The sequence below is a fragment of the Cyclospora cayetanensis genome, unplaced genomic scaffold, assembly GCF_002999335.1.
Source record: "Cyclospora cayetanensis isolate NF1_C8 unplaced genomic scaffold, CcayRef3 CcayRef3_contig_34, whole genome shotgun sequence".
NCBI classification, from domain to species: domain Eukaryota; phylum Apicomplexa; class Conoidasida; order Eucoccidiorida; family Eimeriidae; genus Cyclospora; species Cyclospora cayetanensis.
In genome coordinates this window covers 7,087-75,978 of record NW_020312303.1, presented here as the reverse complement: position 1 = coordinate 75,978, position 68,892 = coordinate 7,087, and the positions used below count along the sequence as shown (strand labels likewise).

The 68,892-nt window shown below is 47.7% G+C and overlaps 6 protein-coding genes across 6 annotated transcripts in view; 3 read left to right on the top strand and 3 right to left on the bottom strand.

The window, feature by feature from the left end:
* The window catches only part of LOC34621460, a 6,811-nt gene extending 846 nt beyond the window's left edge, over window positions 1-5,965 (bottom strand). Inside the window, exons 1-9 of the mRNA XM_026333988.1 lie at window positions 5,956-5,965; window positions 5,571-5,717; window positions 5,015-5,377; window positions 4,210-4,912; window positions 3,581-4,053; window positions 1,734-3,440; window positions 1,021-1,646; window positions 438-707; window positions 246-296 (exon numbers count right to left, since the gene is read on the bottom strand). Coding sequence (XP_026189773.1) covers window positions 246-296; window positions 438-707; window positions 1,021-1,646; window positions 1,734-3,440; window positions 3,581-4,053; window positions 4,210-4,912; window positions 5,015-5,377; window positions 5,571-5,717; window positions 5,956-5,965 — 4,350 coding nt within the window. The remainder of the gene's footprint in view (window positions 1-245; window positions 297-437; window positions 708-1,020; window positions 1,647-1,733; window positions 3,441-3,580; window positions 4,054-4,209; window positions 4,913-5,014; window positions 5,378-5,570; window positions 5,718-5,955) is intronic.
* Window positions 5,966-15,372: 9,407 nt separating this feature from the next.
* Window positions 15,373-37,745, bottom strand: LOC34621461 (dynein heavy chain 3, axonemal). Its single transcript, XM_026333987.1, has 33 exons — window positions 34,701-37,745; window positions 34,422-34,559; window positions 33,585-34,111; window positions 33,444-33,511; window positions 32,409-33,106; window positions 31,854-32,141; window positions 30,533-31,699; window positions 30,139-30,360; window positions 29,267-30,034; window positions 28,882-28,986; window positions 28,300-28,707; window positions 27,599-28,078; window positions 26,995-27,341; window positions 26,759-26,822; window positions 24,497-26,443; window positions 23,511-24,278; window positions 22,589-23,356; window positions 22,022-22,354; window positions 21,399-21,902; window positions 20,866-21,117; window positions 20,253-20,701; window positions 19,945-20,048; window positions 19,541-19,722; window positions 19,243-19,329; window positions 18,741-18,853; window positions 18,383-18,545; window positions 17,834-18,202; window positions 17,228-17,680; window positions 17,077-17,146; window positions 16,795-16,930; window positions 16,158-16,288; window positions 15,956-16,027; window positions 15,373-15,848 (listed from the first exon to the last, which is right to left on the bottom strand). The coding sequence occupies exons 1-33, from the start codon at window positions 37,743-37,745 to the stop codon at window positions 15,373-15,375; spliced, it is 15,702 nt and encodes a 5,233-aa protein (XP_026189772.1).
* Window positions 37,746-39,244: 1,499 nt separating this feature from the next.
* On the top strand, window positions 39,245-40,475 carry LOC34621462 (cilia- and flagella-associated protein 53). The gene is made up of 4 exons (XM_026333986.1): window positions 39,245-39,719; window positions 39,826-39,875; window positions 39,954-40,139; window positions 40,251-40,475. The coding sequence occupies exons 1-4, from the start codon at window positions 39,245-39,247 to the stop codon at window positions 40,473-40,475; spliced, it is 936 nt and encodes a 311-aa protein (XP_026189771.1).
* A 7,641-nt stretch (window positions 40,476-48,116) lies between these two features.
* On the top strand, window positions 48,117-51,293 carry LOC34621464 (tubulin epsilon chain). The gene is made up of 7 exons (XM_026333985.1): window positions 48,117-48,322; window positions 48,444-48,480; window positions 48,654-48,769; window positions 49,466-49,580; window positions 49,790-49,875; window positions 50,032-50,137; window positions 51,120-51,293. Exons 1-7 carry the CDS (start codon window positions 48,117-48,119, stop codon window positions 51,291-51,293), a joined length of 840 nt encoding a protein of 279 aa, XP_026189770.1.
* A 5,944-nt stretch (window positions 51,294-57,237) lies between these two features.
* LOC34621465 lies at window positions 57,238-58,639 on the top strand. Its single transcript, XM_026333984.1, has 3 exons — window positions 57,238-57,242; window positions 57,565-57,870; window positions 57,964-58,639. Exons 1-3 carry the CDS (start codon window positions 57,238-57,240, stop codon window positions 58,637-58,639), a joined length of 987 nt encoding a protein of 328 aa, XP_026189769.1.
* A 526-nt stretch (window positions 58,640-59,165) lies between these two features.
* On the bottom strand, window positions 59,166-63,279 carry LOC34621466 (DNA/RNA-binding protein KIN17). Its single transcript, XM_026334017.1, has 11 exons — window positions 63,154-63,279; window positions 62,876-62,997; window positions 62,456-62,567; window positions 62,123-62,212; window positions 61,755-61,865; window positions 61,172-61,333; window positions 60,611-60,813; window positions 60,293-60,391; window positions 59,818-59,896; window positions 59,357-59,504; window positions 59,166-59,224 (listed from the first exon to the last, which is right to left on the bottom strand). Exons 1-11 carry the CDS (start codon window positions 63,277-63,279, stop codon window positions 59,166-59,168), a joined length of 1,311 nt encoding a protein of 436 aa, XP_026189802.1.
* Window positions 63,280-68,892: the final 5,613 nt, after the last annotated feature.

The window sequence follows — 68,892 nt, the reverse complement described above, 5'->3', positions numbered from 1 at the left end:
TATTGCCTGGTACTGTGAGTTCATCGGCGCACCTCCTGCTGGGACCAAAGCTATTTTGGGTTCTTTCAGATACGTGTCTGTCCTACGTAATCATCAATCGGGCGGCTGCCTGACACATTACATAGCTTGCCTTCGTATTACACTTCAAACTTCCAGCATCTAAAGTTTAGAAAACGCCATTTCAATATGGCTACGCATCGTCTGCCGAAGGCAGTCAGGTGTCTGTAGACGTAAAGAATGATTACGCTGTCTATTGCGAAGGAATTTTGTAGCCCCACGTGACTCTGAAGACTAAACTTGACCAAGAGTTAGTATAGAGCACTTTTTATCAATGCTCTGGGCTTTGTGCTGTACTGGCATGCCCTACCGCATATTATCATCTTTTAGCGTTAGTATCCATTAGCCTCATCTCCATTCTCCACATCATGTTGTTCCACAGCATTATCGGCCAGAAGTATGTTCAGTAGTCTTCTTCCTTGCAACATATGAAGCAACGGTCTTTCGTCAATAAATGTCTCCACTCGCACCTTCCTTCCTTCAGTGAGAAGCCATCTGTTTTTTGCTATGGACCCGAAAAGGAGCACGTGGCGTGTCCATATCTTTGCCTGCACTTCACTGAGATCTGCTGTACAGGTTCTGCTATTGCTGTTGGTTACGCTACTGCTGAGGAAGGATGCTGCCGGGGATCTATCTTGTTTAAAGGGCACCTATATCAACACATGCGATAAGCATCGGTATGATAAATACGTAGAAAGAAACGATTGTACTTGTATTATGATCCTTTGCTGCAGGAAAAACGCACCAGGTCTGAGCTCGAGCTTTGATACTCGAAGGTTCCCATTGAAAGTGGGCTACCAACTTCTAGCGGCCTGCAGCAAAGTGGGGAAAGGTCTGCGAACTACGTCTTCTCTGATATATGATATTATTAATTCCAAGCATGACGTGGGGCCACAAAGGTCACTAAAGTCTGAAGCCCCGCAGGCGTATGTATGTACTCTGTATTATCTATTTGTGAAGCACTGTTCCCCGGATGTACTCGTCAGAGGCTCTAAGACTTTGCATCATGAGTAGTGTAGCGTCAGGCATCCGTGCAGCATCCAATAGGCTTTCCAACCCATCCGTCTGCCTGCTTAGGCCAGCACCCAGCCATAAAAAAAAGCTTGGTCTTCTAAATAATGTAGCTGCTGCTGTGATTGCGTTCGGTGTCAGTGTCACGTATGTCCCAATGGATTCGGCGTCTGCGGGCTGCTCCGCAAGTTGATGCCCCACTGCTGTTCCTTGGCAGCTCACGTCATCACACGATTCACCTAAATTAGTGCATCTGCTGCGGAGAACGTCCCAGAGGAGTTGTGACGGGGGTAGGTGGCACACCACAAACATAGGGGCTTCCTTGATGTCTTCAACTGCAGATGCTTCTACTCCTTCTTTTGTTTCTTCCACAGAACAAGCCTCAGATGCTGTTGGTTTAGACGCACTTCGAGCCCTCTTCATAATATTGCGGTGTGCTCCTGTTCCGACATCACTGCTTCTGCGCCCTCGTGTTGGCATCTCAGTGGAAAGAGGTGCTACACCAGCACTGGAGCGTGGTGAATGGAGATGAAATAACACCTCACTCGGCAAGTGAATTGAGACTTTTCTTTCCTCCGCTGTAGCATAGATCACAAGTAAAAATATGCTTTGAATAGGGAATGATCAGCTTCCACACTGCAGCTAGTCATCATTACCGTACCCACCAATTTCCAAGAGGGCTACTAGTTGCTTCCTCAAGAAATCGTGGAGTGGCCAGAGTCCGCGCACAGAGGGATGGATCATAAAAATGTTGCTGGTGCCTCTGCTAATGTTACATTCAGGAGCGTGTGCTACTGCTGTCTGGCATAGCCTCAGCCATCCCCTAGGCAGGCCTTGCTCAGCATCTGCAGCAGCTGCTTTTGCTGCAGCTGCAGCTGCTGCATCAGCTTTCTCATCTAGACCAAGCGGCTCGTCTCCTTTCTGGTGTAATAAATCTAGGTGACTCTGGCGTAATTCAATGTCGCCGTTCAGTGCAAGTCCGCAAATAAGGCTCACTAGGTCGCCTGCTAGCAGGACGGTGGACACGATTGTCCCTGACACAAGCGTCCTCAGTTGCTGTAGCTGCAATGATGCCCAGTTGAGTAAAGAGCTCTGACAAGCAGGAGTGCCCGTAGCTTCCGCAAGTCCTGGCGATGTTGGGAACGCAGTATCCCAGTAACTACAAAATAAGGCGCTGGCTACATGGAGCGTTTCCTGTGGCAATGCAGCTGGAATGGCATTATTCGCTAGTCCATCTGGCCTAGGGGTAAATATCGTGCTACCGCTAGAACTATCTGCTGTGCGTCGCGGGAATTCGTTGGATGCAGGCTCATAAGAGCAGCAGCTACCTCTAGCAGTGGCTAGGGGCTTCAGATGCCGCTGCATTCGGCGCTTTGCTGCAATAATCGCTGCATCGAGAGAAATTCTCTTCTGCGACTCGTCTTTCCAGTCCATAATAGCTTCTGATGTTCTCTGCTGGAGGGTAAGAGGATCAACGCCTAACAGCAGGCAAGCAGCCTGAATGTACGACACTACATAAAAGCCAAGCGCCTTTGTAACTGGAACATGTAGAACCCATGGACTGTTGGCTTGTGCTGCGGCAGCGTAGGCCAGAGCCCCAGCTGGATCTTTTTCCATATCCTGTTCTGTTGTCTCAGCTGTCAGCTGTTCCACTGTCATAGCATGTGAGGGGGAATCGAGGACGACGCAGCTAATGCCAAGCACTTTCACCAGTTCCGACAACTCCCGCTGCACCGCTAAGTAGTTGCTTTTGCCTGCTGGTGCAGTTGTTGATATAACTGCAGCATTCTCATTTGCCGCCCTTTCTTCAGGCGCCGAAAGTAACAAGCTTATTTGGACTTTGTTCTGCAAATTCGATAGCCTTTCCATGGCTGCAGCAGAAAATCGGTACCAAGAGGGGACGACGAAAAGACACCTTGACTCTTCAACTTCTTCATCGTACTGAACAGCTGTTGATCCTTGTTGACTCGATTCAGCTGGAGAGCTGGTTGCGCACTGCTCTCTTCTAGAAAATGCTTCATCTACCAAGCAGCCCAGCTCTTCTGTGGTGTTGAGACAGACAATAGACAACAGATGCTGCTGTTGATTCCCAGCCAGAATTATTGGGAGAACATATCCTGTAACCAGCTCTTCTGTTAGCTTTTGCAATAGGAGAGGCTGTTGAAGTTCAAAGTGTTCCTGGAACTGTGGAGATATCTCCAGACACAACAAGGCGCCCCTCTTTGTATCCAGTAGCAATCGTCCAAGGAAGCGTAGGCGCTCCTGCAGCAACTCTTGCATCCAGAGTCTTTGTCCAGCTGTTGGCCTCTGTTGCAGCAAAAGAATCAACTCTTCCATAGTTTTTCCGTCAAACAAGACAACGACCATCTGACCTGTACCAGGGCAGTCAGCCTCCATCCATGCAGCACCGTAGCACATTCGCTTTAAAGTAGTAGTGCCGTTGCAGTTTGTTTTTACTTGCACTGAAGGTATTAATACAGAGCTCTAATCTGCTTGTGCTGAGGGCCCATACAGTTTCTGACGGTAATTGCCTGCTTCTTATAGAGGTATTCGGCCATGTGGGTAACGCGTGGGTCTAATAAAACCGTAAGTGGAATTCGCTGAAGGAGCTGATGAAGTGCTTTCCAGTGGGGATGTCGCCTATGCTGAAGCCTTGCTGTCTCAGCAACGACACCTCCGATTGCAGTAGTCTTTGCTGCTGCGTGCAGAGCCAGCTGGGGTTCAACCGTGGCAAAAATATCGCTTAGGAGCCACTGTAACAATCGCTCTGCAATCTGTTGAGCTGTATGAAGGTCGTTTTGTGTTCGAACGCTTCTTCCAGAAACAGGAGTGACTGCGGTGACAGCTGCTGCTGCTAGTGCTGTTGCTGAATTTGTGTTCCCGTCGTCTGATGTTCTACTGTCGTGCCTTCCTCGATTTATTGAACGCTTTAAAACCCGCCCACTCTGCGGTCTCTTTTCATCTGCAGCCGCAAGTACGATATTACTAGCAAACAGCGACAGGTGAATGACGCCAGCACCGGCTATAACTGACCAGTGAGGCCGTTGCCGTGCAGTAAGCAGCCGACGGGGTGTAAAAGTTGGGAGATAGGGGCAATAACCAGTGTCATAAGGGAGTTGAACGGGAAACAGTCCATGTAACACACCTTCGGTTCCTACGATACCAGCAAGATCTAGCGCCTGCGACAATGCAATCGGGAATGCATCAAGGGCGGTGCTCAGTGCTTTGTATAGGGGCGTTTGTGAAAACAGCGCTGCTAGCTCCTGCACTTTCTCTTCCTCTTCGCAATAAAGGGAGGCGTTATTGCATTGGTAAAAGGACTGCTGAAGAATCCACGAGTACTCCTGCCGCTGCAGAGGCTGTTGTGAAGAATGCACCAAGGGCTCCTGCTGCCGGAGCTGCACTGCGAAAGCGCTGATGCCTGCCTTTGATGCAGCAACATCCCAATTTTGTGTGTCCGCTTTTGAGTTAGCTTTACTCTCTGTAGGTATGTGCGCTTCGGTCTCTTTTCCTTCTGGAAGCAGTTCCTTCGAGAACCCATCCGACGCTGTATTAAAATGAAAGTGCAACAGTTCGAGCTGCTGAGCTTTTGTCAGCTGAAGTGCGTTCAGCCCATTGTGCAGCGATGCAGATGAATGCACGAATGGCGGAGATGGCACGAGGCTGAGTTGCTGATCTCGCAGACCGAAAAAGCCTTTCCCGGAAAAAGGGAAGCGCAAACCTGCAGCAAAGGCAAGTACAGCAAGCACATGTAGCGAGAAGTAGGCATCAGATCCATGCGCAGTGCTGGAACACTTGTGATGATTAACAAACTTTAACACCATAAATTTGGAGAAAGCAGTAACTGCCTTTAGGAAATGAGAAACAGAAGTGTTGTAGCGATAATAACGGTACGTGCTGTAGGACTGTCGCCTTAGGGTGTCAAGCGTAGTGCTTCAGTGCGTACGTGGAAGGCGTTCTTCCTGCTTGAGAGCACACCTAACTACCTCCTTCACGAGTAGGTGCAATATGTATTCTGCTGCTCGAATTGATTGACATTTGAGGGCTAAATGATTCTGGTTCCATAGTCGTTCTATCGGGCGGACACAAGGTGCAACAGCGGCAACCGTGGAGATGATTGTCGTAAATTTCTCATCTGGCGTACCTACTGAAGTGAACTGAGCTGGATCGGGGCCTTCGTCACTCGAATATATGTCTAATTGCCAGTCACAGTATTGGAGCCCCCTTTCGTTGCTAGCGTGGAACCCAAAATGCAATATTTTAATATCCCCAGGTAGAACCACGCCGTGAACAGGCCATGCGTAGAAGCCTGCATAACAAAAATGCTGGACTCAAATACTCTCTTGCCTATAGACTTAAGCATGCTCCGTTGTCTTCAAGATCAAGCCAAACTTGTGCAGATATCAGCGAGTTTCCATGTTATGTGCGTGGAACAGAAGAGAAACCATTACACTGTTAGTAGTCCCTGAGCCCGTCGTGCAATTCCACAATCAGATTTTTACCCTTGTTCTGTCGTTCTTCGTAGTGTAAATTAAGCGAAAAGAAAAATATTGCTTTCCCCTCATTTTTCAGTGATGCTTGACCCCAAGCTTTCCCCTTCCACGGCACCTCTAATACCACCTCCCGGTCAGACAAAGAGAATTCGATACCTGAGGACCGAATTGAAGATCATCGCAATAAAAATTAAAAGTAAGCTACAGAATCCCTGTAAGAAAACTTTAGTTGGTAGTAGAGTGCAGCCATGCTTATTTACCCGCTAATGCACTTGCTGGGTTATTTGAAGGTGTCCGGTAACCCTTTTTGCTGGAGCCACAGAAGCTGCTTCTCGAGTTTGTCACGCCCTGATGCTGGTGCAGATGTGTATCCTTGATGCTACTGGAGCCCCACTTATCCTCATGAGTGTGAACACACAGCTTCTGCTTCTGGGCCTCGATCCGCCGTGGAGACAGATTTTTGGGGGACATCGATGAAGATTTCTACCGTGCACGATGATGCATTCACATCAAGGCCTCAGGCCTGTGCGATAAACTATACATGGAAATCGTCAGAACGTAGGAGCGTTGAAGGATTCGCTAAGCCAGCGAGTTCTTCACCTAGTGTATGCTTTCCTTACAATGTCACGACGTGTATGGTGGAAGTTTTCCATCTGAATGTGGGTAACTCGTTGGCTTCATACAACACACAGAAAGGCTCGAATAGCCCCTTCTAAACGTAAAATGAGTGCATACAAAGTAAAACTAGATTGCTAGTGTAATTAGCGAGCCTATTTTGCGTTTGGTTGTGGGCTTCAAATGCCGAAAAATTATCACTACGGCACCTAGTGCACGTTCCCTGCTTACTACCGTTGCTGCCTCTCCGCAATGCGTCCTATATTAGTCATACATGCGCATGTAGTTCCCAGTATTAGCACGACGGTATGCGACTAGGGGCAGCAGCCACATGAAGGACTGTAGTGACTAGCTCAGGTGCGATCCAATGAACAGCATGCTGGCTGCGCGCTTACGTGTAGGCAGAAGTTGTAAGTGGATGAGGCAGAAAAATTATCAAAACTGAGGAAAATATAGTTTCATACTTTAGCTCTCAGGATAACCCACAAAATCCGCTTAGATTTGCATGGACACTGCATGGGTGCTGCCAGGTACGCGCATGCAAAAGTCATTGACTACGGCAATGGACGGTACACGCATGCAACGATAAAGACAATAACTTTACCAAGGCATGGCACCTTGACAAGAACCCCTTCAAAGGCTTTGGGTGTATGTCCTGATGGGTATTATAGCTGTGAAAGAACGTGAAAGTCCATCATGGAGCAAGGCTCTAGCAGAGGCCTTGGGGCTGAAGTGTAACTGGGCAAACCCCACCTAGTTGAATGCATTTGATGTGATAGAACATGCCTAAGGGTTAAAAAGTAGTTCTGTGTTTGATTTGGCCTGCTGTACTTCCTTCTTTCAAAAGGATAAGGGCTAATGCTACATGAGTCAACGCTATGTGCCTGTGTGTAAACCAAATCCATGGGCGCCGTGGGGTGAAACTCACTCCCTAAGCTTAATATATGCTCAATAGAAAATAACTGAACATCCTTGACAAATTTTTTCATCTTTCCCTTTTACCACCTGTCAGATTTCTAGCTTGAGAGCAAACGGATAGCGTGGGGGTTATGCGCTATATAAGATCTTCGTAGGAACACCCCTGACTCCAGACTCCATGGAAAATAGCGATTATTTCAAGGTTTTTCAAAGGATTCATTCCTTTATTTGCGCTTGCCCCTTAGCTTTTCCGAAATCAGGAGAGGGGGAGAGCTAGAGTGCACGCAGCTGCACCCTCAAGGCACTGACCGTTGGCAGCTGGTTGCACATAGGATCTAATGCATATGCACACAACATTGCGTCTTCTTGTATCAAGCTACCATTGCTTAGTCGGAAATGGGATATTCCTACAGAAAACCACATTGTCGATTCTTTACAATTTATACTGGAATATAAGAAGTGCAGCAGGAAGTACGCTAGTGAACCTTGGCCCCGGGCCTCTTCCTCCTTTACCCCTATTTCAAGCACTCGCCCGAGACTTTCGTATCTATGATTCAAGACCAACAACCCACATGCGAGAGGAATGGCACCCGCTCTATCGCTGTTCCCCAAGCACGCAGAACCGCCTAAACAAAGTGCAGTTGGGATTTTCAGAGTGTGCACTAAGCGCCAAAGATTGGACGGAAACGGCAGCTCACACCAAGCACTATGCAGCAACAAACAAATCACCTGAAGAAGTAACCGCGGTGGCGCCATGGCTCGGTGTCGTCGGATCGGCGAAGATGTGTGTGCTTCTTTCTACAAAAACAATACTGAATGAAATTTCTCAAGGAACTCAAAATGCACAGAAATCGAACAGTGCCTTCACGTCTCGTAGAGCAATCTTTGCATGCAAATACAGACAACCCACAAAGCACAAGATGCATAGGGCTGAACATAGAGGCAACATATCTGAAAGCACCTGCACATAAATCTGAGGAGTGTAGAGAATGCCCTACCAATAAAACCAGAGAGCAGTAAATGTTGTAGCCATAGACGAGAATAGCTAATGCAGGCAGGGCCTGAGCTTGGGAAGGCAAGTCATAAGGAAAGATGACGAAGGCTATTCATAGTGACTAGCGTGTCCAGCAAGGGGGGCCACAAAATTTCGCGCAGGCAACTAAGCGAGCAACTGCTTCTCCTTCAGCCATTGAGGCTGATGTTTTTAAACCCATTTTGCTAGAAGCTTCTGTCTATTTGAATGTGTCTATGGTGCTCGATAGTCCTGGAATTCAGTACTTCCTGTCTGCCTCCACACAAGCAAGTTGCCTCGGCAACAGCGCCCAGGAATAGCTCAGGGAGTCTTGATGGATCTCTAGGTAAACTAGGATTGATAATGCTGTGACTTCACCAGCTGCTGGAGGGATTGGTGGGATAGGAAAGCGCATTGATTCTTGAGAGACTTCCAAACAGTCTTAGCCACCGGACCGCAAATATCTTCTGGTCATATCCGGTCTCCCTCATCGAGCCTATCGATCCACCGGGACCAAAACCCCACGAACGCAAAGCACAACCGGTGCCGCTTGTAAAAGTTTGGGCCACTCTTTTCTGAACTTTGCTTGAGCGCATTAGCAAGCTGTTATCCGAATCACTTCGTCGCCGCGGGTGGCTTCTGACTCCAGATTACCAAGCTAACGCCCGGATCTGGGAGGGACTTCTTGATTTGCTTGAATATCTTCTTCGTGCTGAGTGAATTTAGAATGAAGCAGGGTACGTGCGTGCCTGTTGCTCTCCCGCATCCCTGATATATACTGACTAGACGCATGTGAACAAAGAGTCGAAAATACTGTAGAAGAGTATAGTTGGCACGCCCTATATGTCCCCTCGCCCCAGGGTGACTCGCAGCGGTCATATTCTGGTCAATATGCAGAGAATTCATAAAGACACGCCAGAATATGCTAGCAAACTTTGAATTCCTATCCGTCAAATGATTTGGGGAACTCCGTGAAGCGCCCAAGCATGAGTTAAGGATAGGTGACCGACTTCCTGGACCACGAAAGAGCTAAAGCACAGAATAAAGTGGGGATACCGTTTCTGTCAACAGCAACGTAGATGTTGTCCTGACCCTTGGGGTCCGGATGTCCAATAATGAGGTCCATAGGCAAGAAGTGCAAAAGCCCTAAGTAGACGTAAGGCCTTGTAACAGTTGAGCTTGGAAGGGCTGTGCCGCCTAAGCTACAGACAATCTGGGAACGAAATGCAGCACTTTTCTGTGAGCACCTTTTGCCATTGGGGGTATTTGACAATGCTAACAGATGCACGAAGGTCAAGGGTATATCATTACGCACTGCAAACTGTCATCATACACCAGAGCGGCTGTGCTGCACAATAGTGTTGGGCTGGTGCGTCTTGGTATACTACACTACATAGCCGCACATGCAGGGGGCACCTAAACCAGCGAGAAAAGCTAGAATTATCTACGCCATTAAACTCATTGTAAGATACACTACAGACTGATGGTCGCTTTGGATCGTTTAATGAAGTCTATTTTAATAGTGCCAACAGCTTTCTAGGCCCCCAACACATTGCATACACTTCCCTCGCTATCAGTGGACTGCTCGACTTCGAGCAACAATTTGAGGTTATAGGAAACAAGTAGCCGGTTGGTAGGAAGCAAAAGCAGCCACAGCGTCACTAGAATATGCTATTATAAAAGGTCATGCTCATTAGCGGGCATTGTCAATGATGGAAGCCTTGTAATACTGCCGAAAACCGTCCGTGTGGCTGCATTAGCCTCCTCTGTCCAGGACAAAGACTGCGTTTTTTGAGTGAGCTGATAGAGCACCGATTCGAGCGAATAAAAAAAAATGATAGTGTGCAGGGCAGCAAAAATTGAAACGTTCTTGCACATGGTTTAAATGTGAAGTCCACTTCTTGATCACTTCAACTTTTGCCGGAAATGACGCAATTTTCGCAGTCAAAACACGAAAGGCCAAAAACACAAGCATTCTTGTTCAATGGCATGTACAGCAGCTATGTTGTGCATTTTGCTTGATGAGGGACAAGCAGTAGTATGCGAAGACACAGAAGTGTTTTTTTCCATTTTGGCTGAGTAGTAGGAGATGTCCATCAAGACAACCATGCACTCTCATAAGTGGGCACAATTACCCCAATTAACTTGCCGTCTAGCTTAGCTGGGGCATTGAGGACCTCAAAAAACATGGAGATGTACTGGGGTTTGCGAGTGCGAGCGTGGAACGCCGTTTTGCGCCGTATTCCGGGTAGATTAGGACTTTTAGAAGGCCGTTTGTGAAGTCATACATTGAGCGATCATTGGTCCGTCTAGCTCGTCAGATAACTCGCCAAAAAAGCATCGGAGACTTTCCTTCACAGTAATGTGGTGCAGGATCGTAATTTTAAAGCATGTGCACCACCTTGCCTCGTTTTCTGGCACCGACGCCGGTCTATGTCCAAAGGCACTGCTAGAATCCTGTACCTTGCTTTTCCAACAAATCACCCGTCTGTCATCTATTTTATTCTTAATGCTGGCGTGGCTTCTGATACCGCCACATACCTGGGGCTTGACCCAGGAATGAGCTCAATGCAATGCGTTGGACGACCAGCAGGTGGCCTGCCTGCTGGCAGATAGTCCGTATCTAGCCCAGTGGCGGGCACCTCCTTGATGCTTGTTTAATGCTGATACTTTTCGGCTAAAAATTCAACTGAATACCCTAATAAAAGGCTAATAACATACCATCGAAACAAGATGAATGCATAGAACCGTCTTTTACTACTACTCTGCTGAGCCGTATCCGTGAAGACCGCCACACCTCAATGAGGCACCTTAGACTACTCAGCTCACCGTAACTGAAACAAGCCTCGCTAAGGAAATCACTAGCCGCTTCTTCCTAGGGCTTCCTGGCACAGTGACACCTGCAGCGTGCAGCTGCGGCCCCCTACGCACCTTCTGTTGGGTCACCCATGGCATACCTAGGAGTAGCTCATGATGCACGGGTTCAACATAAAATCCAGACTCATGCTGATAGGACTTGGTTCCGACAAAGTTGTACTTACCTGCAAAATCCCTGCTACTCCTTGCAAGATCTAGCCCATCAACAAATACGAGTCAACGGGGACTAGTAACGAAAGAGGAGGCAAATTGCATTCGTGCCACATCTTCGGAAAACAGCAATATTACGCATCCAGGGTCGAAAGTGGCACGAGCAATTCTTGATTGTTAAAGTGAGCTTGTATCAGCGCAATACCGACTCGCGACGGTCTCTTGCTGCGGCTCCACCTTCTGGCCTTCGTCACGACCGCGTTGCTGGAGTTGCATTTTCTCCCGGTGCAGATAGGCTCCCAGAAAAGCCCGAGCCTCCTCCGCCTCACATCGTCGTTAAGTAACAGCTTTGACCATGGCTACTGGAGGCTTCTAGCGTATGGCACCCTTCCAATCCTTCGGTATTCATCGTAAGACACCTTACCATCTCTTGAAAGTGACTTGCAGAAAACTCCTTTTGGTTGGAAGATGACGCATTCAGCCGGCTTTACAAAATTCAGATCAAAAAATTCCCTTTATATCTGTGAAATGCATAGTAAGACACATGCCTTTGCAGCATTCCTGCCCGCTGTTGCACACAGACGCAGCCTCCCTGTTTCCAGCTGCAGGCGCGCCTGCCTTTGGTAGGGCTACGGCTGCGGCTGCCGCTGTCTCGGGAAAAGCTTCCACAGAGCTGCTGCTAAAAACCAATGGCCAATACAATAGTACATCGAGAAATGTGAAACTTTGGTTTGCAGGAGCCACAGGCTCGACGAACACCTGCTTTGTGAGTAATCTCTTGTGTGATGAGTCGGTACTTGTAAAGGCCAGAACCGTAGTAGTCCATGCAGATGGTTGGGACTGTCGGCACGAGTACAGTCACCAACGAAGAGCTTTTCACCTCAGTAAAGACGCCGCACGGAACGCTTGTTTCACTTTATCTGTGGAGTACAAAGGAAGGCGAATAAATCTTCTGGTACTTACTCAGCCTTACGGTCATCATACAATTTTGGTCGGCACTACTCATCGACACGCCCATAGGCATTTAATACGCTAGCAAACAACGACTTTATGTCAGCTGTGGGGCTACCGCGACCTCTGCCGTCCGAACAGGCGCTGCGCCAGGGGCAGCTTGCAATGCCAGAGTGTAATTTCCCCCCAACTGCTGACAAAAAACTCAGATTTTTGGGTTAACAAACGGTACGGTCCAACCAGACGACTGCTACAGGGAAACATGTCACCCCACGGCATCCACATCCAGTGTACGTGCGGCTGCATTGAAGCAATGGATGCAATACAGTATAGCGCTTCATATAGGCTCTCCGTCGACAGACTAAGAACAAACTCAATACAACTTCGATATAAAGCTACTGAATGTAATACCGAGAACGCATTCGCCTTCCCCTTTTGCCTCCCTCTCAGACTTTCAAAATTACATGCGTCGCGTCCTGTGGACACACACAAAGCATCCTTATGAGATCAAGCAAGACATTGTTGCGACAACTGAGATATACAAACAAACATGCTGATTATCCAAACGTAATTACTGCGACGGGAAAACCCCTGCCTTTACGTTTTATTGGCTAAAAAGGCCACTCTGCTCAATCTTCCTAAAGCTCCTAGCAAACTCTATCTCAAGAAAAACTTAACTCTGCCTTTTGAAAACACTAAGAATGCTTCAAAAAGAGTGCCTTGGGACCAATATCTGTTGCTGCGCTTGAGTGCTCTCTGGGTCGGCCACTGCAAGCCTGCATGTCAGAGCCCACCGCCAAAAACAAGAATCCTCGTCAGCGCTTTCTGATCATCAAACAATTCCCGTGCGATTTGGCGTGCAACCGAAGTTATGGCCTCGGGTTAGTAGCTTCCTCATTAGGCCAGTAAGCGTCAATATCGCTTCAGTCAAATAACCTATATGAAAACAAGATTTTGTCACTAGTACAGTATTCAACGCTGCCCATGGTTGAGTTTAGTCTTCTAGCCAAGTTCAAGTACATGTGTGAATACCACGCAATCACAACAGAGTCAAGAATAATGCCAGTCTCCACAAGTGTCTCCGGCACTCGATTTGTGTAATGGGTTTTGGTATTGATGATCGTGCAACTACATCAACACTATTAGAGGCTCAAGGTTTCGGCGGACTGCGGACATGCAGGGGCTCTAGCTGTGTAGGTGTTAGTGCTTTGAGAAAGGGCCTTCAACTGCGACAAAGGCAGCTAGAAGTGCGATTGTAGTGCCAATTCACTGCATGCACTGTGCTGGTGCGTGAACTAAGCCTATGTCGTTGGCTCCAATACCACAAAGGCGTACGCTTCGCTAAAATCCGAGCATAATGTAGAAGTTCATTTGCATGCGCTTCTTCCTAAGCGAATTGCGGCTTCTCAGTGACGTTTGCTGGGGCATTTTCGTAGGGTACCATCATAAAGCTGTCCATTTAGTCTACTGACCCATTCCCCTGTTCAGTCAGCATGTGCTGTAGGTCTATGCGCCATGGCCGTAGCATTAGGCTACCGCGGGACCACAAGGCAGCCAAATTCCGGAGCAGTGCTTGCGATCTTGCATACAGGGCACTCGTAGGTAAAAGGGGTTCAAAATTAAGGATGAAGGCTAAATGCAGTATCATCAAAGAGGGACGTGGTACTATATCACGTGTATGAGATAGTGTCCAAAAAAGGGAGCGAGGGGCTCATATAAAGGCTGCAGCGAGTTTATAAAAATGGTCAACAGCATGAAATTGTCGTGCGCGCAGTGACGAACAGATAGTTTCAAAGAGTACGGGCTGGCACAGACACTACATGTAATTGTTTGCCCCTTGCGCTAAAACAAGGCACTGCCATTGGGTGATGCAGCTTGGAGTGACTGTGGATAGTGCAAACAAAACCACAAAGATGCTTCTTTCTGAGCAACCATTCAGTTATCGACTTCCATTCAGCTTGCCCTACGCAGCCTCACGCATGCAGGTACGTCTGACTTCCTCGCTACGGGCAGACTATTCCCCGGTAACTGTGCAGCTCAGCTTACCAAGGGTAGATCTATCGAACTACATACCGGAAATTAGCATATGCATCTCTGATGGGCATCCTGAATCCACCGGGGTAGTTATGCTTGTGTGGACCGACACTAAAGGCGCCGTTTCAATATATGAACGCTGTAGTTATGCTAGGAACAAGGACTTGGCATAGAATCAGATTTTTGCAGTGTACATTGAAATCCAAGCTTTGGTGATAGCATTATATTCTGGATGCTGCGCTACCGCTAGTGCCTTGCTCAAGGTACAGCCCTAGACGATATTAGGAACTTGGGGGAGCACATTTAGACACTACGAGGCTGCTTTTCAACCGAACCAGGAACCAAAGCCGGAAACCATGGCAAGGACACAACTACACTGCGAAACCATGGCTTGATAAAGCACTGCCTTAAGCCAGCTAGAATTTTGAATGCCTCTTACTGGTGAGCTGCGGTATGGAGCCGAACGTCCTTAGCAGGATGTGGCTGCAAGGGTCTCCAAGTCCGGCGCCTGGCCTGGGGGACTTCAACCGCAGACCCACGAGCATTTGAGCATAGGATTGCTGGAAATCTTAAATTTCAAGGACCCCAATTTCACTTTTGTTAAGCGTCTCTTGTGCGGTGACTGTATTTCCTAAACATGAGCTAAGATATTGCCCTGAGCCCCGAAATGCGCTCAAGCTCGTTGGGCCGAATGCAGCAGTTTGGCAGTCCGGATTGCATATTTGAACAATTTACTTCTGGGCTTGAGTAATCAGTTCTTTGCCAGGCTTTAAACCCAAAGATGGCCTGTACATTGAAGATGCTTTATACGTATATAGGCTGCTTAACACCAGCTGGAAAGTTGTCAGCTACTGCCTGTTCTCCCATCGGTAACTGTGGCTAAAAGGGAAAGGCTTTGCCTTCCAGCAAGCTCAGGCTATTTTTCACGCACTATAGCCTCTTCGTTCATGTCTTCATAGTAAATATCAAGTTTACTTGACGAAGAAATTGATAGGGTGATAGCACTGCAATTAGTGCAGCCGAACTGTCCTTGAATTCAACCTTCGTTGCCGCTAATTTGTCGTGTGCACTTTTTAACGGAGCTAGGAGGTGTGCGGTAAACCCCGATGTCTCAATTTTCAGATAACCTCCTGCATTTTCGATGCTTAGAGAGCGCAAGAAACTGCAGGCCAAGTAGGCTACGGTGCATCTGTTCTGTTCGTTTGCTCCTTGGAGTTTAAAATCTACCATATCATCGTTGACATCTGTATGGTCTTAAATCTGATCCCGAAGCTCAGCAGACGGTCTACAGTCTATTTTGGCTGACGCTTGCATCCTTCCCACCGCCTGGTCATGGATTTCAGCTCCTGCTAGGTTGGCTAGCCCATCGTACCTCTGTGCAGTACATAGCAAGCTAGATCTCTTCCATAACACAAAAATATAGCTACCGACTGCTTTTGCATTGAATCGCGTCAACAGTAAAAGCTTGTTTTTACAGGTGCAAGCATCCACATGTGCGGGCCACATTGACAAAGCAGAAGCCTTTTGGATACACGGGAAGAATCGCGCGTACAACGCTGCATTGGGTGATATAAAGGCCAAGCGATCAAGTGACAGCCTCAAGGCAGTAACCGCATAATTACGCCAAGATGTTGCAGTGTAGGCACCCAGGAGAGATAAACGATGACCACAGCATGGATGGCAATGCTTTTCGCATGAAGGGGGAAAAGGACACTCTTCAAGTGCCTCCACTGTCTCCCTGGCTTCACATGAATGCACCAGTCACTGACAGAGCTCTACACTGAAGTCTCCACCCAGGTTATCCTCGAATGCGATATTGAAGGGCGTTGATTTGTACTAATCACGACGGGAATAGTCGCCTTGCTAGGTAAAGTGGTAAATCTCGAGGTCTCAGTGATAGCAGACGACCCTGTGAGGTTCTTTAAATTAAAACTGTAAAACAAAAAAATTGAAATTTGGTTCTGGTTGTTATCTACTAACGTCACTCTCCAGCGACCCTCGGATTCTAAGACCCACGCACTACCGGTTGCGCTTAACGCCCTCGGCAGCGAAGCCCAAACAGAATCCCAAATAAACACAGGCTGGCGGCGAGCCAGCCAGGTCTATTTCGCCAAAGCATGTAGCTTTTGATATCGTGACTGCTCTTAGAATATCCTTGGATTGTACACAACTTTATTGGCACATGGCATTCTGTGTGTACACAACGTGGAAAGCAGACACGTGAATGCGTAGCCGACTTCATGTGAGGAAAAGGTTGATGAACTGCATTCAAATCAGTAGGCTTGACGCTTGCTGCTAATATGAGATAGCATGCCAAAATGTAGCCCTTTTTATAGTTAGAGCTCAAAGCCCTAAGGATTGCCATTAACGGAAGCTTCAATGTGTAACCACATGACATGCCAACAAACAGCTTCGAAACGACAACAAAATAATATCCCACTTCCTTTAAATCTTCAGAGAATTTGAATCCTGGTAACAGATTACGCGGCTACGCATTTCATTCGTCCAATTGACCCACAAGTGCTGCACCACGCTTTGCCCAAGTTGCTTGTGAGTCCTTCTCCAGAATGGGAAGCGGAATATAGAGAATAAAGCTGGAAAATGAGCCTGACAGAATCCATAAAAATTCCACCACGTCAAAGCAAAGCCTAGTTGCAACATGCTGTGCGAACAGACCGCTGTCCAGGAGTTGAAAAAGCTGACCTTTCAAGGAAACACTTACCAGCTGCAGTCTGTATTCCGCTTCGTCTTGAACTACTGTACAGTGGGCAACTGTAGAATTTGGGGGGGCGAATGACACGGTCGAGAGACACTGGTTGAAATCGTAATAGCGGCAATGGTGAAAAAAGTTCGCAGTAGTCTTGGTTTACTAGTGCCTAAGTTTATGAACACATGTAATGATAACCACAGGCTGCTAATACTCCGATTTCACTGCAATTAGAAGCAGCCCAAACGTACAGGTAAGGACAAGTACAGTAGTGTCAGCATCAGTGTTATTTTCTACTTTTTGACCAAGCTTGGTTTTCACCTAGCGCGCTTCATTCTGTGGAAATGTTTACTCAGTAGCACTAGGCGTCAGAGCGAATTGGTCCTCGTGATTTCTCTACACTAGCTTTACCTTGTCCTCGGATGACCAGCTTGCGCCGTGTAGAAAAAGCCCCGAAACATCATGTGAAAAATGCGATGCGGAAACCTCGGCAGCCTGCATCGCTTTATCGGTGGTACTTGAACTAGATTCGCGTGCGCTATCGGGTAGTACAGAGAAGTTGAAGCCTACAGCATCTAGTTTAAGACCCTCATGTCTAGAAAACTGTTGCAGGATTGCCGTACACACGCTTCTGGCGTTAAAACAGCCAGGGAGCCAAAATGGTTTAGGAGGTGGGCCGCGCAGCCACAGCTTTATGAAAGCCACACGCTTTTTGAGATTGGCCATCCATGCAGCCAGACCAAATGCCATCGGGTAGCTCGCTGCTGCAACGATTTGTGGCACGCGATTCTGTCTAATACAATGGTGTACGTTCTGGACTTCGTCTGTATATTCTACCACTCCATCAGCTGCGTCCTGTAAAGCCAAAAGATCACTGCAGGAAGTTGTAGCATGACAATGCTGTTCTACCCGGGAGTGCTCTAGTGCATATTACACAGCGAACTATGCACGAAATAGGAAGCAGAGTCTGTGTCTAACAGTTATCTACTTTTACGATATCGGTGTCACCTGGGGGATTTGAAGAGTTTTTTTTGTAATGGCAATTAGAGCATTATAACGCGTTAATTCCTGGAGCAACGCTGTATCCATAGCGTTTTCGTATGAATGGCTCCTTAAAGCTGCAGCGTCCTCCAGGTTAAAGATCGGAGGCAGCTGAGCAAGTAGGACACTAGCACGCTCCCTAACCTCGCTGCTGCTCTCTATTCCTGAAGGCGTTGTGTCAAACGGGGTGCTCGCATGCTGCTTGTGGTGTATAGCCATTAGACGCTGTTGAATCTCTAAAGACTCGGCACTAGCGACGGCGATTTCAGCACTCGCTTGCAATCCAAAAATCTGCATAAAATTGCAACAACACTGTGAAAGTATGGCAATCTCTACCTGTGCTGCTGTATTTCACCGTCAAGCCTACATGCAAGCTTCTTGGATTGTTCAATGTCAAAGCGATGGAGCTTAGCACTTTAGCCTATAAAAGACTCTTTGTATCACACTGCTTATAATATAGCAGTGCTCTGATTAACTGTGCATTAGCAATAATTTTGGCCTCTTAAGTATGTTGACCTGCGGTTCCTCTTCGACGGGAAGCATTTTGATTTGCGCGAGAATTTCAGCACAGGTAAGATTGGCTGCAGGTGCTTTAAAGGCGTCTAAGCATGAGGGCCCGGTTTGCCGCCACAACCCGTCTTCAGAAAGAGCTTCATGACACAAATAACGAAGCAGCTGCCTAAAGCAAAGCAAATAGACCAATGTCATGATTCACGCTCCTGAGGAGATCGCTCCTCAATGCGCCTCCGTTCTTCCTAAAAGACACTGACATCCATGCACGGTAGGGGAACAGCGATCACGCATGACAAAACGTAAATGCATAGGATTTGGTCGGGGTGCGGGTCAGGGTTCAGTAAACGTTGCTATAGCTTACCGGTCTCGCTCATCGGTGACCCTGCCTCCGTAGTTGATTTCTGAGGCCATATGCTGCAAGAAACTCCACGGTGCGAGCTGCAATTCACCTTTCGGCAATGCAGTCTCAAGCTGCTGCAGCGAAATCGCCAAGTCATTCGCACAAATATCCAGGGGGGACGCCCAGCCCAGTGCGCCAAAACGCCGACGGCCGAGCAGCAACGCGTGAAGCAGGCAAAGCCGATAGACCACTGGCCTCAGCATATCGGCATGAATGTGCGTATCCTAAAACACCAAGCGCATCATTATACAACGCTTTTTTGAGCCGAAGCGACGAACGCTTTGCTTGTATGCAGGGTATGCAGGTGTCAGGCTATAGGTCACATTTCTTTGTCTTTATTCAATACCACAAGCAGTTCCACAGAAAGCAACATAACTTTCGAAAGAGTCCTCCTGCAAAGGGCAGTTTCCCTAAAATGGAACAGATATCTGCGGCAAGTAGGTTACAGAGCAAGAATGCATACTATCCATGCTGGAACTGCTTCGGTGTAAATGCTTTGCAAACTCTGTCTCAGTCCTCGAGGTGGCTCGTATGCCAGCTTTTGGCTCCTCTGAATTTACGTAAAACAATTCGCAGCCGTAAGAAGAAACAAGTGAGCAGTGAGATTGGCTGGAGCTATGAGGACCTCAGGTTCTACATGATGAATGCCTTCAAGCTAAAAACTGTTCTGGACAGATAACTAGTGTGGAATGAAAAGATAATCACAGCACACATGTACTTGCTTTGCATGTACATCTGGGAGGCCGCTGGAGAGAACGTACGAGGAGGATTGAAGTGGGGAAGCCATCGCATGGAAAAGCACTCAAGATCAACCGAAAATCTTTGTGTGGATTTTGCGTCGCCAAATCTGAGACTATGACACTCAGCTCCTTCAGGAAACCCAGATGAAGGTGACAATTTTGCAAGTGCACCCAGTGGCCATTTTCGACTCCGCTGCGAATCGCTGCGAACATAGGGGTTGAACTTCCACCAGTTGGGGTATAATAGCCATATACATATGCGGTTGCCTTGCGAGCAAAAGCAAATATACTGTGCAAAACGGTTTTGATCAGACGTGAGCAAAAGTAAGGTGCAGCACCTTTGGTTTGAATACATATGCAAGGCGTTTGCGCATGTTAGGGTAGGTATTATACTACTTAAGCCAGTGCAGGAGCTCTGTTCTGACCGAATACTGCCTTTGGTGCTTGATCCCTGCCCAGAGCCACTGTAACGAACTTTGTACGCATGTGTGTGACTTCCGCTTGCTGTAGAAGGGCGGTTTGGGGATTCATCCCAGCGGCGGAAAAGATTAGGAGCGGTGTCCTCGATCCGACTGACTCCAGGGCTTCTCCCAGTCCCAACGGCTCAGGATTGTGTACAAATGTGCCCAATTCAGCTTCTGCCAGCTGCATAAGGCAGCTACACAGGTATTCTGGCCTTACGCACTGCACCAAGAGCGTCCGTTGCAGCAGTGACAACCGCCCATTCCATTGTTCTGGCCATTCAGTAGCTAACGGGTTTGCACAGCATAGAGCGCTTTTCCAATCCTTATTGCGTTGTGACATAGACGATACAACGGATAGAAATGGCTCGCCAAGAAGCTGCAAATCTTTTAGTTTTTCGCGAGAGCTGGCTGTGGGCCACGCTATGTCTGGGACTTCTGGGAACGCTATTGAGTCTTCACGTGACTCTTCAGGGCTCACTCCAGCCAATTGCTGCCCAACTACAGGTGCAAATAGCTGCTGAATTTCTTCAGGTGTTGCTGAGCCTTTCATTTGAATGGACTGCAATGCCAGGAGGACTGGGAGAAGGGGCTTGTGTTTCTCAAAGAGGCAAGGATAGATACTTCGATATATTCTTCGTATCGCTGCTTCCACTAAGTCAGCTGTATGCGTAAAAGCATTGAGCTGCCGTGCAGTGGCATTTGACTGGCCTAAGCTTTCCTGAAAGACACAACAAGCCGAGGTGCCCTTTGCTACATTCTAACGTTTTGCCACACATTAAGCAGGTGATCTGTAGTGCGCATGGATCAACATATACTATAGGAGAAAACGTGCTAGGATTCAGCAGTGTTAGTTTTGCCTATCATTTTATCTTTATGCTATACCATGACTGCTTCGACGAAACATTTTTGAAACATATGGACGCTGAAGAGGTACATTGGATGTGCACTTTCGAGCCGCTGCAGTACTTGAAAGAGGCCGGCTGCACGACGAGCTACTGGGTAATAAAGCGACAGCGTGTTTTCGGCAGCTGCCTGGGCAGTCTTCTGTTCGTGGAGCCTTTCATTACAGTTTTCAATTACAACTTTTGCATGTCGAAGTGTGCAGAGCAACTCTGCGTCCTCCAATATGTCCCCCTGTGAGTATGCAGTCATATTCAAATGGGTGTTCGAGAGTATATGCATTGAAAACGGAAGCGAATACAAAGAAGCGAGTGTGAGGCGATTCTGTGACCAGCTACTTCAAAAAGGCACTCATATAATCTAATAAAATATACGCTGTCTAGTGGGCTCGAGTTTTGTGGCCTGCCGAGATAAAGGCTTTGCTGCCTCTCGTCCAAGGCATGAGGATGTGTTACAGATGCTGGATTGGGGGAAGGGGGGGCGCTCCGGGTGTTGCAGTGTGAAGGTATGCCTACTTTTGCGTTTCTCAGGGCTTCAAGCATGCTATAGTCCGCGGCACTAAGCTGGTCACGCATTTCCGCCTCCTGGTGAAGCAGTCTCAGACATGTCGTGTGGGTATCTGGGGCAGCAACTTGAAGTGCCAGCTGAAGTAGGCGCTGCTCTAGCCCTTTGAGTCCAACAGAAAAATCGATCAGGGTCAGTCTAGAGCATAACTCTGGGGAGAAGCGTGGTGCGTTCAGAGGGGTCTTGAGCAATAAGCGAAAGCTTGGGTGCACATCGACTGTCATACTCCCGAGATCCACAGTGGAGGGGGGCCCCCCTCCCAACAAAGAGAAGGTTGTACAATGGTACAGGACATCGCCGCATGGTAAGTGTATCTGCCTTTGTTTTTGCCACTTCAGAATGTGGCTCAGTGCTGGCTCCAGTCTCTCAGAAAAGCATTCAAGGACTACCACAGCACCGTGTTGCAGCAGAAGCTGCAGGGATCTCGTGAACTGTGGCTCTTGCGCTCGTAGTACCTGATCCAGTCACAACGGATTCGGTTACGTACCTTGCATAAATATCGCCACCCAAAGAGTGCTATGAGAGCAGTGTACTGGCTGTTTGAACTGCGCAAGGAGGGATGTTTTTGACGGACTGTCATGTCTGAAAACGTATGGGCGAGCCATTCGGCTGCCTGCTGATGGGGATCTATCAGCATAGGGCAAAACTGCGCGTTGAGAGCGATAACGGCATTTTCTATAGAGAATTGGTCGCTGGGCAGGCCCTGCAAAATCCAGTGTTGCGCTTCTTGTGGGCTAGCGAAAGCTTGCTCAAGGGAATAACCGCGTGTGTTTTTCAGGCCACACTTTTCCAACTCCTTTTTCCAGATGTCAAGGCACTTAGCTCTATAGGTTGGGTGGAAAGCACCGCCAAATTCTATCAGCGCTGCGCCCAGTGCAGCGTCCCCAGCTATGCACAGCATTTGATTCTGAACATCGAGGCACAATGCAAGGTGGTAAGCAAAGCCCTCAGTCTAACCTGTAATTGATCGAAAGCGGATTACTGTTTACATGATCGACGAAAAGATTTGTTCACTGGCTAAATGTTATGCCTCTGTATACACTGCTATGTTGAGTAGATTTTAGGGCTCTAGGATTCCGGCTTGGGGTGATCAGGCAGGTGGCAGAATGATCTCGAGTTAATGGGATAGAACATGTGCTACCTTAATAATGCCAAGCTTTTCAGTCCACCGAGCTTGTTCACCACCCACGGCAGAAATTATCTTTTCTGCAACAGTAAGGCGCTTTCTAAACGTGTATTCTTTGTTCTGAATCGTCTCTAAGTGCTGAAGGGCCTGCTGGTACTGATTGTAGAGCTCTTCGGCATGTTGTTGAGTACGCAACAATTCCTTCTCTTTATCAGTTAGCAAGGCTTCTGCAAGCTGGAGCTCGGACTGGGCCTTTTGCAGCGCTACTCGACGTGGCTTTACAGAGCGGTTAGCCCTATCGTACGCAATCAGGGCTTTTACCCAGAGGCACAGACTTTTGGCTGCCAAAGATGCTTTCTTGATGGCTTCTGGATCAAAGTCTGCATCATCTTCATACTGCGCTACCGCTGCAATAACATTTCTAGCAACGGATTCTCTGTCGAAGTTCAAAAGAAGCTGTAGGAAGTGGCTATTCTCGAGCAGGTACTTTTTCCCCGTTTGCCAGTAGTCGGCCTGCCGGGACTGCCTAGGCACACTCTGGACGAATACTGGCCGTACTCCTAACAGCTTGCTTGTAGCCTCCATCACTTTTACCACACCCGCAGGAGGAGTTTTTATGTTCTTCAATTCGGTAATATCTGCCTTACTAAGCATCTTAAGTTCTTCCTCTGCTGCCAACAATAGAGACGTGGCTTCAGCTAGTTGGTCTGTACACTCACGTTCAATTAGTGCAACTGCGTCAGCCTGGCTTTTGCACTCCTTTTCTTGGGTCTCTACAAGCCCCTAAAGTATACGCCAGCATATGACAGGATGAGCAGGTCGGCATCGTAGAAGTACCTTTTCAATTCTCAACGCCGTAAGCCGCTGCATAATGGCTTAACCAATTGCGACCAGAGCGTTTTACATCTGGGCGATCCCGCGATCCCTGTAAGCTTACCAAAGCCACAGCGACATGATCCTGCTTGATGGCTAGCACCCTCCTAAGCTCCTCAGCTTCCTTTGTTGCCGTCTCAAGTTCTGGCTGAAGCTTTTGCAGCTGGTGCTGCATTTCGATTACTAAGGCGCTCACTTCTCGCAGCTTTTGTAGGCCAAGGTTGTAACGGTGCTGCTGATTCTGCTGACAATCGGATTGTTTAATAGATGAGTAACAAAAAGTATTTAGGAGGCGAAGAAAAGAGGCAGGTGTCACATAGAAGAAGCGCCGTTGCTCGTTCCGGTAAAGCTCGGCAACAGTCTCTGTTGACTCGAAAATACTAGTACAAGCTACACAAAGCTTTTCTAGCCTCGTTTCCAGATCAGTGCATGAAGAAGACTCTGTCGAGTCTCCTTGCTGGGTTGCGTCTTTGTTGGGAGTCGTACAACTGGATATTGTAACTGCTTCCTGCTGCTGAAGTGCAGTACACGCCACCTGAAGCTTTTGTCTAGCAACAGAGTGAAGAGCCTCAGCGGACCACCTCCGGAAGTAGTTTACCGTGCAGCAGCCAGTTAGAGCAGGAAACCTCCTCAGTAGCATCTGGGTCTGGGGGTCACTAGGGCTGAGGTACGTACAGACACGGAGGCGCTGCCTGCACTCTGTAGCCAATAGCTCCATGTTCGGGTTTGAAGTGGAAGTCATGCTTTCGCCCTTCTCATCAGCGTCTAGTTCTCCGCTACCCGCTGCTGACCCGATGGAGATCTTGCTGCGTAAGGCAGTAAGGGCTTCTGCCTGAAAAAGGGTGAAGTGCAGAAAAAATTGACGTACTGCTTGAGAAAATAGTGATTAGCGTCACAGTGCCCGCCTTCAGCCAATCGGAAGGCTCGCTAGAGCACAGGCGTAGCTAGAAGGGTTCAAAGGATTCAGTCGAGGTAGTATTTGTCTTGTCATTACGGTAAATCTTAGGATAGGCGCCATTAGTTATTAGAGCTGGATAAGAGATGGACAACCTTTTCATCAGCCGCCAAAACATCCGGCACTTCTCGGAGCTGGAGAAGGGTGCAAAGGTCTAGGGCAATTTCCTTATCTTCCAGATATTCGGGCGAAACTAGCAATAACAGATGCTTTTTAAGAACTCCAGTTGCCCATATGATGCGCTTCAAGTCTTGTTGCCAGTCAACAAGTGAAGGAGACTGGACCTGACCATGCAGCTCCACAGTCTCAAAGCCTGCTAGGAATGCGGCGAGGCGAGCTGACGATCGCCTCCCAGATCCACCAATCCCAAGAAGCAACAGGTGCCCCTGGGGATGGAGGAGGGTATTCATACATCTCACTACGTGCTCCACAGCATGAGAGAAGAGCACGAGATTCAGTGGGTCCTTGGGGTACAGCAGGGAATACTGCTCAAGTCCAGCTGCACAGAGCTGGTGTGCCTCCAAAAGTGTGACTCTTCCGTACACCCGACAGTTTAATGTGAAGCCCACTGCAGCTGCTTCTCCATCGTCCGTTGCTGCCCGCCTCACTTCAGATTTGCTAAAGGCGAAAATCAAAGGGCTTTGCACTGCAGGTTCCAAATCGGCTATGGTAATGTGAAAAGTATCTTTTAAAACATCCCCAATGGCGGCTGAGAGGATGTCCACGTCGGTTAGGGCCGCTATTCTGTCTTCGAAGACTGCCCGCACTTCATGGAGCCAGCAACATAGTATTTGAGTATGCGAGTTCACATTGTTCAAGAATGCTAGCCGTTGTACAACCCTCCAGCAGTCTCTTGGAGTCCAGTGGTGCATCCAGCGAGATGGCTGTGGGGGCAATAGTTGTTGCACCTTTGTGTACAACCGCCTAGTTAGAAGTGCGACTTTGTTAAGTCCATCCACTACAGTATCCGCGCACTTTCCAAAACGCAGTAAAAGGAGCTGGTGCAGGATCGTCTGCAACGACTCTGGAGAATAGGGTACTCCCATTAGCGGAAAGAAGTGTCTAGATAGCCGCTTATTATACTGATGGGGCTGCTGTCGCACGGAACGGCAGGTTGCAGAAATGGTTATTCCCTTAATTGGATGAAACCTCCAGGTACCGTGTTGATTCCACCCTCCAAATTCTACCAGCTGCCGGACTTGCTCGCCTGCTGGTTGAGCCCCGGATTCTTCAAATTCCGGCAAGTGAACATCATCGAGCAAAAGTACAGCTTGTGAGAATCCAGAAGGGCGCATGACAGCCCCGTGGCACTTCTCCAGTCTGGCTTCTATCCATTGCTGCAGCCCACGAGGCGCGGTCGCTCCGGTAAGACCGAGCGTGAGAAAACCTAAGGCGCTGTTCTGGACAGTGGATGCTGGTGTAGCACCGGGAATTAAACCTGAGGATGGACCTTGTGTTTGGAGTACTACTGGAAAACCCTGCTCTTGCAACTGATGGAAGTACTGTTGCTGGCTCACCGTGGCCATGCGCTGCAAGATATGATGCATACATTTGCTTTTCCCACTCCCCGCCTCCCCCACTAGCATGAAATGTGTGTAACCTTTGGCCACAATGATTTGCAAGAAATACTCCAACAAAGCAGTTTCTGGTGTTTCAATGAGCACTTCGTGAAAACGAGATAGTGGGTCCTTCCACGCATCTGGCAAAACGGGCAGAGATGACCAGGAGTGCCATTTCTTCTGCTGAAAGTCCCAAAATACATCAAAACAGCTACCCGTTGGGGGAAGATGGTGCTTAAATCGTCGTACTTGACGTATAGACACGGTTTGCTGTTTCTCTTCATTTTTTTCGGAGGATGTGCTGGTGAAGAGGCCCATTCGCTCCAAAACATCAACCTGGCCGCTGTGCAGACTTCGGAAAGCCACATCAAAAGCGGGCCGTTCAGCGGCGGAGAGCGTGCCACCAGCGCCCCACAGCAATGCAAACGCCAAAGCACCCTCCAGGGAGTGTTCTAGTAAACTTTCCACCTTCCCCTCAGTATTCTGCAAACCAGCGGAACATCAAGAAGAAAAACTCGCACGCAAAACTTTGTGCAGACCGGAAAACATGTACCATATATTCGCTATCAAGTGTTACACAAAATACACACAGGTAAAATATGATCGCAAGAATTAAGCAGCTTCAAGAAGATACAGTAAAGGGCCGTAAACAATAAATACAATAAACGTAATAGAGGGCAAACAACACAAAATGTCCTAGAGCACGATATTAGATCGTGAGGGGCCTGTAGAAGGTAACTTCTCGTTCCTGTGAGGAAACGGCGACAGCGGTCTTATAGTAAGACACAGAAGCGTCACCTGGGCAGGCTTGAAGATTTGCGCAACAACTGCTTCAAAGAGCCGAAGCACATTGAGAATCATCCTGAGAATGAGGAATCGCTAGCAATCTTGTTCTTGTAGCCAAATATATTCCTTGCATTGATACCCTTATGCATGCAACTTTCTACCGCTTAACCGAAAAGGAGGAAAACGACTGGCACGTACATTTTTGTCAAGAAAGTCATGAGGCTACGCTTTGAGGTACACTAAATTACCAGTTTGGCGTTATTTGAAGAGGGCCACCATCATATTTAGAAAGAAACGCCCAGCAAACTTCGAATGCTTCAGAAAGCGTCTTTGCGATGTCCGCCGCGAGGGTATTGCCAAGAAGCTTTGCTGTAGGAGAATGAAGACCCCATGCTCGTAGGAGAGTCTTCCAGTCCAGCACATCCCGGTGGATATACACTATGCCACAACGAGAGACTGCTGCGGGGGATGCACAATGCAAATCGGTCACTTCAAATAGCAACGCCATCTGAGGAGGTATCTGGACGACTTCTCCACTAGTTAGACACAACTTCTTGTTCTCGTCAAGCACTGAGTTAAGACATTCCACCCATTTCTGAGCAATGCAAAGCCCACCACACATATGCAGAGTTCTGCACTGCGCAAAGCGGCCAACAATTTTGTATGCCATATTCAGCTCAAATGTGTGCAACAGCAGGTGATGCTTCTAACGTCATAAGTTTAGGGGCCCCTCGGGTAATGTTGAACAGTTCGTTGGTGTTTTTTCATGCTAGATAAAGTGCAGCCCAATGCTTCCATTTACCGCATGTCCTAGCCGAGCACCCTACTTTATTGTAGCTGTGGGCAGCTCACCACATCCACAGGGCCATCGAGCACAATCCAGCGCTGGATATTGATGTTCGGCTCCTTAGACGCATCCCGCACCGCTTGCTCTAAAGCACCGCTTTTCCATTCGTGAGTTTTCGAGTCAAATGACCCGTACAGCTCCTTGACTTCGATTGACTTAGGGAATATGCGGTGACATATGCATTTCCTCGTGGCAACAGTCCTACTACTATAGCTGCGTGTGGTGGTACTGCTGATATTGCTTTGACGCATTTCGCTAGTGCCCTGAGTTGTCTCACACTTCTCATTCTCACCGTGAGTAGACCTAGCTTGTTCACTAACTGCCCCGGCAATTTCAGACTCTTCTGCTCCCAGGGATACGGTAGCAGGTGTTACTGCCCACTGTAGCTCGAGTGCAAGTTCAAGGCATTTCACGGTGGCTGTTTTCCCCGTTGCGGAAGCACCGACAAGCATTAGTCCATGGCGGTGCTCTAGTGTATCAACAACCTGAGTGCATTTTCGATTAAACAAAAATTAGCAAATTACAAAGCGTGTTCTTGACAAAGGTCCTATAAAGGCCTCTACTGCATGGAAGTGTGCATTGAAAGCCTAGAAGTAAGTCGAATTGCATGGTCCAGCACCTACCGTAGATGGCTGCTAATCTGGAGCACGAACGCTCATAATAGCTACTAGAGGGCCAATTGATAGGCGACTTCTGCTAAACTCACCTGGAGAGTCTTTTCAATGAACTTCTTTGAAGGTTCAAGCATTAGCTGCCTTGCTGCGTTCTTCAGAAATGGCTCGAGTGAGTGGTGAGTTTCCCCTTTTGCTATGTCACCGTCATTGAACACATCTTGTAATATCTCATCAAAGACTATCTGATCTGTGGGATGAAGCTTTGGTATGTTTGTTAGCTGTAGCGCTTTGCAAAGCACCATCGCTTCAAATCGCTGTCTTTCTACACCTTGCCCTAGCCCATCCCGAACACTCTTCGACACAGATTCCGACACAGCCCTTGCACAATGTAGACAGAGATGACCTGCTGTATTCAGGACTGCCACCACTGCCCGCATTCCAAAGTCGTAGTGGCTTCGCCGTTCTAGCTGCTCAGAGGCTAAATGGAGACAGTTGGTCATCTGCAGGAAGTATAAATGTCAAAAGCTTCCCCATGGATTTCCAGTCCCTTCTTTATGATGTGGTGTTTCATCGACGCAAGGGGGATGCCAGTTTAAGATCCTATGTTTAAATAACGGATTACATGCTGGCATTAGCAATTAGCGTAATTGATTGCATATTAATAAGTGAGGTACCTTTCTGGAAAGCTGATGGGCATCTTGGAAACCAATAGTGTAAAGTATAACTTCAGCAATTAGTGCTGCGTCGGGGATCATCATGGTGCAAGGTCGAAACAGCGCCTGAAGCACGCCATTTAAAGGAAGCATAGACAGTCACTTGGAGTATTAAACAGGATAGCTTTGAGTAACTCGCTGTGTGACCACTAGAGCAACATAGCAATCTGGTACTGCGTGTGCAAGACATGATGGTGCCGTTAAAACTAGACATGCAACAGGTAGGACCAAGGAAAGGTGTAGTGCAATCAATAAAGGCTGTTGGTACAGAGCGCCACTATTCCTCCCACGTGTAGTAGTGTAGCGCTATCTTCAAGGATTTAGCATGCAAGAGTGTGAGGCTTGCTTTTAAAGTGTCCGGTATAATCGATTGGCCGGCATATCCAAGGTTTATGGTAATGTTGATAGAGCATGCAGAATTAAGATGGAGGTCTGTATCTTCAAAGGCAAACGTCGAAGCTCTTCTTCTGATGGCCTGTTGAATCATAGATATTTGTAGAGCAACAATTGAGAGGACATCAAGCTCTAGCCTGTTAAATTCGCCGAAACTGCACCAGCTGCCACTTGTGGCAAGGCCTTTCAGCAAGGCAGCCACCGCTGTGGCATCTAGGCCTTCGTTGCAGTTAAAAACCAGACAATGTTTTCCTGCAGCCTTCGCTAGGTCCTTGATTGTCTCCGTTTTGCCGGTTCCCGCTAGGCCTTCAAGGGCACCACCGTAGTGGAAATGTATTGCGGTCATGAGCGTGCGATAACAGCGTTCTGTCAGCGGTGTTACTACCAGACGTTCAGGAGTACGCAGGAGCTCAAAACCATAGCAGAGGCAGCTGTCGAGCATGCAGAGGTGAAGAATGCTGCCAGACTCTCGCCTGTGTTTCGTTGTGTTTCTCCCTTTCTCAACATTCAGGGAATCATGTCCTGCTTCTCCGCTCGTCTGGTTTCCGTTTAAAATCCAGTAGCTCCTAAGGTGACAAACCCATTCAAATTGGCCAATGGATACTGTCCTACTTTGCTGCAGCTCCTCTACAACATCACGGAAGTGCACGTCCAAGGTCATCATGGCTGCTAGAGCTAGGCGAGTCACAGGACTTAACGGTCCTCTAACAGCCTCCATCAACTGCAGCAAAGTTCCAAGAGGCATTCAACACACAACAGAGGCTGCATGTTGTAAATCGCAGTCTGAAAGTGCTTCCAGTATCTTGCATCAAGTGAGTAGCGTACCTGCCCGAGCTGATGCCGAAGGTCCTTCACAAGTTGTGGAAGCTGCTGCTGGAGAATCGCTGCTTCTACCTGGGCAGTCCAACAGCAATGTGCAATGGCAAGTGCTGCCTGGGAACACGTGCACGAGTCTGTGATCCATAGTACGTGGCTTGGAGACAGAGGAAATTCTTCCCATGCGCATTGCATAGCTTGTTGCAAAGATGAGCACATTGCGCTTTCGATCTGCACATAACTCAGCCGAGCTCTTCCTTCCGTTGACATAATCGGGTTCAATATACACGAGGCTGACATAGAGCAAGAGAGCCAGCTTGATATGACGGTGGTGCACCAAGCTTTCCGGGTTCTGCAGTTTTGACAAGTAGTGTGTAGGGCACTTTGCAGGGCATATGCTCACAGCTGAGAACAGTTCTTCGACGGAGGTAGTTTGGCCATCTTTCAAGAGCTGGATAGGGCGAGTAAGTGGCATGATTTCTCCGAGATGTGATAGCATAGACTCGGCCTGCTTCCCATGTTGATCAAGCTGTAAGGAGTGGATGCCTTCGAAACATTTCTGTATGTGAGGACCAAGCAGTTTGGCTTCGCGGGCGTCTGCCAACAACTGGACAAGTTCCTCATTACAACAAAACCAAAAACGAGGAAACGCCAACCGCTTTGTATCCAAAAAGTCGTTTAGACTCTTTTTGACCGCGGACAGCTCGTTGCTCGCTGCTTGCAGCATATGCGGTAGTTCGTCCATATCAACAAAATCTAGCAGGTTTGTACTATCAGCGAGCCGGCCGATAACTTCGTGCTCCCACAATTTACTTAACTTGGTCAGAACTTTGTATTCTTTCCCCAGATTCTGCTGGATCTCTGGGTAGTCGAAAATAGGAACCAGATATGCCCACGAAGCTTGGAAGCTTTCTAACAAGTGGCACAGAAACTCGAGCTGGCTTAGCTTCTGAAGCCATTCGCGAGTTTGTAGGTCCACTTCACCCCTAATCTGTGGGTCCAGTAAGCTGTTCACACATGTTTGGTGTTCCTCTATCAGCGAACGGATGGTTTCAAAGCCTTTCAGCGTCTTCCGACCACACTCCTCTTGACCCAGCGCAACAAACTCTATTTTCAGTGATCTCCACACCCCTCGCAAATTCTGCAAGTATTCTTTAGTGTGAAACTCCCGTAAGGCTGTAGCACTAATATGTTTAATTGCTTGGGTAGCCTTAGACCAACCCCGGTGAACAAGCTGATTCAGAGAAAAGGCAACTACTTCCCCATGAAAAAGAGGTTCGACCTCTAGTAGTGCCCCAAGCTCCTGCCAGTGCTTCGCCTGAAACGATGGATGTGTTAAGCTTTTAATGAGTGGCAAGAGCTTTTGAAATGATGTGATGGCCTGCAGGAGCTCGTCACACGCGTGAAGAGGCTCTACAGATTGAAAAACGCCGGCCACTCGCCGTACTGCCGACGCCGTTTGGCGCCACCGCTGCAGCCGTTGTTCCACCTCATCATGGCTCAACTGCCATATAGGCAGCATCAGCCACTCGTCGCGATTCTTCTGGAAGTCGCTTGCAGCTTTCCACAGCTAAATTAACAAGGCATGACACATTTTCGCATGCTTGTCTCAACGATGAACACGCTTGGTAATGTTTCCCATAGAAATACCCCAGTATACATTGAACACCTTTACTCGCTGCATTTACTGTCTCTCTCGTTAGCACATGACAAGAGTGGTGAGCGAATCGAATTTTATAGCGCACCTCATTCAGATTTCCGGAGAGGAGGCAGACGGCCTCAAGCTGTTTGAACTGTGATGCCTCGAGACCAAAGATGCCCTCAGCTTTGTGCAGGTTTTCGACTTCAGTAATGGCAGCATGCACCCTTCCACAGAGCGTTTCAAGAAGCGGCATATAAGTATGAGACTGTTCGAGATGCGTAAATGTTGCAGCTGCTGCCTCTATGTCATCTCTCAGGGCGTCGAATTCCACCTTTAAGTGCCTCCCGGTTATCTGCCGCCTTGCTTCCAACTGCATTCGCAAACCAGTTGCTTGAGCGTAAGCAACATAACCGTACAACAAAGCCACAGCTGCTCGAATAATACGAGTTATGGCGGCTTGTGTTGCATTCAAAGCGACAGCGGGGCAGCTCTCATGGACGGAAGAGAATGTGGACTGGAACCAGTAAAACAATTCACTAAACCCGAAGTAATAAAATCCGTTCATCGACCAATGATTTGTTGCCATGATTGTACATGACTGTAGAAGGCAGAATGGTTTTTTCTCGTGGTAACTTACCCTTTCCTTCGCTAACTCGAGAATGCCACTAGCTTCACCCACAACCACCTTAAGCCTCAGAGAGAAGCATTCCAATTCAAACATCTGCTTCTGCACCTTCGGTGGAGCAAAAACAAAGTAGCCCTCAAGAACGGTTAGAAGGCTGGAAACGGTTTTCCCGCAAGTAATTAGGGGCTGTGTCTCCGTATGGACTTCTGCCAAGTATTTTTTTAAGCCAATGAGCTCTTCGTCGTTGACAGGTACAGCTGAGGCCCTTCTTAGGGCTTCAATCCATGAATCATAAAGCGAATTCACTTCATTCTCCACCCACACAAGTGCTTGGGTGCAGAGAGCACATCTTAGCTGATGGACTTTGGAGAGCAACGTCTTCTTAGCAGCTGCTCCATCCACGACAAACATCCGTGCTGCAACGCGCGTGCTCAGCTTTTGCAGCTGCGTTTCTGCATTTGTGTAGCGCTGTAATATGAAATGTAGTTTTTGTACATCGAAGCCCCCATTCTCCTTAAAAGGCAGCGAGGCGTCACCTCGTAGAGCACAAGCAACTTCATCGAGCTGCTTCCTTAGCGGCTCTGCCTCAGCGAGAGAAGCCCGGATAGCACAGAACGTTGCTTCTCGGGCAGCAACTAAAAACGGTTCCTCTCTCGATAGCTGCAATAGTGGCTCCTCTGTCGGCTCGGCGAAGGGTACCAAGTCAGCCTCTGAGAGTTGACAAGCAAGAAACACTCAGCATACGAAAAACGATCTCTGAAGCTCCGGGCACTGCTACAAAGAATAGAAGCAGCCGACAGTACCAAAGGATAAAAGTAAAGGCGTCAGTACTACAAATATGTCAAGACACCCAAACACCGGGAACCAAGGCTCAAATATGACCCCGGCACTTCAAAAGGAGACGATGAAAACAAGGATGAGGAAACAAAGCCTCAGGCTATGCGTTTAGCTACATGCAGCAGTGGTAAAGCTAGCTGTAGGTGAGGCTTTATGGAGCTTATCCAGTATTTTAGGTCACTGTGTCGATACAGGGACCCAGCATCTTACCAAGCTTGTTTATTGTGCCAACTGCTTCTATCATGGTTTCAAGGGCTTGCCGGAGAAGGCCCTCTACTCTGGAGTAGTCCACAACACCACAGGCAAATTAAAAGGAGAAACTGTGGGTTTAGACAGCGACGTGGGGGTTACAGCTGGGGTGTGTATTTCAGATTGACTTGCTCTTCTTGGGATGGGTGAAAGATGGCTTCGTCTTGGTAAATGATAACACGAAGCTGTAAAAGGCAAGGAATGTTCCTTTTTAAAAGAAACGTGTCTGCTGGAGCAGGGACAGGGAGTGATGCTGGGCTCTGCTGCAGAAACGGCTCGAACTTCTCGTCCAGTGCCCGCAGCATGTAGTTTTTCCACTCGTTTGCAGAATCCATGACAAACGACAGGAGATCACTCTGTAGCATGATGTTAAAACGATTTAGCTGGAGGCGCAGGGATGATTTTGGTCTCGCTGTTCCTGCATTACCTGGCATAGAGGCTGCAGTACCCTGTAAACTCACTGTTGGAGCTGTGGCTCCAGCCCCATTCGCTGCAACAGTCGCTGCCAATGGGGCAAACGCGCTAATGAGAGCGTGGCACAAAGAATCCCTTGCAATCTCTTGCAAAGCACTAGCCACGTCAGCGGCCAGAGCACGCTGGTAAACAAGATACTGTTCCGGATCGGGGAACTGCAAACGCACTCGGCGCAGAAAAAATTAGTACATACCTGGTTGGGCCACTTAATCTCTGCAGCATTACCATTCAATGTGTTGCAAGCCACCTCACTTCGCAGGCTCAAGCAAAAGTGCTCCTTTTTCTCCACTCTCAATATCGAAAGAATGCAAGTCATTAGCCCGGATGAACCGATGGGCTCGATGAACGCAATCTGGTGCGGCGCTGTATGAAAACCTTAGAGAAACAACCCTCATGTCGCTGTCTGAGCTATGGGATTATCGTGTAATCTAGGTTCCACGCTTTGGCATCTACTAGATATCTTACAGTCCATTCTGATGGTTTGAGAATTGCGGATTTTTTAAACACCCGTGCAAAGCTTAGATGCTGAAGCTTCCGGCTCGGTAAGTCAAAAAAGGAGAGGCCTCCGAGGTCACAAAATATCCCTTTCAATAGTAAGCTCAGCTGTGAATAAATAAGGTGGGCACCGCAATATAACATTTACAGCCAAGCGCACACCGCAAAGTGAGCGATGGCTATATGCCTGTAGTATGAGGATGATGCCTTTGTGTAGTTTGGAACTGTGGCTCTCGTCTCATATCCCACCTTGAACGTCTTGCTGGTTGCAAAGAGAGGCCTCTTGCGTAAGCGGACTAGAGCTCTTCGAAAAGAATCAGCCGCTCCGACGTCTAATCTGCCGAAAGATGGCACTGCAGCCGAGAGTAGCGGCTTCAGTACTTTGAGTAGCGTCACAAGCTTGCCATCTTCTTTCCATTCACATGGGCATGGATGCTGTACCCGTCGTCGCTGCTGCTGCGGATAAGAATCTGCAATATAAGATTCAAGTGTGCCCTTGGCATGCAAGAGTCGAGCAGAATGCAGCACAGCGCCAAACTTCATAGCTTCTAGAAACCTTTCGTTCAGGCAACGTTTTGCTAAAACGAGAATTTCCAAAGGTAGCCCGACATGGCGAAACCGCTCGATTCCAGTAGCTGCTTTTAGAATGCAATTGACGGTTTTACAAGGAAGTGGGGAAAAAGCTGAGGATGGCAACCTGTTGACCGACCTAAGGAGCTGCTGGCAAAGCAGAGCACGCATCCGTCTGTCATTGCATGCTTCCAGCCTTTGCTTGTGGAGCTGTGGCGTTTCGAAACGAAAGCGGAGTGCCAGCCGTCTGACTGCCTTAAGCGACCCGTCCTGCAGCGCAACCTCGAATTTCCGGCTGTCGCTCTCATACCGAAGTACACGACAGGGTACATGAGTCCATGCAGTGCCAACAAAGTGCAAGACTTCTGCGTCAGCCATCCACTCTGAAGTATTGTCACCGCCAGACATTGCCCACGTATTCTCCCGAGCAGGTGCTAAGATTTCAAGATGTTCTGTTTCATGTTCAGCGGGGCCATTAGTGATATGGCCTCTTCCACCTGAAGAATTCGCGTTTTGAAATTCGAATGTACAGGCGACCTCGGTTGTCCTCCTGGGACCCTGCTGACGGTTGGCTGGCACAGCTAGGCCGGCTCCACTATTACAGACAGGGGACGCCACTGACTCAGAAAGGCTGCATGATGCCGCTTCATCAGAGTGGCAAGTAGGCTTACTTTGAAAAAACTCTCTGCTGTAGGTTTCTTGAAGAAAATCAGGGTTCCTGGATTGCGACTTAGGACACACCAGCTGACGATCCGAGTGACATCGTTGCAACAAAGCTTGAGGGCAGGCCTCTCCGTAGTCTTCTGGCACGTCAAAATCTTCTAGAGGGAGGTTTTTCATCCTCCACGGCGCATGCTGTAAACACCCCCAATCTTTTCGCTGTTTTCCGAAATTTGGCTCCCCTTCGTAGTAGGAAGGCTCAGTCCCGGCTAAGAGCGTGCTAGGCAGCTTTCGTATGTTGATGAAAGGAGCGTCTCCCTCTGCGGGGAAGCGCTGCTTTTCCCGTTGACCATTCTCACCGTTATTTCGGCCATCACGAATACCTTGGTTGCTGGTCAAGCTAAGCGTGCAGCTTTCAGTCTTTTTTATCTTTTGCAGTGAGACTAGGGCCTCCTCCAGAGGATTGATGGTGTGCATGATCACATCTTCTGCCGATCCCAGGCAGGCTCCATCAAGGTAATCCAGAGGGACCTTTTGTTCTTCGTCTTTATCAGCATGACTCTCTCTCGGTCGTCCCCTGTCAAAATAACGCTCGCACCATTCCTGTGAATCTAAGTTACTTGATCGGAGCTGTTCACGTGGGCGGTTCATATGCCAAGATGGCGCAGTACTGGACCGTGTAAGCCGTATTGACGCAGCATTGATTGCTTTGGCTGCGGCTTCTCTGAATGCGTATTCGGCTGCTTCGGTTTGTGCATGCCGGTGACAGAGTGAGGAAGTTAGATCTGGTTTGTCGTGCATTGCATCTCGCCCCTTGTAACCACTGATGTCTGGTAGAGAAGAGTTTCTCCATTCAGTCATAGCTTTGCCCGTCTCGATAGCTGACTGAGCAGCTGTGCACAAACTTTTCTCTGCATCTGGTCTCGTGTGCTTAAACACATGCTTCTGGAGTTTGTTGGGTAAAGGCCACCGTACCCGTGCTCGCACGCCAGGGGGAGTGGCTGGTCCAGCCTTTGCCAATTTCTTTCTACCGGTACAATCGAGACTTGTTCGGGCGTTCGTTTGGGCTTCCAGAGCTTTCTGTTGGGCTTTCACGTATGTAGCTTGCTGTGACTGTGTTGAATGACTGACACTGAGGTCTCGTACTTCTTCCTCAACAGCCTGGCATGCTCTCCTCTCAACGGCAGCCCTCAGCTTAATGGCTGCAGAAAGAAAACCACTCGAGGGGTCTGTAGAAGCACTGTGGCATATTCCTCGCCGGGCAGGGAACTGTTCTCGGGGTCCGGATGCCTTGCTAGGGGGCTGGTGGTCCTCGGCTAGCCATTCTCGGAAAGTGGCGAAAGTTCGCCTGCGAGGGACTACAAAATGTCTTCGAGCACTATATCTAACACGGTGTTGGGGTCGCTGATATTTTCGAAGAAAGGACGCTGCCGAAACTCCCACGGCAGTATACGTTCGAGTACTATTAGTGGGGCATGCTGAAAGATTGTGCGAATCAACATGCGCAACAGACTGCGGAGGCATTAAGGCATAGTCAGTGCTTGCCGCTGCTGGTGCTTGGCATAGTTCTCTTTTCGTAGCCTCCCGTGCTGCCTGCCATGCTGTCGCAGTCGGGGCAGACAAGAGAGGCGCGGACTTTTTGCCTAGGATATCCCCCTCCTGGGGGTGCTGGTGGAGACCACCACCTAGAACAGACAATGCATGGACACTAGAGCGAACCGGACGATCCTCCGCATCAATCGCGTGAGTTTCAAGGTATTGTTCGTTCAGATCCCGTGCGGGTGCACACCGTTGCAGCAAGCCAACGGGGCACAGAGAACGAGGCAATGAAGGAACAAGACTTGAGCCGCCTTGCTGTCGATGCAACTCAATATTCTGATGAACCTGAGTACATTTTTCTGGCTGTGCGTTCTGGCTTTTACCGGCAACTGTTTCACTTTCTCTATTCTTGAGTCCATCGATTGCCAGACAGCGCCGAAGTTCTTCCTGCAGCGCCGGTCCTTCTGGTCCGTCGGCTGACAAGGCTATCTGGCCACTCGCTTTAGACGTGCGTGGAAAGTACATTTTCCTTGTGTTGTGTATTCCAAGATCTGGTCTCTCTGAGCTACTCTGGGGGTAGGTTCAACTTTTTTGTAGCCATTATTTTTTTCCATGCGTGTGTGGCCATTTTCATTTGCAAATTGAATCGAGGCCTCTATTTGAGCTACAAAACAGGCCAGCCCTGGTTTCTCTGCTTAATCTTTTCTTGCATGCTCTCTGGACTGTACGCCAAAGGATTCCCCCATGGCACAGACACAAGAAGCCCCACTAAAACTAGTGAACTGCGTTTCGTTTCCACATGATCGTACATAGGGTGTTGGGTAAGATGTTGATTGTCAAGTACTAGAAGTACTAAACTTGGCTCACCACGTCCAAAAAAAAATTATAGGCTGCCTCAGCGTGGACAGTACATGGGCGAACAATTGGGGCTGCCCGGCTAACTCTTGCATGTGCCACTAGACAATGGGGCTGGCTGCTAGGTGCACGCAAGCCTCGTGCCACGCCCTGTCGGACGAACCAGTTTCGTTCGCTACTGATTTAGCAGGTGCTTTCACGGTGATTGCTTATGGAAATGCAAACTCTCTTTAGAGTCAACTCCATACTGAGGAGCACCTGCAGCGCAACCAGCGAGGCTTGCTGGCGGGTTAGCGTGACAACTTATGCCTAAATCTATCTAATATTTAGCCTGCATTGTGTATACCAGTCATTGGCCCGCCTCTCTGGCATATGGGAAAAGATCTCCATGTTTCACAGAACTCTTCTCTGGCCTTTTCAGGGGCACATTGCTCCGTTGTCAGTGTGCAATTGGGAAACTGTATAAGGCTGGGGCATTGAATTCGCCGAGTTTTCCATTTAAGAGGTTTCCCGTGGCACTCTGCTGTAACACCCATCACCTTACATATCTTCGCTTATGAGGCCATTAGACACTGTGTAGCTTAGTTGTCGTTTGTGAGTAAGTATTTTACTTGGAATGCTTGTACGATGCCACAGTAATGTGTTTGCGTTTCCCACACCAGACACCCTTACTTTAAAGAGGAACCTAGAACGCATTTGGATGCCTTCAAAGTACCTCGGATTTCATCAATCCAGGCGGTGGCGCCCAGGAAGTCCGCTACTCGAGCATATGCCGCCCAGTTCTGCAGAAAATAAATTCAGATTCAAAGGACATGCCTTCTACCCCTCAAGTAAAAGGGCGATACTTCTTGTATGCTACCACTTAGGGGGAAGTAACCGAATTAATAGCGCGCATACGCATCCTTTGCACTTCAGCGTGTCATGCTGTCTTCCTTCCTTTCACTCCATTTTTCGCCTTCAAACCTTAAAAAGCAGCCGACGCTTGACACGTCTCGACATGACCACATTTGAAGAGTGGTGCAGCAGTAGTAGTTGCATGGCTTGATTTTGCTATGCTCGATACACAAGTGGTGTACTGCACTGCAATGCCCATTATACCACAGAGCCATCGAAGCAGGTGGGAACAGCTTGAGTTGAGTCAGTGCTGGGTTTGACTTGTGATTATAACTATGGGAAAATCACGGCAAGCAGCGGTGGTAGGTGCCCTGCTGGAACAGGATATGTTGCGACAACGGGAGGCTTCTCTGACAGCTGCCGCGGATATAGTCGCTGAGCAGCGAGGGCTGCAGCTGATTGCAAGTGTGGTTAACAGACAGAACACTGCCGCTGCAGACGCTACTTTATGGCGTCGGGTCGTAGAAGTAAGGCGGCAGCTATCCTCAGGTATTCACGAGAGAAGACACAAGTTGAAGGCGTTGCTAAAGCTTGAGTACGATCAAGTACAGGCAACACTCCGACAGTCGCAGCACAACGCAGCACTCAAAAAGCAAGGCATCATCCGACGTGCAGCGGAGCTTAAACAAAAACGAGAACAAGAACAAGACAAAGACGACCAGAGGCGCCTTGTCGAAAGGTGTCAAGGGCAGGCTGATTTGCAATTGCCGTCAAGCAAGCTGCTCCTACAACAGGTACCATATCCCATTTGTGGCTTTTAATGTATGATATGCAGAATATCCGCGAGTGAAAGGGTACCTTCTTGCTCATCGGGAAATATCCATGTGTTGCAGTGTAACAGCGCTGACTTTGCCAGACACCGCAAGTGTTTTGCACGGAGCGAAATTTCTCACGCATTTAACCCTAGTACGCCACTCCCCGGCTCTTTAAAGCCATTCCACTAGTGATTATTTCTGCCATTAAAATTGGGTATCTGGGCTGCAGACACTTGCAGAGAATGAGATTCAAATAGCTTTGAAGAGTAGACGGCAGCACCAGGAGGCGAAGGATGAGAAGGTGTTCGAGGCAATCTGGACGGAAGCCCTCAACAAAAAGATACTACGCGAAAGGAGCGCTGTTACAATGAGACAGAAAAGAGCTGAAGAACTGAGAGCTGCACTGCGTGAACAGGTTTGATTTCCAAATCCATAGGCAGCTCCATTATGCTTTTACTTGTTGTTTGGTGGCCGTAACCGTCTACGCAGAATCACGCACCTTTTTGTCACTCTGATCCCCTGACAGATTGCAAGTAGACAAGATAATCGACTCAAAGAGATGGAAAGACTTAAAATTGAGAATCAAGAAGAAGCTTATCGTCTGAAGGCAGAGGCAGAGTCTGCCGTGGAACTCCGCCGACAGCAGCATACAGCCGCACTGCAGCGGCGTAGGGAAATGGATGCCATACTTATTCTGCAGCTCGAGCAGAAGCATCGCAGGCGAATGGAAGAGGCTGCGCTTGACAGGTAGAATGTCTAGCTTCCTTCCCTTAAGTGCTCTCTGCGGTGAGCTTTCAATTAAGTTGTCACCATTAATAGTTTCCTGCCAACACTCCTTGCAGCGCATGCTTGGATTGTCGTGCATCCCAGGTGCCAGCTGGAAACACAAACGATGATAAGACCGGACGCTGAAGGTCATGCGCAATTTTTCAGAGAGGTGGGGATAAACAATGCGAAGAATATCTGCAACGTAAGAATCCATGTGCGAATCAGGAGACACTGGCTAGAGAGTTGGCTTAGTCGGAATCGCGCACACGGGTAAAAATTTATTTCCCGTAGGACGGCCTTCATCCTTTGCCAGGATATTTCAGCGTAGAAAAAATGCCAATTCCAGCATCCAGGTCCACAATACATATCTCTAAAGCTTTTGAACTATAGAAATAAACGTGCAGCTCATTCAAAAATAAAAAGAACAGCAGGTACAGGAACTTCGAAGCATTGATGCCTTCTACGCTATTAAAACATCTCACTGCAAAGAGTTTCAAGTTATTTAAGACGCTTTCCGTACTGGACGAAGCAATAAGCACATTGATGCCTTTTCCACATTTGTAGTTAGAGGCGCACAAGATGCAGACATTACGTCGTTCCATCGGATAGAGTTGCCGAATAAACTAGGACCGTTCAATCTTCGGTAATAAGGCATCAGCTTCTAAGATGGTCCTTGTCATTGTGCAGAGATGCACCACCGAAGGGCTATGACTGCACTGTTGCAGGGACAGAATGTACACTGGCCACTGACTGCAGAGACACGATTCCCTCGTATGGAAAGTAGCTATGACATAGCGTCCGAATGTTTGGGCAGTCTGAACCTATGTGACCCAAATCGAGAAATTACAATGAATTGCTGACTGCATGGCATGTAGAGCTAAACCATCCTAAGAGAAAGGAGTGTAGTCTTTAAAAAACGTGATTTTAGCTCGTGCGTTTTTACTTCAATGCGCCACATGCTGCAAGCCCCCAGCGTGTTGTCTTATCAGAGAAATTCAGGCAATAAGGAACATGACGAGGCTTCATCCCCAGTAAGAAGACTCTAAGAAGGCTCTTTTGGAAGAGTGAGAACCCTATGTGAGGTACCTCGACAAAAGATGCACCATCGGTTTCTTGAGTCTGCCATGCATACACCTTCGCATGGGTGGTTGTACGTCACTATAAGTCTCAAACCAAGGAGCCAAGCGAGCTTACCGGAAGACTCTTGGAAATCAAGCTATTATACAAGATACACCAAAGCCAGATCGCCATTCATATCATTTGGATACCAACCTGCTTTAGTTTAGACTACCACAACGTTGGGGAGTGCCCCGCATCCAAGTTTGTGTGCAGAAGCCTCTATGCTATTGAAAGAGCCTGACTCCATTGTAAAACCATTTTGAGCCTGCTTAAAATGTTTTAGACAAAGCAACAGGCTACCTGATGAGGGTTGACCGTACGTAGCTTGATTGAATTATCATGCTCATACAGCAGGCATGACAGAAGAGTGTTGTCATACATCCCACCTGTATGACGCTCGTGGCCTCATATATTTGCGAATTTCAACGCACTGGCCCCGGTGTACTGGTTTCCTACGCTATGTGGCGCTTTTTTGGTGGCTTGCAGCACCAGTTTTGGTGTTGCCTAACCTTGCATTGCTTCTACCCCGCTCCGAAAGGGCATTGAAGAGCTTGCAACACAATCCTTACCGTGTCTTTGGAGAGAGAATAAGCATCTTTCCATGTGTTTTAGGCACACCTGCAGGTAGCCAATGGTCCTTTTTCGGTTCAAGCAACACGACTGGCCATCTTTACTAAACCCGACCTGCGCCATTCGGCCCCTGTTGAAACGGCAATGCTTTGGAGAATCTACTTTAAAAAACCATGCAATATATTTTGACGCTGGGAGCCAAATACAAGGGTTAAAAGGAAACTTTAAATGTCATGGATGTCCTAGTTTCCCTTTGCTCAGAAAATCTTAGAGCGTAATCCGTCGAGACGAAGTTTCAGAGTAGCAGCACTTAATTTCCTTGGTGTTGAAGTCATAATATCACATGGGCAGCACAATACTATGCTGAGGAGCATCAGAAGGTAGTAGCGGATTTTTCTGAAATTAACAATCGAAAGCCTCTGGCGGCACGGACAGCCTGTGATCTGTTCTAGTGGAACTGAACATAGCATCCCGAGCTCATCAGGCACTTTGCCTTAAGTCATTGGTCATGGCTTTATAGGGAATTGTACAGGTTAGGGCACTACTCCAGCGGGGCACAGAACAGCTCAAGCAGGCCTCATTGCGAGACCAGCCACCCAAGCTACCATTGCTGTAGGCATGGTAGTAGTACTGCGAGATTGCACAATTGTAAACGGCAAGTGACCCTAATTGCATGCAACGTCGCTGATTCTCCATCAGAAATTTTCCGGAAGAGGAAAACCCTAGCTATCCTGCCATGCTTCCGCGCTTGACCCATTCCTGTTTCCGAATTTACTAACTTGCGAAAGCTGGGACATTCTGGCGTTTTTACCATGGTAGATTGTACAGATGTTCTTTTTGGTATAACAATAAGCCACAATTGAGTCAGTTATGTGTAGCCACTATTGAGTTAGTTGAAGTCGCATCCACATGGGTACAGGCGATTGCCACCCTGCTAGGCGGTATGAGTTGGATTTGAGTCATGCAGAAACAAATAAGTAATCCTACTATGATCCAAGGCATTTGAGATCCTAGTACCGCCCTGAGGGCGCTCACAGACCTACCTTTTGCACGCATGCCTATCCGCGCTAAAGTTCGGCAGTAGTCGAGAAGATAGCATTCTACCACATCTTGCAATAGTTGGGAAAGGTTTTGGTATCAACATTGTAGCCATAGTTACTTGCAGGTTGATCAGCTGAGAGGATATGTGTACAACTTTAGCTCCAGAGAGTAACGGCGCTGTCGCTTTTACTTAACTCGCAAAGTCCTTGTTGCATCCGGGCAAGCTACACGTTTGCACTTTTTACTACCCTAGATATGTGTGACTCAGGATCAGTGAAAAACTGACTTTTGACTTTGGCTGTTCGTGTGTGCTGCTTGCTGGAGGGGGGAGCTCAATCCAGAAACAGGGTAAAACGTCAGAGAGACTTCCTGCGTGCCCTGCCATTAGAGCTCCCTCCTTCCCTGCACACTCCTTTCAAGCTTCCAGCATGATTAAAGAGTGACACTCAGGGCGCGCTGTTGCTCCCTTTAAATAAACCAAACATTCATAGCTAGTGGCGTATAGAAAAAAGCATACAGAGACACAACATTGGTTTTCGTAGTTTCAAGCTAGCAACCACTCACTGTAACCCATGGTGAACTGGCAAGTGAATGTAAACCTGTATTTGTCTGCCGTGGAGGCACGCTCTACACGCTGACACAAAGCAACTATGGATGCTGCACGCCCATTGTCTATCAGGGTATTCAACTTGTAAAGTTAGTGCAGATGCAAGCGAGCCCGTGTATTAAGCTGACAGGGATTTTGCGAGGCTGCAGTAGTTGTAAAGGAAGACGCTTTCTGGACCTTCTAAAAAAATATACTGCTATTCCTCTGTAGTCCAAAAGAAAAAAAACTGAGCTTAAATATAGGCAAGAATTCAGAGCACAGAGAAGTCAAGAACAGGGTAAAGGAAACTGCTTGTGGTAGAAGCGGCAGTGCCGCCTGCAAGGCGAATGAGACAGCCATCACCCTGAAGGTCCAATTTGGCGTGCACGCAATAGTGCACGGAGGGACAATCTTGAACAAACGATCAGTCCTTAGATGTTGGTTGTGCAGAAAGCTCGCCGTTCCTCTGAAGCACTGCAGTGCTTGTAGTTGTAAAAAGGCTTGTTAATTGTGGGGGCCCATACTACAATTAGGCTTTCTGTATTGCGGTAAGTGTTTTGAATTGTATTAGTAAAGAGGTGTTTGCTGGCGATGAATCGGTGGTAAAGTGCCTGCGGGGGCGGCAGAGGCCAGCCTTCATGCCTGCTGTGAAGACAGTAACTCCACGGCTGGTAGGACAACATGATATGTCAGCCGGTTAACTGGTTAGGGAAGCATCAATGGGGTTATGCCGACCAGGATAGTATGACGGCCGTAAGGATGGGTGACTACTCAAAAAATTCTCTATCCGGTTGGAGATGTACCTCTTTTCGTAGCCCCAAGATGAAGAGAAAAGAGCGCTTCTTGCAACCTGTTCACCAGAAGGAGAATCACTCCAGAGGTGGCTCTATTTACAAAGAGTAGGTCGCTTGACTGCACGGATCACTACAGCTCAGCCTTTGTACAATTCCTGACTCATCGGTGTTGCAGAGAGCAGCTCAAGTGCAAGCAGTGGGAGGCTTGTCAAGGGTTTAGCAGAGGCGTCTACCAGTAAAGCGGTATGTTGATCACTCAGAAGCTTTAGTTTGTGCATTCCAGCATTCAGGCAGAGATGCTTTATCAGCGTAAAACGACCGACGAGAGGAGGCTTAAAATCATGGATTGTCTGCTTTTTCGCAGCAAACATGCACAGCAGCTAAAGCTTTGTTTTAAGAGCCCAGTCGGGATTAGCAACGTATGCATGACGGGGGTATGTGAACTGGCCCTAGCCTGAAGTCTATAGTGGACGAGGGAGGAAAACCGGAGGAAACCTACGTTCCTAGGCAGCCTCAGACAGCTCCCAAACAATGCATTTGTTCCTATTTTTGGATATTAGATAGTGTAATTTAGAGCTGCAAGAGCACGGAAAAAATAAACAGCTGGAACACTGGGACTTCACCAGGCGGAAGCAACGAAGAAGGCATCAGGGAGATGGCGAACCCCACACGCAGGCTATGTGCAGTGCAGTGAATGAAGGGGGTCATATAGAATATCGCCATACATGCAAATCCAGCGCCAGTCAATTCGCGCTCGTACAAGTTCGCATTACTGGTCAAGAATTGCTGGCGTTGCTCGACACCGGATGTGAAGTGGATCTGTTATTTGAGGAAGCAATGCACAACCGAAGCATGCCTGTTCAATCGTTAACGTAGTCTCCAAGACTCAGGTCAAATAAAATTAGGCAGACTGCAAGTATTGGCGAGGCTCTGCTAGTCCAACACCACTCATCGGAATTGGGTCTATCAGCCTGGTTCATTAGGTTGGGTCAATGCACCAGACGTTATCCTAGGTATGCCATGAATCACCCAGTGGAATGCATGCATTCGCACAAAGCTGTGCGCTGCGGATGTAAGTATCCCAGGAAGCGCCAGGAAGAAGCATCCACTGGTTTTCACAACACCGTTGATGTTACCTTTGATGAGCGGGGTGGAGCGGGTGCCACAAAGAGGTGAGGCGGATTCTTCTTTTGGGTGGCTCAGCAACGCAGTTAGAAAACACGGTTTTAAGCATTCATCTCTTCATACTGGCTCTGAAAAGGATTCTGTATTAGAGTATTCGATTGAGCATTTAACTAAGGAAAACCAGATATGGGCAAATATCATGAAGGGGTTCGCGGATGTGCTGAATAATGACGAGCTGCGGTCTGGCTGGCCACCTGGTCGTCCTCCAGCACACCGCATAGAGCTAATCCCTGGGTCAGCCTCATGCAATGTTCGGCGGCATCCGAAGCCGTCACAGCATGTAGAGGAAATGGGGCGGCAGGCGGATGATCTGTTGAAAAGCAAAGAGCCGGGATCGACTAGTGCTGATGAATTCAGTGTTGGTGCCGAAAGAGGACGGACGATCGAAAACGAGAGGTTACTGTTCGCCTTCTGGACAAGATTGCTGCATAGCCAAGCAGAACTTTTTAGCGCCTCATATTGACGAATTGCTTGACAGACTCCACGCATCCAAAGTCTACTTAGCATCTGACTCCGAAGACGCCTGAGTACGAATTCCTATTCACCTACATGAGGGCAAAAAATAAAGCTTCACACTAGCGCATACAAACTCAAGCATAGTAGTGTGCTGTTTGGACGTGTAAAGGCCTCGGCTGAACCGCAAAGGCAAGTTAGTCGGTATGATTGTGAGCCTGTTCAGGAAGGCTGTGTAGCTGCTTACATGGCTAGAGTCTTCATATTTAGCTGATGCATTCATGAGCACTTTCAGCACGTACGGCTTTGCACTTCAGCCGTATCCCGGACACATAGTGGTGTGTGAAAACAGGCCAGAGCAACTTCATCATGAGAACAATTGCGCTTCTTGGCTTATGCGTTTTTCCTCTAGGAAATGAGCGGGGCGTAGCAAAAATGAATCTATTAAGTTGTGGCCTTTATCTTGAGGGATCCGTAAAGCCATTGAGGTGTTCTACTGGTATGTTTGAAGTTGCAGCCGTGATCCTCGTAGGGAGAGGGTGAACTAATAACCAAACCAGCTCAACAAAGTTATCGTTTGTTAAATATGCTCGCTTCTTCTGCCCGAATCCCTCAAGCTTTCGATATATACAGGGAGCGGGACAGCTAGGCCGCGCGTAGGCACACGCTCTAAAGACAATATTCATTCACAGCCAATTGCACGTAGCAATCCATGCACACAAACACATTTGCGTTGCAGTGTATGAACTAGCGTTTCAATTCGACAAGTAAAAGATGGGAGCAGCGAAACCAATTGATTAGTTCTATGATCATTCTCAAAGTAAACACAAATGGTGGACTAGAAAAGGTTGAAGAGCTTAGCCTGTTACACCCCTCATGCTCAAACCCTTTGGGGAAGGGTGAGGAAATGGAGTAGGTCTTAGGAATTAGTACTGAATAACCTAGTATTTCCTGTATTTGGCATGGTTGTAAGCATCTACTGATGGAGGCCCTATCTGGAGCACCGTGGTTTCAGGTGTCCACAACACGCTTGGATGTGCCTGTGGTATATGAAGATTACCTGCAAAGATTAATAATTCGCAAGCGCTGTATAAGTAAAGGTAGTGGAGACCACATATCCATGAGGACGGGAATACAGGTAAGGAAAATAGTTGTACGGTGCTCCCTTATTCAATGCACCCGCCGCATGTTTGCCAATTGTCAACGTAGAGCTGCTATCTCAGGACCATTTTCCAACAAGGCTAAACGATTCCTTTGCCCAGAAGCATGGCTGGTAGAAAAATGAATTACGAGAAGTGCATGTACTAATAGGCATGCCACAAGAAAGGGGGCCTCTTGCGCATGCAGTGATTGTGCCGATGACCCCTTGTACGACAAGTTCCTTCAAAGGATTGCAGAAGTAATATTGTTATTCCTAAGACCACCTTCGTATCACAGGCCTTGGTAGAAACCTCCTACGGATATGCGTTGAAGACGTCCGTACTTCCACGACACCACTAACGAGGCTAGACTGTCCCGAGTACCAACTGTATCAAAAAGCTGTGTGGCATCTATCCATGCTTTTTAAGCCCCAAAAGATTTTAGCGGCAGAACTGACTCATAGTTCTGGCGGTGAAGTGATGTTGTAGGTGCCGTCGTTATCAAGGGATGCCAGCCACGTGGAGGTGTCGAATTAGTGCGACCAGCAATAACCTTTGCTGTGGTGCACTAAGAATTTGTCACTCGATCCCTTTAAAAGCACCTTCATTGCAAATTAATATAACGCGTGTTATTTCCCAGGAAGATCGAGATATTGTGTAACCCTGTGTAGAGATTTCATTTCAAGCCCTTCATCTCCAACGTCTGCAGTATCACTGCAGAACTGTTCATCGGGCATATGCCGCGAGAAGTATTAACATTTCAAGTTGGTCAATGCGGAAACCAAATAGGGAGTCGCCTTTGGCAGGTGCTTTTGGAAGAGCATGGCACGTGGCCACCCAAGACGACTCTCGCATTGCCCTTTGGGATGCGTTCCGGCGCTGGAACAGACCATATCGCTTTGGATGAAGGAATGTCGTCAATCTTCAAAATATGCAGCACCAGGTATCCTATTTTTGTCGCTTCTACCCCCATTCATTGACATTAAGTCCATATTTCTGCAGAGAATTCTAAAATGAGAAATGGTTCTTTACTCCACTTTGCCTTTCCTTTTCAACTTGATCAGGCAAGATGAAGGCCAACTCCAGCAGCTTAAGGCACGAGTACGTAGCTAACTACAGGAAGAGTTTTCGTGCTGCAACTCCACATTGTCCTTTAGGCGCATATGGGCTGTCGGAGCGTGAGCAACAATTAGCCCCAGTTCCAAGGCGAGCTAGCTGAAGACTTGAAGCTTTTCGGCTGGGATGGCTGTCTTGTAATGTAACGAACTGCGTAGGCCTTTTTAGTGGACATGGAAGAAGGTGTCATACATGGGCTACTCCGGGGGCCCTTCAGCTCACTTTTTGACGAGGCACTTGTAATAACGGACGTGTCTGGATCTGGAAATAACTGGTGAGCCAAATGGAGATAAGCGAAATTTCTGAGCGTCGTGGCATAAGCAGGTATATTTCTGTCTACTGAAAGAAGCATGCAATCAAACTGATTCGTACAATAAACTGCTGAGCACCAGATCTCTCATCGCTGCTGTCCACGCAATACGACACATTTTTCAGGGCGCGTGGACACGAGGTGTATGGAGAGCTGCATGGTTCGTTGATCGCAGATACAGTTTCTCGGGCTCTGGAAGACTGTGATTCCCCCCAGGTCGGGTATGGACTACTGAATGACCCATTCTAAAGTGTATGCACAAGCCAAGTTCTACGTACCTACAGGCTTCCGCATTTTTGGCAAACGTAGTGACAATGGCAAGGCAAAAACTGTAGAGTAGTTTGGACAGTTGTCTGTGCTACCAGCGGCTGTTTTGTGTGCTAGATGGCAGGCAAGCTGCTTTCCAGACCAGCAATACGGTGTACCCTCAGGCTTTTCTGTTTGTCCATTCACTTGGTGGCGGAACTGGCTCCGGCCTAGGGACCAAATGTCTCGAGAGTACGCGTATTTCTACCCAACAAGCACTTTTCTGTATTTAAAGACATGTACTTTCAAGAGTGCTAGTTTTGTGCAGCCTGTGCATTTATATGTCGAGACTGGTTTTCTTGCAGTGATGGCCGATCTTCACCCTCAGCTCGCACGTCTCGTGTGTGCCGTCAGTCCTGGGAATACAGATGATGTAATAACTTCACCATACAACACTGCATTGGCTCTTCGCGAGCTTCGTCAGCACGCTACATGTGTTCTACCTGTTTGCAACGACTCACTATCTCAGGTAACAAACACATGTAAGCGAGATGTATAGGCAACGGCAAACTTCCGCAGCCGTTCTCAGCGAAGGCCCCTTGTGAAACAAAAATATGTACGATCGTGCCACGAATTAAAAGGAGTGTTTGTAATTAGCAGCATTCTTCATGCGAACTTACGCTTTCATGTAGCCTGCTTTGAAGGTAAATGCAGTGTATTGTGCACTTCATTGTTCAGGTCAAAGGAGCACACAGCGTTGACTCAGCCATGCCATTTGCACATGCCAATGGAGCTGCAGCACAAATGATAGCGCACCTGACAAGGTTAATTGCCGTGATTGTTGCCGATCAAAAGTGTTCCGTGAGGCCTTTCTCCTCATTGATCTCGTATTATGCTGATCGCAGACAGCTGTTATATTACTAATCATGGCAAGAGCATAGTCAAGTTTTGTATATTCCCTTGTTGTGCGTTGTCTCCAGCTCAGTCAGATTCAGCGGCCCGCTGGACATAGATGTGCTCGACCTAAATAGCAATTTAGTACCCTACAGGGGTCTACAGTTCTTGTTCAGCGCCTTTTCCCCTCTGGTGTCGAAGCTTCATCGACAACAGGAGACTCATCGCAGCCAGGAAGCCAAAATTCGGGCTTCACAGTTTCGCCATTCAGACATTCGACTTGCCACTAGATGCAGTGACCTGATGCTGGACATTCTATCTCCCAGCCACCAGCTATTGGATGTTCATCCAAAAGTCAGCACGTGAGGCGCTGCCATATAAGCAAGCTATCCTTTATGCTTCCTCAAACACTTTACATGAAAATGAGGGAGGCGTGATTATACTACAAAGGCGGTATACCCGAGAATCACGGCTTGATCTGGGGACGTTTTTCTTATTCTCAGGTGTTTAGCCTCGGCTTTCCTGCTTCGGGGGGAGTGCCCGATTGGGAACATTATTCAACGTCTTGACAGGTATGTTGCCCATCAAACTGCCGGGATGTAGAAACAAAAGCTTGGCGGCCTGCATGATCTGAATATTGCATAGACGCCCAATCCGCCCACAGGATCAAGAGGTATCTTCGGTTCCCATTGTTCAGCAGAGGTTCTACCCGACTAGGCATTTGCTCCATTCCTCCGCCAGAACAGGTGGGCGTTTAGGGTTTTGTTCAGTGGCCTAGAGCAAGAGCGGTAAAGAGAAACTAAGCAGGTTAAGGGCACTGGACAGCTACACGTGGAGGCGCCAATAGTACACTCAGTTTCGATAGGTTGAAACAGCGCACAACCGGGTAATACTCTCAGGGCGTTCCCACGGCACATCTCTTTGTAATGATCCGGCTTCAGGTTGCCTCTTTACTTTGTCTACTGAACTCGTGTGCAATCCGGCAGCACTTTAGCCGCGTATTAGGCCGATTCATGAAGCTATACTCTAAGCGGGTGAGTTGTTTTGAGCTTTCGCACGATGCGCCGCGCTCTTCCGACTACCATTTAGATTCCAGAGTGGCTTTTCACATTTATAGCATCGATATGCTGATGGTATTTATGTTGTTCAGGCTCATTTGCACCATTACACTGAGTTTACTGAGAAGGCGGTGTTTGATGCCGCCGCTGAATCACTGAAAAGCCTTATAGAAGATTACGAGTACCTAAATACTCACCTTGCGCCGCCACCGGCTTATACGCAAGCATATGCAGAAAGCGGGTTGTCATACAGTGCTTCCAAATGCGTATGTAGAACTCCCCTGATTTAAAACGCTGGGGGACTCGCCATATTCTGTGGGTCGAAGGCCTACAAAGGACAAGCCGGCAGACAGCTTGCAGCACATGTTATGAAGACCTCTCAGGTCCCTAGTGTGCACGCTTTTTGTCGCCAAACGCTAATTGCAGAAAGACCCTGTTGCATCCATGGTGCCACCGCAAACTGTCAATCATTTGCGTAGGAGTGAGTAGCTGGCTGTTCCAGATGCAATCAGTGCCGAGGGTACAATATTCACAAGCCTTGTTTGTAGCAGTCCAGAACTTTAGAAGAAAGCTGGATGAGCGAGAACCTCGTCATTACGATGCCTTCTTGGCGTGTGCTGGTGGCACGATGGTGTGAAATGTCGGTATGGCAGTACCGGGCCGCAGTGCAACTCGATAGCTCGTGGAATTTGTGCCTCAACTAGGTTCCGATTCACAAGGCGGACCCTAAGAGCTTTCGGAGTCAAGTGTCCATAGTATTCGACATTCTTCGCATTTCCTATATGCGTGCCTAAAATCGAAAGTTTTGGTTGTAAGGTATTGCCAAAAGCATTGTGGGGGGAGGTGAACAGGATACAGAGGATATAGTCAGTTGTGCAGTACCTGTGTATCAAACCCGACGGAGGAGCAGTGTTTAAATGATAGCGAGCATCTAGATGTCATAACATAAGGGCGCTGAAACAGCATACCTTGACATACGGCTTAAATTATGTGAAGAAGTATTCATAAGTTCAACTTCTCTTGTGCTGTGCGCACGAGCACTCTCCATAATACGGATACGTGACGTACCGAGTCACCATGAATAAGATTTGAAACTACTACAGCGATTCGTCAAGCCTATTAAACGTGGCTCCAAGGATGAGGTGGACACGTCGATCCTTGCTAACAGGGTACATAACTGTTCCTCACTTCACTGTTAAAGCTTGAAAACCTGCATGTTGTTTCACTTTCAAAAGTGGACTTACTACTACGGACGGGTCTAACTGTCATGCCTCCTGAATTTTTAACGAATACAGTGTTATCAGCAGTGCCCAACTTGATCCCTTAGGTATGCCTTATCCAGCATATTACCCAGATAACGAGGCATGATTCAGCAGCTTAGAAGTTTCATCTTGGCATACACCAAGTCCTTGAAGTTGCAGGAAGAGCTTGCATATTACAACTTTATAGCGCATCTACGTCAACCATGTGCCAGGGGTAGTGGGCCAGTTGACTCTTAACAAAAGTCTGTCCACATGTTGCACAAAAGTTTTAAGTACAAACTGAACAAAAAATTGTTGAGTCAGTTTCTCAGAATTTGTCACTTCCCCTTCTTACGCCCCTTAGACATCCAGGCATGAGGGGAGGAGGGCATCTAAGCTGAGCGCAGCTGCACCCTTGTAGCACTCAGGGCACTTTTTTGTCGAAGTGCTGCTTGTGTAATTTTTCCGTGTGCGAGGCCACGCCACACAGGCTATTTAGGCTGTTCATGAATGGTGTTTGCTGCACAGCGGGATAAGAATAACACTGTAGGAACGGAGTGATCCTCTATGCAATAAGCTACCATGCCTAATCGGGGGCACAAATCTTCGGATAGCTGAGGTTTGGCAGCGCTCTTTCCATTTGAAGCATCTCCAAATACCCGCATAATAAGTGCTATTTGACAAAGCTAATAGCCTTAAAGAATACGAAAGACCCTAGGAAGCTTCTCTGTACCCTAAACACGCGCCGTACATCTAAGCCAGCTTGTTATCCTTCGATGACCTTCCACAGGCACCGGCTCCAGCGAGAGCCTATTCCTAGAATGGATCTCGAAATTAAGTTTTGGTGCTGCCTTGAGCCTCCTCGACATGATGAGGTAGCGAGGGGCTCCAATGCGGACCGAGTGCGCGTGTGGATGTTTCACATCCGGACACAGTCCTGCGCAGCCTTCCCAAAACCGCTGATGTGAACTCTATCTCAAGGAAAAAGACAATTTTCTCCCCGTTTCACATTTCGATGCAAATATTTCATAAATAGACGTGGGCAAATTGTTGTTCCCACGCTTTCATGTTCTCAGTGCCAGCTGCTGCACGCCAGCATCTCATCCCATCACCGACAACAAAGTGTTGGTGTTACTGAAAATGACCGTGTGCTTCAGGGGAGCAGTCAACTCTATGCAAAATAACGACGAAAAGACTGCTTGCATATAGTAAATTCCCTCTCAGTACACTGCTGTGTGCAGGCATGTTTGGAATATTGAAGGCCATAGCTTCTCCAATTATGGCGAAGTGGGCATCAGTGCCGCTTCTGTCACAAACAGGCAACTGAAGAATACGTTTTAGTTATATGGTCATTCTTCATCCTTTCCCATAACTAAGCTCAATTTCTCTGTTACACTGAACCAATAGGCATTAGCACACGATATCAACAAAGCTTTAGAGTTATACTCTGCCCCACAACCATTCAAGTTGTGCGAAGTGCTCTTTAACGTCTTGGATAGACGGTCGCGCATCTGAAGTAATCGAATTTAGCTTCTGAGTGCCCTGAAACGCTAAAGGCATGCAACGCCCCTAGCTCTAGGGGTAATACTACCTAATTCATGCCGTTAACCGCTAGATGTAGCGGGGTTAGCTACACTGCAACACTTTTTACCACAATAGTTATATCTAGCTGAGAGCTTGTAAATAACTCAATTGGTTTGTGGGCTTGTATATCTGATGTATTACAAAGCACTGATTGCTCCATACAAGAAGACGCAATGCAGTGTACGTCTGGTCTAGATGCTATGTGCAACTAGCTACGAGTGGGTGAGTGCTCGGAGTGCTTAGAGGATGCAGCAATACGCACTGTCGATGCCGCTTCCCTCATGTCGTAAATCCTGAGAGGCTAGGGGACGGGAAGCTATGACCTTTCTTGACTAAATTCGATTGCGTTCCATGAAGTTTGTGTAGAATCGGGAGCTAATTGTCTTTCTTCGGAGACCTTACTTAAAGCATTATAGCACTAGTTATATTAAGCTGAGAATCCATAAGGCAGCTATCGATTGGTATGTCTGTTATAAATCTTATCTACTGCAGCGCACTGATACCTCGCTTGAAGGAGACGCAGGGTTGTGCGCATATGTGCCAAAAGCTATAACAAACAAGCTATGAATGACTGGAGTCCTTCAAAAGCATTGTTGCATACCCTAGATATCCCTCTACCTCCATGTCGGAAGCTTATATGGGCGTGAGCAGGGAAAGGTGGGAGCTCTTTGGACAAAAATTCAACATTTAATAACTCTCTATCAAGTTAGTTTGTGTCTGGATTTAATTGTCTTCCTACGGAGACCTCAAATGGGGATCCACAATTCGTAGCACCACATGGTTTCATGCAGCTTTTCCCTTGCTTGTGCATTGGCTGTGAATGTAGTGGAATGTCAGGATTCCTTGCAACAGATCTTTAAGTCTAGTACAATTATCTTCTTTTCAATAATCTAATGTTTGTGCGACATGAGTAAAAAAACGAGAGAAAAACCTTGTGGCGATACATGCCGACAGTGGCAAAACGCCTGTTTGGGCGGCGAAGGCCAGCCTGCAAACCTGAACTGTAAACGCAGTCGCTTTACGCCCAGCAGGGCAATATGATTTGTCAGCCAAAAAGTGCATATGGACGCTTCAATTAGGTTACGCCGACCAGGATAGTATGACAACAGTAAGGATGGGTAGCTACTCAATTTTTATCCGATTGGAGAGCACTTCAAAGGTGGGTCTATTTATGAAGAGGTCGCTTGACTGCAAAGACAAGTACAGCTCAACCTTTTGCACAAGACTTGATTCATCGGTATTGCGGAGACCAGCTCAAGAGCAAGCATTGGGAGGCCTGCTAAGGGTTAGCAGAGGGATCTTACAATAAAGCGGTACGTCAAGAAATATGAAACTTGAGTTCGATCAATCCAGCATTGAGAAAAGAACTACTGAATCAGTGGTTTGTACCGGGTTTGCCTCAAATGTCACGTCTGGTAGCCGCAGGGATGCAATCAAACAATCGAAGGGAAGGCTTCAAATTGGTGGAATACTTGATGGTTTGAAGCAACTAAGCACAGCATCTGCGTCTTTGGCTAAAGTCAAAGAGCCCAATCGGGAACTGCAACCTATGAATACCGTGGGTATGTCAACCAGCCTTAGCCCTTAAAAAACTCCGCATTGTGTGCGTTTGCGCCAGATGCTGTGTGCAATTAGATGTACCTGATCGTGATATATAGAGGATAAAACACCGCGCGCCTTAGCTGTTCCTTCCCTTTGTGTCAGAACTCTGAGGACTTAGGGGCAGGGAAAAGGGGGGCTCTAGTGCAAAACACTCGGCAACTTCATGATACATTTCTGTTGACACTTGATTTATGTTTTGGGGCGGAGCTCAAGCGATGAGGACGGTGAAAGTGTGCAAGGCTGTTCACAACTTCTTTGACAACGGCACCCGTCACTTCTTGAGCGTGCCCTACTCAATCGGGTTAGCGGGCTTTGGGCTGAGCAGCAGAGCAGCAGCTATAGTTGTTTGGAAACCAAGTAGCCCTTGGATGTTGTGGCTCTACTGGAGAGTGTTGCAAAACTAAATATTCAGGCTACCTGTGAAGCTTAACAGAGTCTCTGTAGGCCTCTGCGATTTATAGGGCCGTGAATTTCAGCAATTGATAAGTAATGTAGCTTTTCACAACCCCGACCGGTCCCACCGAGTTGCGTGTATCATCTACCGCACAAGCTAACAATATAGACTTCTATCGTATTGATCTAGCTCTGCTTCGAAGCAGCAGCGATTTACGAGCGGGCGAACCGAATAGTCAAATTTGTCCGGATTCTTTCTTGAAAATACATCGTTTACTAGGGAGCGCTGGAGTACACCTTGGCTCAACACAATGACCGAACAAGGTGGCTATTTCCAACGAAACTACACAAGAAGCACAAGAAAAGTACACGCTCCTGATAGGTACAGAGACTACGCTTGGCATACCAAGTACACGACCCAATAACCTACGGCAACGACAAAGAAGAGACTTGATCGAGGTAAGATTAGCAAAGTGCCAGTTTACTAATCGCATGCGTGGACAAGAAGTAGAGTGAGATGTTGTTTGACAAAGGAATCAATCTAAAGCGTTGTGGCAAACGCAGAGCCATGTAACAAAACACTCCGCAGATTATGTCGGAAAACCGAGGTCATCGGCAGTCGCTAGCATAACTCTGGTGCCAACTCGATAAATAGCAGACGAAAACAAATAGCCGCCCGCTTGACTTTCTGTTCGGGTTGTAGGAATCAAGGTATAGTGCCAGCAGCGAGGGCTAGATGATCAACCCCTTTAACAGCGGCGTTTGAGCACGCTCTGCAAGCCGTGCTGCGGGCAACGACGGAAGCTTTGCATTCATTTGCGGGGCTACAGGGACGTGCCAAAGGCACTGGTGAGCCAGCTTGAGGTCTTGCTATAAAGGTTTTCGCGCTGTTACAAAGCTAATGTCCTGGGGCGGACACTACAGGGGCAATGTCTAATGCCTGGCATCGGCTCGTTAAGCTCAAACCAAACCACCCAATCAAACGAATTTCACACACTTTTTGCCATATTTTGTTGATTGTGATTTAATATATATTATGGTACCAACAAATTTCCTTTTGCGCGATCACTCTGTTGGCTGTTTAGGCCGTTGTCGGCCACCTGGTCCAATGTATCCTGGCCCAACTCTTTATTTTCTTTTACACCAAGTACACTGGTGCTACATATATTTGCCATATTGCAGCTTTTATTCAGGGCGCCTCATTTACTGACATAGCAGACAGGCATCCCCATGGTATTGCCGATTCAGAAGCCAACACGGTTACGATGTGTCAAAAGAAACCATCCCGTAGCACTGCTCCGAGGTTGAAGGCTCTTGCAGCAAGCAGCTAACCACTACTCCCAATAAAGAAATTTAATACCTTTTTGAATTCTCTTGGTTTCGTTATTTCATGTCCAATCAAGTCATTTACGAAATGGCGTGAGTGTCAGTTGGCGAAGGTCACACAGGATGATGCGTTACCCCATCGCCTGGAGTGCCTGGGCTTTTCCTCACAACAGACAGGGCTTGATGCAAAAAATTATTGTACTATGTTGTATTTGTGCAAAATAAATGATTCTTGACCATTCTCGAGAGAATACCCTCAAAGAGGTTCTAGCAGTCCAGCGCAGGGGTCTCACCTTGTACGGCGTCTATCGAGTTCATGGCAACTCTGAGTAGCAAACATGAATGTGACTTAGGTCGCATCACCAGGGTTAACACATGCATATGATTTTATCGTGCGCCGTTTGCATTTGTGCAGGGGTCGTCGTTTTCTGGAAACCGCCGGACTGAAAAATGCCCTACTGGCACTCTTATTAGTGGCTCCGGTCTGCTTCACCACTGGTCAAGCAGCCTCAAACGGAAGCCTTTATTATGCTTCAACGGCTAGTTTGATGAATAGAGAGCTTCAGCCAACAATTGAGCCTGACTGGACCAGTCGACAGTGGAACTCTGTCCAGGAATTGTCAAACGCAATGCGTGCCTATGAAAACAGAAGAAATCCAATAAACAGGACTTCTTTGCAACAAAACCGGCCAGAGACACTGATGAAAAGCTCAAGGATGTCGTTTCCGACCATCCTCGATCCTCAGAACAACAGTAGTTTCCCGACTTACTACGACGGTAGCGCCAACAGCTGGCCTGGGCGCCCTAGCATGAGCCCCAGGGAGAGGACAATAAGCCAGCCACAACCAAGTAGCATGTCACTTCCACCGTACGCTGGAATGAATAGATTATCACAGCCAGGGTACACAGACACCTTCCATGCTAGTCCGGCTTTTGCAGAAAACACTGATTACCAAAGTGTGCGTTCACCTTCAAACACCCCATCTATGGAGCGTGGGTCATATCCGCCACTCATCGCCAGGAGTACCAATGTTACGACTTCACAGCTCAGTGACATGCGCAGCGGGCCTAATAGGCTTAGTCGCACGAGCCCAGCGAACCTCAGTCGGTTGCCCGAAGTAGTTTACCGGGACCCCCAGACTACCAGGATCAGCGAGCCAGGCCGCAGCACGAGCAGCTACATGGGGATAGCCGCCGAACCTGACCGCCGCTATTCAGCCCGTTCCTTGCCACCGACGCCAAGTGCGCACATTCCAGACACCGGCACCCCTCCCGGGGCTAGCCTCCCTGAGGCTGCGCAGATGACCATGGAGAATGAAAATACCGAAGTGCAAGGCTCAAACAGTCTGGGGCGGAGGAGAATAATGAACCCATATGACCTGTCGCACATCTTTCCGGACATCTACCAAGCAGAGCAGCCCCCCTCATACGAAAGCATGACAAACCAAAGCCTTGCTCTTCTGGAAATGACGGCGCTCAACCCATCCTAAAGTGTGTAATATTCCTGGTGTAAGCGTCGCATCATTTGCAAGCTGGTCGTCCAGTAGTGTGGCGGTACGTTCAGGGACGGGCGCGGAGATGGCACTACGAAAAATACGCAGAGACCGCGGTGGCATCTGTCCAACGTTCTCCAACCATATATCAGCGGAGGTTCTATTAGATGCTCTGTCTGGCTGGAGAGCACAAGGGAATGCACCGATTCGCTTACAAAATGTTGGCGAATAGTAGTTTGTAGACCTTCGCCTATAGCAACAATCCATGTTGTGACAAAATGGTGTCGTGAAACTGGCATTTAATAGGATGCAAGAAAAACGATGGGGGAAAATGGGCGAACAGCTCTCCCCTGAGCTGGTCTTTACGTTTGCCGTTACTTGCGAGTGGGCAAATAACCATATCGACAGCAAACTGCTGTCTGCGCAACACCAAGAATCCAATATGATTATCCAGTCAGCGTGGCCTCGTATGTGTCGATAAACCTTCACCACTGCAAGCACTACGCACTACCGAATAAACGAGTCACTTCTGTCGGTGTAGTTTGCAGATGTGCTCGTAGGGCAGCCCCTCAACAGGGACCCCTGCGCAGATTGACAGTAGCACAAACACAACAGAATGTGTTCGAACTAAGGTGTACGCGTTTATAATATGAAACAATATTGAAATATACAAAGTATACTATGTGCAAAGCTACATCTAGAGAGTCAACCGACCTGAAGCATTTTTGTATTGTTGTAGCTTAAACAGAGGCCCAGAGTCAAGGGTGACTTTTGCTGAATATGAATCTATGTCCAGACGCTCTAGTCTACCCTCGTGCCCCCGCCACATGCCAAGCACAACACAAATGCGACCTCCGATTGGCTGAGCCGGCATACCATACCATACTCACAATGCAGAGTAAATGGAGCTCACAACTATTACTCATACTCAATTGCTTGAACGTAATTAGTTAACAGAGCTCCTCCAAAAACATGTATGTGTTCTTCTCGATTGCTAGTTATAACGAAAGAGCCCATGCTCTCGGCAAACAAGGCAAACAAGGACAGCACGATAGAAAAATGGGTATACGTCGTCGGAGAAACGCAAAGAGAGACCAAGGCAGGACATTGAAGACAACAATAGCACTACATGAGATGATACAGAAAGGAACAGTTTATATATGTATTTGGCTCACTGGTATTACAGTTTCTAGATACTCTTGGTCGAGTTTTAGTATTGCTCCACCTTCTAACATCTCCAAAACAGCGGAATACCTGTAAACGGTGAAATGTAAAAAGCAATCATTGGTCATGCTAATGGACATCATACATAACAACTAGAAGACCAACATGAATAGCGGAGCCTTACGGCAGCAAACGAGAGCATAAGTATAGTTGATTAACCCCGTCACCAGGGGTGAAGCAGCAAACGAATATGTTTCTAGCTGAAGTAAGCAAAAAAGGCAGAAGCGCATGTTCACGCAGAATTTGCTACTCAATTTAATAGTTCAATGCCTAGCCGGAGTCTAACAATACCCAAGTGACAATTCATATTCTGTGGCAGTGCTCGCGGCCTTCGCGATGACCTACTCCCTACAACTCGTACACTCTGCCGAAGCCTGCTTCCTTTATCGCCCGCATAGTGCTTTTTTCGCCTGCCTTTCGGTTTACCTCCCATCTACGCTCTTGACCACTCCCTTCTGCTTGTAGTACTGTCCTTCGCCGAGCGTTTTGTGCATCGCCTTAACAACTATTCCTGGCCGTATCCACCTGTGACCATATCATAGTATATTTCCCTTTAAAGTATAGATTCCATGTATCTCTTCGATCCCCTCGCCCAATTTATGATTCCTCTGAATCGTTGACCACTTAATGTGGCGCCTCTAAGGTTTTCAAAGCAAATGTTCTCAGCTTGAGCTATATTTGCCGGGTACTATAGAGCCTATGCTTGTGCGTGTGATGCCCTGTCTGTGGGACAGTGACCCTCACCAGTCTGCACCAGCATGCTTGTGTGGAGGTGGTGTCAGGTGGGAACTGTCGCAAGCCCCTTCAGTATCCCCTTTCTGTGCCATATTGCGCCTTTTCGATGATGAGAGAGCGTGGCTCTGTTCAAAGGAATCACTGCTTTCACCAAGCGCTGCCCTTTGCTCGCGGTGCTCCGCCTCAACCGCCAACGCCTCCATCGCAGATAGCTACAATGTACACACAAGGGATGGTATGGGAAAAATCGTAGTGCAAGAAATACAAAAATATACGAGACACACATCAATTCATATAGGTACAAAGAAAAGTACACACAGTACAGTATGAGTGATTTTGTCCCGCGGAATCATCGCAGTAAACTGAGAAGGCGTGTATATATGGAGTGAACAGCCACGACAGGCAGGACGAATAGATTTCGGGAAAAATTGAAGGGCGCGATTGTGAAAGCAGAAAGAAGAAAATAAAGCAAATGACAGAGGCACTACAGGATTGACGGAATCATGAGTATGACACTAGAATACCAAGGGCATGAGAATAATAATCGCCGTCCTGCTCTCTTTTGCATACCTTGCGTTTCTCTGGCTGTCTATCGCTGTTACCCTCTCGACCATGCTTCATCTGTTTGTACAACTGCTCCAAAGCATTTATCTTGTCCCTTGACTCCTTATGCTGCTTTGTAAAGCTAAGAGCAATTAGTTGGCCGTTCTCTCGCTGCAACGGCGTATATTCCTAAGCATTCAAAGTTCCGGCAGCATCATTCTGTTCGTCACTACACAAGCAAAAGGTAACAGATTATGCCATGACGTTCCTGTGCACTGAAGTTGTCATGCACGCCACAGGTGCTTACACGCTATGCCCTATGTTTTACATTGTGAAGGCAGAAAGAAGATAATAACGGAGATAACACAGGCAAAATGAGATATACAGAATCAGGAATGATAGTGAAATATGGTTACACGAAAAGTAACCGCTGCCCTTCTCCAATTCACGGGGTACACAGTAGTTATTTAAAAGTACCTTTCGAACATAATTACTCTCTTCTGTGGGCAGACACTGCTACTGTGTACTGCAGCTTTCTACACAACCAACCAGCTCCAATGGCAAAAAGAACACATGGGAATATAAACAGTAGATATAGGATGCGTCTCACTGGCTTTCGGAAGGCGCCGCGTTGTTTAGCTTCTTCAACAAGGGCCTGAATATGCTCCCTACGCGCTTCCTCCTGAGATTTTTCTACTTTTCTCTTTCTTTCCTCTTCTTTCTGCATTCACAAGCCATGACCATACAGCCGAAAAGACACAATGGGAACCGGCATAAGTTCCATCGCCGTTACGTTTGGTTTATTTGTAAAGCTGCCCATGGGGAATTCGCGTGCTTGTATATTTGGATTCCCTGTATCTTATGAAGCTTGCTATACGTGACTGCATGTACTTATTTCCAGCTAGTCTGGCTGTACTCGTGATGTCGGCCACTGCACACGCATTTTTAACGAGAATTCACTGCACTGCTATTGCGTACCTTTCTGGCTAGCTCTTCGTGGTCGATATACTCCACATACCATCCCTTTGGTGTATGCTCTATTTTACACTTGTCCGTCGCCCCCAGGTACTGCGCACAAAATGCTCATCGATATAGACTGTTGCTGTAGCTACCATTTGATTTGCTGTACCTTCTGAAACGCATATTAGAAACGGCCAAACCACAACGCTGTTTATCCAGCTGCTAAACACACCTAATGCGTCTGTTCATGCACAGTATGGGCAAATTTGCCTCTAGTGGCATTACATTTGGCGGACAAAGTATACCTACAACCTAATGCAGGAAAGAGTAGGTGTCAAGAGAGACCATTACCTGAACGAATTCAGAAAGTGTGACCCAAATGGTTGCATTCATGTGAATGTGGTGCCTGTCGCAGACAACGTTGTTATACACCGTATTGGCCAACACTCGCGTACGACAGTACCTGAGTTTGTAAGAGAAACAAAATTCAGCCATAGCACCTAACAATTATGGTAGCAGCCAAGAAATTAGAATGCAAGAATGAGAACAACAGCCCTGTGGGGGAGGGAGAAGCTCTGCGGGACCAAAGCGACCGGTACTAAGTAAGGCATGAAGAGAAAGGCAGGAGCAGACAAGGAAGCATTGGCGCAACTGGAAACAGGAGGCAAAAACCTTTCAGAAACAAAGGTTTTGATGGCAGATGTAAAAATTAGCAAATACAATAAGAGCGATTGACGAACGCAGAGGGAAAGCATGTGCTTCTGCATTTACCTTGTCTTCATGAGTTTCATAAACTCATCTTCGAACTCGCGGGAAAATTCGTCCATAAACTGCCCAGGACGCTGAATGAAAAGCTGCATGGCACGCTGGTGGCCCTCAGACATTCGATGGCACTGCAAGCACAGTAATAGACGAAAGAGACTTATGAGGAAGGAATAAAAAGAAAATTCAGCTACGGTATCAGCCTATCTTAAGCATGGCGCGAGTTGTACGTACATCATGACAGAGCCCTCTGCTGAGGCTGTGTGTGCTAGTTGTGCGTGTGATACCTTGAAGCCATTTTCGTCTCTGCATTGCTTTTGGCACATCTGGCAATACCAGCGCAGTTTCTGAAGACCAGAAGCTTTTATTCTGTTGCTCATCCATTTTGGCGTTCCAAATTCTGCCTTCGGCATTTCCTTCACGCAAAGGAATAACAAAAATCAAGAAAGCCCTCGCGGCCCCTAGACAAGCTGGGCTACCTTGATGGCCAATCTGACCTCTTGCCGTCGAGTGGGAAGCACATACCGATGCGTCTTAGCTTTGTGCCTGGCCCGATTAAGCCAGATGGCAAGCAGAGGAGAGCTCGCACAATATATGGCACTTTTAGGGGACTGCCGCTTCTGAAGGGAAGCAAGACCCCCTGCTGTGCAGAAGCTACAAACAGGGATATTGTATGGAAATAATCGAAGTAGTGGAACTGTATGAAATGGAGAAGCAAAGAGAGGGTTGTTTTGCTGTAGGCTGACTCATAGTACTGCATGCGAAGATGAAAATGCTACGATCGAGGACAAGCAATTGGTTGGCGAGGGAGAAACTCTCATTTGTACTTCACACGTCTACGGCATGTGAATTTGCCAATTATAAGCTTCGTAATGGCGTTAATAGCAACGACATATCCAAAAAAAGCGCCCTATGGTAGAGCTGAGACAACAGCGCACAAGTTGCTGCTCAACAGACAGTTTATGGGAGACACGGCAATTGCCAGAATAAAAATGGTTTTCTAAGAAGACCGTTGAATTAGTAGGAGAAAATATTTTTTGCTTTATTTTGGTAGCCATGGAGAACAGCTGACAGCTCCAGGAGTCAAGGACCCCAGACCCTTGAAATTTCCCTTCCAGAGCAGTGGAAGTATGGAGTACAATGCAAAATGAAAACCTTGCAAGCATGAACAATTCTACGAACAGAATAACACACATTAGGTCAAGTATTGAGTTAGTGTTCTTCTGACCTGCACCCACTGCAGCTGAACCCATATCAAAATCAGCAGTTCCTGGCAACGCGGGACAGCCCACTGCCACTTTCCTGAGCGATGACATCTCTCCTTCAGCCAGTCAGACAGTAGAGCAGATATGAACAGATCTTAAAAGGCTTGCAAATGATATGCAGTGTTGATCTTTCAGACGTGTGGCAAGTATGGGGTAGAGCTCCACTCGGTCACTCTCTACTACACTGATTGTGTAAAGTAGAATATGCTAACTGGTTTGTGCAATCGTATATCTACTTTCTTGCAAAGTACTGCTGGCTTGATACAAGGAGACGCAATGCCGTGGACCGCTCCGCCAGATGGAATGTAGGTAATGCTCAAAATAGGGTCTGAGTAGAGAGACACTTAACTCTCGGCTTAGAACATACTTAATACAACGTTATTTAGCGCCTTCCAAAAATGACTGTCTCCTTCCCTTGCTCGCTCCCCCAGACTTTCCGACATCAGGGGCAAGGGACAGCTGGGGTGCCCGTAGCCGCGCCCTCTGTGCACTCGTAGCATCCACAGCTAGTTGCACATAACATCAAGCGCATACGCACTCAATCTTGTATCGAGCTAGCCATGCTTTGGGATCAATAGGGTACACGAACAGACAGACCAACCGTCAATTATCTTGTGATTCTTTATTAAGTGTAGTCGGAAGTGCCAAAATAAAGCTTAGCCGGCTACACCTGCCTTCTCGTTTAAAACACGACCATGGAATCCTCTTTTGTCCGTCGAAACAAACTGTATGAAGAAGAGCGGAAGAGAACCATATCGATCGTCACTTCCCAGGCAGGCAAAAACGCGATAACAGTGCGAACAGAAAAACCAATGCGGATCTTCGAAGTGTAAAAAGGTTAGAAGAGAAGAACGATGCGCACCCAACCGAATCAATGCGAGAATAGTTGCGAGATAGATCAGTGTTGTCTGAGCCGCGAATGGACCAGCCTCCTGCTACGCGAATACCGTACACAGGAAATCCGTAGAGGGGATCAACATTACTTCAGATGTGGCTACTCGCGTCAGAAAATTTTGTACTACAAAGACAGTCAATGCATGCAGCGTAGTTAGTTCTTAGTTTGAAAAGGCATCAGCAAATAGGTGGCGACAATCTAGCCCAGAGTGCCTGTGCATACATCTAATGTACGGAACGTTTTAATAATAATTGCCCGGAACTCTTCGAAGAATACTAACGAATAAATATAAGTATTTGGGGGCAGAGCGTGCACTGGGGAGGGAAAAGGATAACGAAATGTGAGGAATAACGTTCATGATGACAAGGTTGTGAACCAAACAGAGTCGCAAGCTCTCCCGCTAGCGACGAAGCTTGCGACTGTTCCTGCCTCAACCATTGAAGTTGGCGGTCTACCCCAAATCACTAGAAACTCCCGTATCCGTCTAGTGTGTCTGTACTCAGTAGTCTTGTTATGCAGCACTTGTGTGGCTGCATGTGGATTACCCGCCTCACTGGCCACTTACGTGGGTGGCAAAGGCCGTAAACGATAAATTTCAAACTAATTAACGATTCCACAAGCGCTTTCAGCTTCTTGAAGATTCGAATGGGTAAGAAATGATAGTATTCCTAGGCAGCACAGAAAACGGTTTTGGCCACCTGACCGCAAACGTTTTCGCCTGATTGCCTTTGCGTGCACCTCGTCAAGCCTGCCGAACCACCAGGACCAAATCTCCATACTGGAAACACACAGACGGCCCGCCGCTTACCATGTACTCGTGCCTGCCATTTTGGAAGGCTTTTCCATGCGTTGGCCACCAGTTTTCTGAAGGTCTCCGCTGCTACGGCTGGCTGACCCTGGACCAACCCCACGTTTGTATCGGAGATGGGCTCCTTATAGGACACCAGGGATGCGGGTGAGGAACCAGTAGGCACGTGAATATTTATATTGTTACACAATTCAGTATGAACAAGAAATTAAAGCAAAACAATTGAATTTTCGTGGGCATAGACTCACACGTGCTGCAGAAGCATGCTACTGGCGTGTGCGGTATGTGCATGTGCGTCAGTGCAGTTAGCAGTGGTCATATTATGGCCGATCTGTACGCGGGTTGTAAAGGTATTACATAACTCACTAACAAAAGTCGAATTATTGTCTGTAATCATGGCTTTGGGGAGTCTGTCGAGCTACAGTTTTAATGTAAGAATGATGAAGCAGCTTCTTTTGCGATGAAAAGGCGTGAGCAAGGGACGGAAAGGGTATATTTGCTGACTTTGTTGACAATGATTTCGGCGTGAAGTTTGTTGATTGACCTCCGGCGGTCAAACAACAAGCTTCACACCAAAACCATTTCAACTCCTTTCAGGAACCAAACAGCCGTTTAAAAGTCTGGTTTTCGGAAAATTATTGGCAATCTGAGCGTGGAGGAATATACTAATCTGCCACGGGAAGCACCCCAGGCCACTAAGAGAGTCATGAAAGCGTTTCCATTGTAACATGAGTTCCATCATGGCCTGAAAGAACAATGTCAGCTACTTCCCGCAAAATCGCATGCCGGTGCGAGGTTGGAAAGTACAAACGGCGAAGTCAGTCTCGCCGTAATTTTGAACTACAGCAGATCATCCTTTACGTTGTAGTGCTTCACGCTTTTGCCTCTGTGTTTGGTGGAAGCGGTTGCATCAGGTCCGCAATCAAAAGACCCTGGCTATTTTGATGTAAACCGTTGGATCATCGCCGATACGCTTAGTTGCGCTGCGCAGCAGTGAATCATCTAGGTGTTTAGGGAGCGCGTTGGTAACTACGTTGGAGATCGGTTTAATACACGGTACTGCAGTGTTGTACTACAGAAGGCGCCCTTTCGAGTGAATCACTCTAGGAGTATGAAAGTCCTTAGCACTCTTTGAAAGGTACTTTAGTTCCTGATGGTTGGTTGGTCACCCCCATCACCGCGTAGAGCTCCGTTTCCCGCATAGAAAGCCGCTGCTTTTTTGTGTGCAGTTTTACAAGTATCAAGACATAATTTGTTGTCTGGTGAGCTCGTAGCCCGCTGGATTGGAACAGCACCTACAGCTGCGTTACTAGCCTTGGTTATCAGGAAAAAATAGACCTTACAACTGTGCATTGAGTGTGGTATACACTGGAGCATGGGAAGAATATGATCCGTGTGCCGGACTATGACTAGAATCATGTTTTGCCAGTTACAAATTTATTCTAAATCATCCCAAGGTCATTCTTTTGTTATAGCTTGCCACGCATACTACAACACCAGCACTATTTTGAAGTATCTCGCTTATAAAGTTTACCAGCCCGAGGCAAAGAGTTCCCTCACTGAAGTCAAATTCCATGCATCCTCCTTAAATGCGGCTGAGGTTCAACAACAGATTTTCTGATTAATGCGTGCGCCTAGTAAGCATTCGCTGGCTGCCGCCTCATGGCTCACTACTGCAGAGATTCAGTTGGCACCCCGTGGCTCGTTCAACACAACAGTACTGTCTAGGCTTGAGGTATGAGCGTGTGTGCTGGTGTAATGCACACACCTCCCTACTATTGTGTACGAGGAAGGCCTCCAACTAGCTTGCTGGATATCATAGGGCGAGTCCTACAGGAACTGGAAGGCGGCCGATAAGCGACCTTGCTGTGGCATCGGCCTCCTCTGTCCCAGTCATAGACTAAATCTTCCAAAGTTGGTTAGTCAAATGAGCAGTGACCTGTGCTTACTCAAAATGAATTCGGGTGATAAGATACAAACCGACAGAACTTTGCAATCTTCTTGCTGGTGCACAGTGGCAAAGGTACCGCCTTGATATTTCTAATTCTTGCGGGATCTAGCTTGATACCTGCAACCGAAAAACGCAGCCCCAGAAGCACAAGTGTCTTATAAATGAAGCAGTTGCGTACCTTGTTCTGCACCTGTTTATCCCGCGACAGCTGAAGCGCACGCTGTAGGTACATTTCTCCCTATCGGCTGAAGAGCATGACGTCGTTGATGTTGGCAACCGTTCGCCCCTCCTTGTTATGCTCCAAAACATTTCAATCAACTTAGAATTCTAGTTCAGCTGTAAAATAAGCGACCTCAACATCCAAGTACATGGGGTTTTCGAGTGCCAGTGTGGAACTTTTTGTGCGATCATTTAGGCGAACGAAGATTTGTAAAAGGGCGTCTATGTAGTTAAAATAAGGCAGACCCTCGATCCGTGTGGAATGTCGAGCATTCTGTCAAGATGGCGCATTAAGAAATTCTATTCGATAGTGATCTTGTCAGGGCGGCTAAAGTTGATTGCAGATGTGCCACCTCCCGTTCCTCGTCGGCTACCGGATCATGGGCAAAGGCGCTGGTCAACTACTAACCTTTACCCCTCTTCAAAGATTACGTGCCTGCAACTGCGGCGGCATTGATGCCGCGGATCAGAGCTTTGACTCGATCTACGGATTGGCTTCATACGGAGCGCTGAACGACCGGAGGGTTGCCAGCCTGCTGCCAGCTCGTCACTGATTAGGATATTTGCAAATTAGTCCATGATATTTGCCCTTCCTTATTGCTCCGCTGCTAAAGTTTCGATCGAAGTTCCCAATAAACTGCCCGTTGAAACACAAATAAGTCATGATGCATGCGCAGAACCTTGTTTTACTGCGCTGTTCAGCCACACGCATGCAGACTCTGCCGCACCTCGCTAAGGCACCGACTCTACCCCGCTTACAATAAATGAAATGAGCCCTGTTGAGCAGACCAGATACTACTTCACGTCACAGCCTCCCGAGACAATATCTTCAACAGCGTTCAGCTGTAAGTTCATTCCCGCCTACCGTTGGTTAATCCACGGCAATAC

Excerpts from the sequence above, each read along its gene's own strand:
- LOC34621461 (XM_026333987.1), bottom strand. The coding sequence starts at position 37,745 with ATGTACTTTCCACGCACGTCTAAAGCGAGTGGCCAGATAGCCTTGTCA. Across the intron at positions 34,560-34,700 it reads CAACCAGCAAGACGTTCAAG|CTGAGCTTACTATTGAAAGG; the intron begins GTGGGATATGAG and ends ATTTATTCACAG. Across the intron at positions 18,203-18,382 it reads CCGTCGAAGAGGAACCGCAG|GTAGAGATTGCCATACTTTC; the intron begins GTCAACATACTT and ends ACAGCAGCACAG.
- LOC34621465 (XM_026333984.1), top strand. Across the intron at positions 57,871-57,963 it reads ATGAAAAGCTCAAGGATGTC|CCCCAGGGAGAGGACAATAA; the intron begins GTTTCCGACCAT and ends CCCTAGCATGAG.
- LOC34621466 (XM_026334017.1), bottom strand. The coding sequence starts at position 63,279 with ATGCCGAAGGCAGAATTTGGAACGCCAAAATGGATGAGCAACAGAATA. Across the intron at positions 62,213-62,455 it reads CACTTTCTGAATTCGTTCAG|TACCTGGGGGCGACGGACAA; the intron begins GTAATGGTCTCT and ends TTTTGTGCGCAG. Across the intron at positions 61,334-61,754 it reads GCGGCGCCTTCCGAAAGCCA|GAATATACGCCGTTGCAGCG; the intron begins GTGAGACGCATC and ends TTGAATGCTTAG.
- LOC34621462 (XM_026333986.1), top strand. The coding sequence starts at position 39,245 with ATGGGAAAATCACGGCAAGCAGCGGTGGTAGGTGCCCTGCTGGAACAG. Across the intron at positions 39,876-39,953 it reads TTCTCACGCATTTAACCCTA|ACACTTGCAGAGAATGAGAT; the intron begins GTACGCCACTCC and ends TCTGGGCTGCAG. Across the intron at positions 40,140-40,250 it reads GAGCTGCACTGCGTGAACAG|ATTGCAAGTAGACAAGATAA; the intron begins GTTTGATTTCCA and ends ATCCCCTGACAG.
- LOC34621464 (XM_026333985.1), top strand. The coding sequence starts at position 48,117 with ATGCCGCGAGAAGTATTAACATTTCAAGTTGGTCAATGCGGAAACCAA. Across the intron at positions 48,770-49,465 it reads TCTGGATCTGGAAATAACTG|TCCTGGGAATACAGATGATG; the intron begins GTGAGCCAAATG and ends GTGTGCCGTCAG. Across the intron at positions 49,876-50,031 it reads ATGATAGCGCACCTGACAAG|CTCAGTCAGATTCAGCGGCC; the intron begins GTTAATTGCCGT and ends CGTTGTCTCCAG.